Genomic DNA, 71,918 nt, shown 5'->3' on the forward strand with positions numbered 1-71,918 from the left:
AATCTGGAATCTTAGGATTTGAAACTATAGTTTAGTGAATAGTTTTTGATTAGTGAGAAGCTTTAAGGTTTTGTATTTTTTCTTTAGGCATCAAAGCACTAATCAAAATACACATATTCTCAGATCCTTCTTATACTTAAATGAAGTTGCATTGTTGTAGACTTGAAGCTAATAAGTCTATGGTGGTTGTATGTTATGTGTTATGCAAATACAATGTTCATCTCTTCATTAGCGGGGTTCGATTGAGAAGATGAGTGATGACTTAGAGTTGATGAAGAGTCGTAATCCATCCTGTAAATTTGTTTCCTATATTCTTCCTTGTTTTCTTAGCTCTTTTCTTGTTTTTTGAAACCTTAATTGTTAACAGTGTCTCGAAAGGAGTTAGAGATAACCTGCAGTCTGCAACAAGCAGTATGCCTTCAGGAAAAGCTTTGATGTATTTCGGTTTACTTCTAGCGAGTGGTGTCTTCTTCATCTTCATTGCCTTCACCATGTTTCTTCCAGTCATGGTGCTTATGCCACAGAAATTTGCAATTTGTTTCACCCTTGGATGTGGTTTTATCATCGGTTCATTCTTCGCTCTTCGTGGTCCACAAAATCAACTCGCTCACATGTCATCGACAGAGGTACTGACAAGAACTAGTTGTTTTTTTTTTGTGTTACATTTCTTATATCATTTACATTTTCTCTTGCAAAAGTTAATTTCTTGTTTTGCTGGCTTTCTCCAGAGGCTTCCACTAACTTTAGGTTTCATTGCCACCATGGTTGGTACCATCTATGTCTCCATGGTGCTCCATAGCTACATTCTCTCTGTGATTTTCTCTGCATTACAGGTACTTAATTTCATCGTCCTTCTTCTCTACCACTTTTCATATCCTCTGTTTCTCATTGTTAAAATTTTCCACTATACCATTTCAAAATCTGGTTACGTTGAAGTTCTTTTTCCCCTGGATTCCTTGAATGAGAAACTTCCATTTCGTAAGCTTTTGCCTTGGATACATAGTGGGTTTGGGATCAAACATTTAGACTTAATGCTGTTTCTTAATACAAGTAGGGTTAGTACAAAGAAACTGACATTGACAATGTCTTATCTACTTCAAGCTATTGTTTTGCAAATTTAAGAAACAGCTTTGATTTAAGTATTTACTCACCCATTATCGATCTGGATTGCACCAAAAATGTATACGTTTATAACTCTGAAAAACAGTTTCTTCATGTTGGTTTAAAGATTGCTCGCATATATGCACATTCTATTCTCATGAAAAAACTCGTGTATTTGTTCTTTGTGAATCCATAGGTTGTTGCACTGGCATACTACTGTATATCCTACTTCCCTGGTGGATCATCGGGAATGAAGTTCCTCACTTCTACTCTTACCTCCTCTGTCTTCAGACTGTTTGAGAGATAAGCTTTTGCCTCGACCTATTCAAAAAACAAAATATAACTTGATTCTCTGGTGTATAAAGAAGGATGAAAAATCTTTAACAGTGGTTAAAAATGACAACCCTGGTAATATATGTTGGCGCAAAGGCTCATAAGACAGTTTTGTTATGACTTTTCTATTTTTGATTTTTTTTTTTTCTACCAAACTTGTTCAAATCACTAGCCGCTGTGGATGAGGTATGGAACTTGAAGAGTGTGGCTTGGTGGTTACGATTTACGAGTTAGCTTCAGTTTTTTGCTGTGAATTATTGCATCAGAATTAGGAAAGATACAACATGTACACTGAAATCTTCCCTTGACTTCCAATTTTCAAAAATAAGGGATTAGTGCAAACAAACAAACAGACAAGTATTTTTCGCTTTTTATTTGCAACATGGTTTATTAAGTGAACGAATTCTTAGGAGTTAGGAAAAAAATATTGCTTTGTTAATCATCAAAAACTCAATTTCTGTTCGATTTAAATATGGAAGAGACGTGGTGTGTTGCGAGGACTCGGTGTGTTGCATAACACATCTCTTACTGCGAAGTGCAAACAAATGATATAATTATTTTGCTGGGCCCAAAAAGGTTCGCTATTGTATAGTATGGGCCTCTATTTAACAGGACCCCATCAGTCAAAAAGACTCGTCAATATCAGAGACTGGCTTTGATACAAAAAGATCACCAATAATGCAAAGATTAGATCTTAATTTATTAATGTAATCAAGGGGAAAAAACACTGCTTTTGCGTTAAAAAATTTGACCGTTTTAGTGGAGAAATATAATACACCACGAACTTGGCATTAGTGCAAGGGAGAGACTCTTTATAGTCTTTTGTTAAAAAAGCAACGGCTATTTAGGTTAAAAACAAGGGAGCCTATTGACCCTTAACATATTCACTAATCACATTTTTTCCTTTTCTTTTTGTTTTTGGCATCTTCCTAATATCTTAACAAATTGTTACTTTGTTTAGTCTTGTGTCCTGTTAGTGTTTAGAGTTAGCTAAATAGAACTGTCTATCTGGTGATCGGGAGGACGAAGCATCATACATAATTACAACATAACCATGCAGGTTTTTCATTAATCTCTGAAAAAAATTTGACAATCAATGTTACCGTATTTATCATCTAGATGAAAAAAAAAATTAGGCAACTGATATGAACAATTAGTGATGTATTTACATATACTTTATTTTATTTTATGAGTGGAAGTATGTTTAGACTTTAGTTAGAGTTTAATTTAATGTAAGCGAGAAACCCAAGTCCTGGAAATACGGAAGGAATATTTGACCCTTTTTAATTTACACCTTTCATATTATTATCTCTATTTTTCCATAAACATCGAAGGCCCATTAATTACATTAAATTAAAATTTTTATTAATAAAAGATTAATTGATTGCAAAAGCCCAACTTCTCCACTAAGCAATGTTTAGTTTTTAAAGACACATCAAGGTTAGTGTTATGTTATTTTTTATCTTTCTAAAAACATCACTTTTTGTTGTTGTTGTCGTCTATTTCTTATTCTGTGAAAAGCGATATAAAAAAGTAAAAAAAGATAACAAAAGGACAGTTTTAAAAGGCTGGTTCTCTCTCTGTGAGAATTTTTCATGGTTACGCAAACTTAATATGAATTAACAAAACAATTATGATAGAAAAAATTAGCATGATCGTTAGTAAAGGAAAACAAAAAAGACAGTATATGAAGCGGAAAGGAAAAAAAAAGAAGCTGAAAATCTAATTAATTAGATTACGGAAAGGATTAAAGGACGAAGAAAAAAGTGAAAGATGAGTTACACATATTATATTTATAATATGTTTCCAAAACATATTTTGTTGACCAAGAAAGTAAAATGGTGTGTAAAAGTAACAAAGTTAAAGAAAATTACTATCTGGCCATTAAAAGTTAGGCTAGGAATGTTTTGTTGAAAATTGAGTTTCAACAGAATTATGCGTTCTATACAGTATTAAGATATTCTCTCGTTACATAAAAGAATAATACCTCTAATACGTCAACTTGTTGATTTCTATGTCAAATTAGTTGCAAAGATTAATAGACTGCGCTTTGGTGTCTATAGGGAATGTTAAATATACACAGTACTTGAGCGTCTTTCAAAAAGACTAATTACGTCAATGAAATGAAACTAAAAACAGTTTTTTTGAGTTTCAATCTAAAAAATAGAGTACTTGAGAGAGCTAGCTATAAAAGAGTTGATTAACATCAATGAAATGTGAAGTTAAAAGACAAAGGAAAAAAGGTTTGAGTATCGATCTAATAAACTCGGATTGAGTACTAAGAATTTGGCTCTGAAATAATCGGAGTAAAAAGGTGCAACGAAGGCCTAGCGAGTACGCAAAAACCTTTGGTAGAAGGAATGAGCACGTGTGGTTGTTGTCATCACAAAAAAAGGTCACTATTATGATTTCCCTCTTAAAGCCATATCTCGTTATCATTGGCCCCATCTCATTTCACATCATACATACCTACAACAAACACAATATGCCTACTTACACTCATTCATGCATGCATACATGTCAGTTTTTTTCTTTGTACATACTTTCCTAAATCTATTATACAACAAACTATATATAATAGGGTTCACACTTGATATGGAGATGTCCCAAATTAGTAATAAAAAGTTAAATGTAACCTATCTATATATCATCCTATATATCCTCGAACAAAAAAAAAATCACTTTATATGTGCATATGATTAGTTTTTCATATGTGAATCATTCCAAATGGTTCATCATCTTTCTCGTGTTTTAGTTTACTGGATGATACAAGCAGGCTAGGATTCCAATTATTATTCGCCTTTTTATAGTATGTCCGTCTACTTTTCATTGACACTCATCCCGCAAGAGATCACTCGCATCATTCGCGCCTAACTTGACCCCCGGGCGCACACCAGTTGCGAACAATTGATTGAAAATGTCACATATATTTCTTCATACTATATATTAACTATGTTCTATATCCTTATCAAAAGCTATGTACAATCTTTATTATTGAATAATATTAACCAGAAAATGTTTATATTGACTATGTCAAAATTGTCACGACAAAAAGAACGCACTAAAAGAAGTTAAAATAATGAGCAACGTTCAGTTTTTTTCTAAAATATATATTTTGTATATTATTATCCATAAGATTTCCAAAATATGCATGGTTCTCAAACTTTTTTGTTGTAGTCTTTTTTAAAAATAAAAGATAGAACAGTATTTTTGGGATATTTTTTGGCATTTTTGCATTGTTATTTTATGGATTAGTTGGTTTTCCGAAAAAAAAAGTTATATTATCAGCATGTATATGTAAGGTACTTTTCCTACTACAGTGTCTTCGTGGTCGTGTATACTCGTATGAGTGGTTACAACCAATAGAATTTTATCAACATGACCTAGTAGCATTATCATGATCAACCATATTATATATGTTATATTCATTGGATCGACAAATCTAACAAATAAACAAGTAGTTTTGATCGATGCCCACTTCTATTCACACTTCTGTACTTCTGCCACTACATTCTTGGACTGCTTCTGCTACTAAATACCCCACAATGGACCAGTTTTTATTATAATTATTGAATTTATAAAATTGATAAAGACAAATGCTTGTATATACTAAAAGAAAAACTAAGTAAACAATTGCCCATCGTAGTCCTCGATCAGATCCCAAACTTTTATTAATTTATAACACTCACTTAGTGCTGATTTATCCACTAAACAAGCTTAACTCGTTCTAAGATTCCAAAATTTTGGTAGTATATAATAAAACATAACTATCGGTTTCTGAAACCTCAAAAAAGGAGTTAACTAAATGATTTTGTATTTACAAACGTTTACGAAATTGTAATACCGAATACTACTAACTAGCATTATTTAAGTTCAATTGTTGTCTCCAAGCACAATCTTGAATTATAATTTTGTATCTCTTGTTTTAGAGACTAACTTTAAAATAAAGAATTATGCTTTTTAAAATTATTTATGCGTAATTTTTGATAGGAGTTAAAACTAATATTTATCCTAAGTTGAATATGTATCCGTAGATTTGTTTTTAATTGCTCTATATTCATGTGGTGAGATCTCTGACCTAATCGAAACGTGATATAGAACCAGATCTTGTTCCATTGTCGTAATCAAGTCTACATCTTTTAATTTATCTAAATTGCTATCATCACTATTAACTTTGTTAAAAGTAATAAAAACAATCACGTATCATTATCATAATACCCATCACCCTTCATCGTATACATGTGAAAGTTTTGAGATATAATTGAGAGCTGCTTAGTTATAACAGTCCCGAATTGTCGAAATTGTTTCGAAATAATGATAGATGCGATAGCTAGGCAAAAGAACAATATGGACCATTATATGATAATCATATGATTTTGAGAAAGAAATATAAATTTTCACAAGTTTGGAAAAAATACAGTTGGGTGCTTGTCTTTTCTCTAGCATCTTTTGCTGTCTCTTTACTTCCTTCTTGTTTGTTGGTTTTTGGTTTTTGGTCTTATTATTTCCCTTTTTATTTTTCCTCTTTATGGACCATATTCATTTAACTCTTCCCACTCATGTTCGTATCTCTTACTTATGAATATATTTATCAAAACTATACAAAAAATGAGTTAAAAACTAAAGAAAAAAGTTGTAAATCAAGGTTCATCAAAACTTTGGAGCCGAATCCAAATGATCAAAGTGTACACACAGCGAAAACGAACTCTAAACTTTAGCAAATTTTTGGTCTTAAAGTTGAGGTCAGTGAACACCTTACTCACTAGTAGTCAAGTTTGATCACTTTTAGACATCCCCACTTGTTTGTGCATATAATTAGTATGTGTATATTATACAAATGTAGTAAACGCAAGAGATATTTGTATATATTTTCGTGAGAAAGAAACTTGTTACTTAGCTTGTTAGTTGTTACCATCAATGTAACTCTTCAAAAGGAAAAAGACTCTTTTAAACGAGAGAATATATGTTGTCTGTAACGTAAAACAAAAATTACATATTACGAAACACATTTCGTGATACGTGATTGATATTTAGTATCACCATCTTATTCAAGTGCAATTTACGGTAATTAGAGTACACACTATTCCATAATTAATTACCTGCAGAATAAAACCATGTTGTCGCAATGCTTTCTCTTACTTTACTATAAATTTAGTGTAAATATGTGTATAGATATGCTGATATGCACATGACCATCTCTCAATATATCTATTGATACTCTTATTTAATCTTTTGATGCTTCTATGGCATGTGACTAGAGGTGTGGTGTTATATCTTTATATGTAATCTTCTTTGTTATATCTTTATATATAATCTTCTTGACCCTAATGATGCTTGACCCATGATCTTAATTTTAATTTACTTTATCTTTTCCATTTTTTCTGTTTTGTTTTGTCCATTTCTCCCCTCTCTTAATTTTTGTAATCAATATTCTTAAAACTTCTGTCCAAGAAGTTGGATCTAAACATCGTCATCTTAATTTAATATACCTTACAAACTATTAAAAGTGCAATTAAGAAAAAGGTAGGTAAATGTTGCTGTTTTTTCATTTTCTTCTTTTCTTTTCCGAAATAACTACAAATCTTGATATATTTAAGTTTTCTGTGGCATCTTAAATTGGTATGAACATCTACAATATATATTTACTAGCTAGCAACTACAACTATAGTCGATTGGCTGTGCTTGGACTTGATGTTTTATTTAGTAGACAACGTAGACAAAATATAGAGTTATTACTTCTTTACTCTTTGAGCTTGCATAATTGCATATACATGTGTATGAGCAAACGTATATACACACACTGACACACACATATATATATATATATATATATATATTAGCTAATATTAGCATAATAGCATATGTATCATATAATTACAGCGAATGAAATGGACCGACAAGATGAGCAGAGATGAGCATTAGTAAAATTAATTAATCTTTTCACATAAATTCTTAGCTTGCATGTGCAGTTCACTCTCTTCAAGATTCCATGTTCCAACTACTAATTTAATACTGTAATCTATACTATATCAGAAAAGGTTCCAAAGTAGATCTCTCCATATTACAGTTATATATACGTGTACCCAATTCCGACTCCCCCGAAGTAAACAAAAACTAACAATTATGTGAAGCATTGTTGATCAAAAACAAATAATCACAATCCAAAGTTTCTAAAATCGTCTTTGCAAGTGTTAAAGAAAACAATTACGTCAAGCATTGTTTATCAATAATAATGTGTGGTAGTATTCAACAAATATCATGATTTGTAACTAGAAATTATTATTGATTTGTGTAACATTGTCTTCTTTTTGTTTCCTGAAAATACCAAAAACAATAGGGCCAATCAATTTTAACAAGTCATTTTCTGATTTGATAACCTTTTCTTTTTCTTTCTTATATGATGTATGACTCGCATGTTATAGTTAGGTCAATAGGAGTTGTAACTTGAATCTGGAGCCGTATACTATAGGTTTTTCGATTACTAATAGTAAATTATTTTGTCTAATTACCATTTATGAAAAGTATTATTAGCATGCCTCATCTAAAAGGTGGTTTACCACAAATAAATCCACTAACATACAACTACTGTATAAAAGAAGAAAATTATAAACACTCACTTAAAATATGCATCATTTATATATAACCCCAAAATAAATAATCGTCTTTTAGTATTTCTTTAACTCAATTTCAATTCTTTTTCTATTTTGTTCACAAAACTAATAAAATAAAATAAAAATTTAAATAAACAAAGTTAAAAAAAATTGGAAAATAATAATAAAGGAAAAAAGGTAGAGGTGCTTTTTGGGGATCGAGATCTTCGTTTGCTGCTACTCTTCTTCTACTTCTCTCTCCTTTGGTTTGCTCTGTTTTAAAAAAAAAATATATATATTTCTATAAAAACAAAGTAAAAACCAAATCCATGGGGTTCTTCGCTTCACAATCCCAACGCACTTCTCTCTCACTTCTTCTTCCTCATCCTCTCCCTCTTCACCAATGCCACGCAACCCTAGATTCTGCTTCTTCCCCTTCCTCTTCTTTCTCTTTAACTCCTCTGTTTTCTTCTTCATCCCCTGTTTCTCCATAGACGAACAAGGTCTAGCTCTCCTCTCATGGAAATCTCAGTTAAACATCTCCGGAGACGCTTTGTATTCTTGGAAACCCTCCGAATCCAATCCTTGTCAATGGTTCGGAATCAAATGCAACGCGAGAGGTCAAGTCTCGGAGATACAACTCCAAGTCATGGACTTTCAAAGTCCTCTTCCGGCGACGAATCTCCTGAAGTTAAAGTCTCTGACTTCACTAGTTTTAACCTCCGTTAATCTCACCGGTTCAATCCCTAAAGAGCTCGGAGACTTGTCGGAACTAGAAGTTCTTGATCTAGCTGATAATGTTCTCTCCGGTGAAATCCCAGTTGAAATCTTCAAGCTCAAGAAACTCAAGACTCTGTCTCTCAACACAAACAATCTCGAAGGTGTGATTCCGTCGGAGCTAGGGGAACTCGTTAACCTCGTCGAGCTTAAACTCTTCGACAATAAACTCGCCGGAGAGATTCCTAGAACCGNCCATGTTCCAACTACTAATTTAATACTGTAATCTATACTATATCAGAAAAGGTTCCAAAGTAGATCTCTCCATATTACAGTTATATATACGTGTACCCAATTCCGACTCCCCCGAAGTAAACAAAAACTAACAATTATGTGAAGCATTGTTGATCAAAAACAAATAATCACAATCCAAAGTTTCTAAAATCGTCTTTGCAAGTGTTAAAGAAAACAATTACGTCAAGCATTGTTTATCAATAATAATGTGTGGTAGTATTCAACAAATATCATGATTTGTAACTAGAAATTATTATTGATTTGTGTAACATTGTCTTCTTTTTGTTTCCTGAAAATACCAAAAACAATAGGGCCAATCAATTTTAACAAGTCATTTTCTGATTTGATAACCTTTTCTTTTTCTTTCTTATATGATGTATGACTCGCATGTTATAGTTAGGTCAATAGGAGTTGTAACTTGAATCTGGAGCCGTATACTATAGGTTTTTCGATTACTAATAGTAAATTATTTTGTCTAATTACCATTTATGAAAAGTATTATTAGCATGCCTCATCTAAAAGGTGGTTTACCACAAATAAATCCACTAACATACAACTACTGTATAAAAGAAGAAAATTATAAACACTCACTTAAAATATGCATCATTTATATATAACCCCAAAATAAATAATCGTCTTTTAGTATTTCTTTAACTCAATTTCAATTCTTTTTCTATTTTGTTCACAAAACTAATAAAATAAAATAAAAATTTAAATAAACAAAGTTAAAAAAAATTGGAAAATAATAATAAAGGAAAAAAGGTAGAGGTGCTTTTTGGGGATCGAGATCTTCGTTTGCTGCTACTCTTCTTCTACTTCTCTCTCCTTTGGTTTGCTCTGTTTTAAAAAAAAAATATATATATTTCTATAAAAACAAAGTAAAAACCAAATCCATGGGGTTCTTCGCTTCACAATCCCAACGCACTTCTCTCTCACTTCTTCTTCCTCATCCTCTCCCTCTTCACCAATGCCACGCAACCCTAGATTCTGCTTCTTCCCCTTCCTCTTCTTTCTCTTTAACTCCTCTGTTTTCTTCTTCATCCCCTGTTTCTCCATAGACGAACAAGGTCTAGCTCTCCTCTCATGGAAATCTCAGTTAAACATCTCCGGAGACGCTTTGTATTCTTGGAAACCCTCCGAATCCAATCCTTGTCAATGGTTCGGAATCAAATGCAACGCGAGAGGTCAAGTCTCGGAGATACAACTCCAAGTCATGGACTTTCAAAGTCCTCTTCCGGCGACGAATCTCCTGAAGTTAAAGTCTCTGACTTCACTAGTTTTAACCTCCGTTAATCTCACCGGTTCAATCCCTAAAGAGCTCGGAGACTTGTCGGAACTAGAAGTTCTTGATCTAGCTGATAATGTTCTCTCCGGTGAAATCCCAGTTGAAATCTTCAAGCTCAAGAAACTCAAGACTCTGTCTCTCAACACAAACAATCTCGAAGGTGTGATTCCGTCGGAGCTAGGGGAACTCGTTAACCTCGTCGAGCTTAAACTCTTCGACAATAAACTCGCCGGAGAGATTCCTAGAACCGTCGGAGAGCTCAAGAGTCTTGAAATCTTCCGTGCTGGTGGTAACAAGAACTTAAGAGGTGAGCTTCCTTGGGAGATTGGTAATTGCGAGAGTCTTGTGACTTTAGGTCTCGCCGAGACAAGTCTCTCCGGTAAACTCCCGGCGTCGATCGGAAACTTGAAAAAAGTTCAGACAATAGCTCTGTACACAGCGCTCTTGTCTGGTCCAATCCCTGATGAGATTGGTAACTGCACAGAGCTTCAAAACCTCTACTTGTACCAAAACTCAATCTCTGGTTCCATTCCTGTATCACTCGGACGTCTCAAGAAGCTTCAAAGTCTTCTCTTATGGCAAAACAACCTCGTCGGAAAAATCCCAACTGAGCTCGGAACCTGCCCGGACCTTTTCCTCGTCGACTTATCCGAAAACCTCCTCACCGGAAACATCCCAAGAAGCTTCGGAAACCTTNGAAACCCTCCGAATCCAATCCTTGTCAATGGTTCGGAATCAAATGCAACGCGAGAGGTCAAGTCTCGGAGATACAACTCCAAGTCATGGACTTTCAAAGTCCTCTTCCGGCGACGAATCTCCTGAAGTTAAAGTCTCTGACTTCACTAGTTTTAACCTCCGTTAATCTCACCGGTTCAATCCCTAAAGAGCTCGGAGACTTGTCGGAACTAGAAGTTCTTGATCTAGCTGATAATGTTCTCTCCGGTGAAATCCCAGTTGAAATCTTCAAGCTCAAGAAACTCAAGACTCTGTCTCTCAACACAAACAATCTCGAAGGTGTGATTCCGTCGGAGCTAGGGGAACTCGTTAACCTCGTCGAGCTCAAACTCTTCGACAATAAACTCGCCGGAGAGATCCCTAGAACCATCGGAGAGCTCAAGAGTCTTGAAATCTTCCGTGCTGGTGGTAACAAGAACTTAAGAGGTGAGCTTCCTTGGGAGATTGGTAATTGCGAGAGTCTTGTGACTTTAGGTCTCGCCGAGACAAGTCTCTCCGGTAAACTCCCGGCGTCGATCGGAAACTTGAAAAAAGTTCAGACAATAGCTTTGTACACAGCACTCTTGTCTGGTCCAATCCCTGATGAGATTGGTAACTGCACAGAGCTTCAAAACCTCTACTTGTACCAAAACTCAATCTCTGGTTCGATTCCTGTATCACTCGGACGTCTCAAGAAGCTTCAAAGTCTTCTCTTATGGCAAAACAACCTCGTCGGAAAAATCCCAACCGAGCTCGGGACCTGCCCGGACCTTTTCCTCGTCGACGTATCCGAAAACCTCCTCACCGGAATCATCCCAAGAAGCTTCGGAAACCTCCCGAATCTCCAAGAGCTTCAGCTCAGCGTTAACCAGCTCTCCGGTACGATCCCCGAAGAGCTAGCGAATTGCACGAAGCTAACACATCTAGAGATCGACAACAACCAAATCTCCGGCGAGATTCCGCCGTTGATCGGGAAATTAACAAGCTTGACGATGTTCTTCGCGTGGCAGAATCAGTTAACCGGAAAAATACCGGAGTCTCTATCTCAGTGCCAAGAGCTTCAAGCGATTGATCTCTCTTACAACAACCTCTCTGGCTCAATCCCTAACGGAGTCTTCGAGATACGAAACCTCACGAAGCTTCTCCTTATCTCTAACCACTTAACCGGAGCCATACCGCCGGATATTGGAAACTGCACGAATCTGTACCGGCTTCGACTCAACGGAAACAGACTCGCTGGGAATATTCCGGCGGAGATTGGGAATCTGAAAAACCTCAACTTTATCGATATAAGCGAGAATCGTCTCATCGGAAACATTCCTCCGGCGATCTCCGGTTGTACAAGTCTCGAATTCGTCGATCTACATTCGAACGGTTTAACCGGTGGTTTACCCGGTATGCTTCCGAAGAGTTTACAGTTCATCGATTTATCAGATAATTCGTTAACCGGTTCTTTACCAACCGGAATCGGATCGTTAACCGAACTCACGAAGCTTAACCTCGCCAAGAACCGATTCACCGGTGAGATCCCTAGAGAGATCTCTTCTTGCCGGAGTTTACAGCTTCTCAACCTCGGCGATAATGAGTTCACCGGAGAAATCCCAAACGAACTTGGACGTATCCCGTCTCTTGCGATCTCTCTGAATCTCAGCTGCAACAACTTCGCCGGAGTGATCCCGTCGAGATTCTCCAGTCTCACTAATCTCGGAACCCTCGACGTATCTCACAACAAACTCGCCGGAAACCTAAACGTCTTAGCTGATCTACAGAACCTCGTCTCACTCAACATCTCATTCAACGAATTCTCCGGCGAGTTACCGAACACTCTGTTTTTCCGGAAACTGCCACTCTCTGTTCTTGAATCAAACAAAGGAATTTTCCTTTCAACCCGACCCGAGAACGCGATCCAAACCCGACACCGCTCCGCCGTGAAGTTAACCATGTCGATCCTCGTCGCAGCAAGCGTCGTTCTTGTTCTCATGGCGATTTACACTATCGTCAAGGCACAAAAAGTCGCCGGAAAACATGAGGAGCTAGATTCTTGGGAAGTGACTCTGTATCAAAAACTCGATTTCTCCATCGACGACATCGTCAAGAATCTAACTTCAGCTAACGTGATCGGAACTGGAAGCTCCGGTGTTGTTTACAGAGTCACAATCCCGTCGGGTGAAACGTTGGCCGTGAAAAAGATGTGGTCAAAGGAAGAAAACGGTGCGTTTAACTCGGAGATCAACGCTCTTGGTTCGATTCGACATCGGAACATAATCCGACTTTTGGGTTGGTGTTCGAACCGGAATATGAAACTCTTGTTCTATGATTATCTTCCTAACGGGAGTTTAAGCTCTCTGCTTCATGGTGCTGGTAAAGGAAGTGGAGGACCTGATTGGGAAGCACGTTACGACGTTCTTTTAGGCGTTGCACATGCACTAGCTTATCTTCACCATGATTGTCTTCCTCCGATTCTACATGGTGACGTTAAAGCTATGAATGTCTTATTGGGCTCCCGGTTCGAATCTTACTTAGCCGATTTCGGTTTAGCTAAAATCGTCTCCGGTGAGGGAGTAATCGTTGGAGATTCGTCGAAATTGAGTAACCGTCCTCCGTTAGCCGGTTCTTATGGTTACATGGCTCCAGGTAAAATTCAGAATTTTGATATTTACGTTTATAAATTTTCTATTTGAAAATGTAGAGTTTATAACGGATATTATTTTGTTTGGTTTACAGAACATGCTTCAATGCAACATATAACCGAGAAGAGTGATGTGTATAGCTATGGAGTGGTGTTACTAGAAGTTTTAACCGGGAAGCATCCATTGGATCCGGATCTACCGGGAGGTGCTCATTTGGTTCAATGGGTGAGAGATCATTTAGCTGGAAAGAAAGATCCTAGAGAAGTTCTTGATCCGAGACTACGCGGACGGGCAGATCCTATAATGCATGAGATGCTACAAACCTTAGCCGTTGCATTCCTTTGCGTGAGCAATAAGGCAGCCGATCGGCCTATGATGAAAGACATTGTGGCAATGCTTAAAGAGATTAGGCAATTTGATATTGAGCAATCGGAAACCGATATGATGAAAAAAGGAAAGAAATGGCAGCCGCAACCGTTACCACCGGAGAAAATTGTCAGTACTCCTCGAGGTTCATCTAATTGTTCGTTTGCTTTTTCCGATGAATCCGTATAAAAGAAAACTACACAACGTCTACTACGATTAGGGTGATAACATTTTATAAAAAAGTGTGTGAATATTTGTTGTCAATGATTTGTTAGAATCAGGAAAGGGAGATCTAAGTTTAGCTTATTATTTTGGTTTGTGAGTTTTAATTTTATTTTCTTGCAAACGAGTTGAAGATTGTAAAGTACAATAATTGCAATAGATTGGAAGTGATTTATTTTGTTATTATCTTATATAAGTTGAACAAAAATAATTAGAGATAAACCGAAAATTCATAGATCCAAGAATAATGCATATTCAATCCAATTTGTCTGACCATTGCAGAAATAAATTTGTTGTATATGCGCGTGCATAGTGCGTAGATAAAAGAGGAAGAAGAGGATTAGTTTCATCGACCCACAATTATATTATCCAAAAATAGAACATGTTGAGTATATTATTTATATAAAATTTTAAGGTATTTGTTTTTGTAATTTTGGAGGATTCAAGAAATAAAAACTGGAGGAAAAAGGCCGGGAGTGTTTGGAGTTATATACATAGGAAAGATTCGTTCTTCTTTATTCAATAATCTAGTTATATAAAATCTTTTGGATGTTTGCTAATTTTGTGAAATTGAGAAGAGAGGCTTTCGACGTGGGATCACGTGGACCCACGCGCCACCCCATCACATGATCATGTGTTGTCTGAATAACAATGACTTTCCAGCCAACGATCACCAATTTTTATCATCTTACATACAATAAATATGTATATATTTTGGTTTCTATATATAATATAAGATTGAAGATGATGACTCGAGGCTCAAATAACCTTTTTAAGCTAACAAAAAAAAAAAAGTTTGTGTGTACACAATAATAAGAAGTGCACATGCCTAAACCAAATGTAAGAACGACAGTTTTCAGTTTTGCGGGGTTGCTTTTTGTGTGTTTATGTTTGTCTATTTAAGTTCAAGACTTTTTGACAGCGACTTCCGAAAATTAGTCTGAATTTTGAGTTTTGTCAATCTGCGGCCATTATAGTGCAAAGAGTAATATTATCCTCACATTTTTTAAAAAGAAAATGCCAGGAGTAAAGTTTAGTTTGTATTAGGGGTGGGCATTTCGGTTTAAATTCGGGTTCGGTTTAGGTTCAGGGTCCATCACGAATGGTCGTGGTATTAGTGGTTAATTTTTCGTATTTGGAACAACTATGACGAAAGCATACGAAATCAGCATTAGAAAACTTATATGGAACTATTTGTGTAGTTTGGACTTTGGACAGTTCCCTAAGATATTTATTCAGCATTAAAAAATGAATATGAAAAGAAAGGATTACGAAGTCTCGCAACAGACAGAAGCAACCAAAAGCTTTATAATGATGATTATGCGGAATGTACGGGAACCACTTCATGTGTTCGATCCATGTACTGTGACATACTAACAATTACATCATCTCATGATTTTCAAGTCATGTGNCCCCCAATGCCCCATGCATGCATGAGTTTCTCCAAACTTTAATTTTGATATGAATTAACCGGGTGTGTATACTATGTACGATTATAACCGATCCAAATACATCATACATAAATGGGTTTGAAACTCGCGGCCCCGTTAGGCCTGTTATGAGAAAATGAGCCCGCTTATTCACATACAATACAATTGAGTAAACCAATTCGCGATAACTAAAGTTTAGATTAATTAACCGATTCTTTTGTTGTGCCCTTTAACTTGAGGGATACGTTTCTCAGGTGGTTACGGGTTATTCACATCATACATACCTACAACAAAACAAACACAATATGCCTACTTTCACTCATTCATACATGCATTATTAGTTTTTTTTTCAATGTACATACTTTCCTAAATCTATTATACAACAAACTATATATAATAGGGTTCAAATATGAAAAATTAATCCATATGATCCACATATATAATATAATATGTAACTATGTATGATGATTTCTGTTCTTTAATTAATTCATTTGAATATTTTGAGCTTTTTCGCTTAAAATTTGCATATATTTAATTTATATTGTGCTTATATTTTTCTCAATCTTAATTAAATCATTTTGATTCAACATGTTGAAACTTCTATAAATTAATATTCTATAAATCAGTATATCTATACACTAGAATTAATTTTAGGTCCTTTTACTTTAGCTTTTGTTTAGAGATTTTGCTACGACTTAAGGCTTTTAATCTTATACAATCAAGTTTACATGCTTGTCCCGCGTAAGCTAGTTGAGCTTTAGCCAATCAGTTCTAGCTTCACTTTAAGTTAAAGGCTTTCAATTAAAGAACAACTCCATGTTGTGAGACTTTTTGTAAAGGTATAGAGATAACACAACACACAAAAACTACACTTGGAACGCGCCAAACAAACGCTTTCAATCAATCTTATAAAAGCGCTCGTTTCTTACAAGACTTAAAAAACAAAGCTCACTCTCCTATCTATCTAACACCACCATGTGTAGATCTAAAAGAGTATACCACCCACACTCACCTTCAAAGCTTTTGTACTTGCTTGAAGGTTTACAAAACTCACAACTTTATCCCACGAGTGTTAACTCTTTTTTCGGCTAGCCCTCGTCATTTTATAACCCCACACACACGATCTCTAACCTAGATCTTGTGTATCCTAACTAAAAAGAAATATTCCTTATCCCTAAGAGAATATCTTCCCTTATCCCAACTAATCAAATATACTCTTAATATCTTCAAGTATATCTTGATCTCTTATTCCTTCCTTCTCACGCACCTTGTCATTGTGTCCACAATATTTCTCCACGTCAGCATATGAGCCCTCTGAGACACTTCACAGCTGCTTGTTCCCTTCAGAGCTCTGTTGCACTTTCAATCTCCCCATTTTTTACTGAACTTGTCAAACAAGCATCCATGCATTTAACCGCATTTAACCTGGCAATGTCTTCTTTCTTACATTTTCTTCACTTAGTTCCTTAGCCAACAATGCAATGTTCATCTAAGCGTATCTCTCTCGGCAGACAACTCACTGTTATCTTGAGTCTTTTGCACAATGGTCTGAATAAGAAGACTTATCTGATCTTCCAACGACAAACCTGCCTCTTCCCCATCTGAGTCTGACTCAATTGTCTTGTCAATGTCTTCTTTCAACAACAGAACTCCATCTTCTTCATCTTCCTCGATTACTCCCAGCAGAGCCACAAAATTGTTCACAATTTCACCTTTGTTATCTTCTTCATCAGAATCACTTTCACTCCATGTGATGTAGGACTTCTGATTACTTCCTTGGGAGGGGCAATCAGTCTTGGTATGACCAAAACACTTGCATCCATAGCATTGTAGAGAGTGCTTCCGTTTGTTGTTTGGACACTCAGCCTTGTAATGACCATATCCTTCACACTCAGCACACTGACGTTCTGACTTATCATTCTTCCTGAAGCCCTTGACAGGATCTGCACTTGCAAGTGATGGAGTTCCCTTCCGCTGCCTCTTTCCATCTTGCGAAAATACTTCTTAACCAATAGACCAACCTTTTCTTCGTCTTCAAGCTCCTGCGATTCAACAAGCTTCTGTTCTTCTGCAGCTTTAAGAGCAAATGACTTATCATTCATTTTCTCTTTCTTCTTTAGTTGCATCTCAAACGCCTGCATCATCCAAACAACTTGATTGTACTTGAGTTCGTCTGAATTCAAAGACACATCAATAGCAGATCTGTGCGGCTGAAACTTGTCAGGTAGACTTCTGAGAAATTTCTTGACCAACTTCTTGTCCTTGTATCGTTTACCCAAAACAACAAATTCTTGAGCAATACCACTCAACCGACTACTGTAATCCGCCACAGATTCGGTTTCAGTCATTTGAAGATTCTCAAAATCAGATGCAAGATTGTCCAACCTCGTGCGCCTAACTCGAGTAGTTCCTTCAAATGTGACTACGAGAATGTCCCAAGCCTCTTTAGCCGACACACAACCTTGAACTTGATTGAAGATATCTCTTGGCAGAGATTTGAAGATGACTGACAGGGCCTGCGAATTGTGCTTGGCTTCAGCCTTTTCTTCAGCAGGCCACTTCTTTCTATGTTTTTGCACCAATTCACCATCTTCATTCTTCTCAGTTGGATGCGTCCAACCATCCTCCACTGCAAACCAAGCTTCCATGTCGATGCTTGAGATTACTTGCTGGATCGAGACTTTCCAGTAACCGAAACATTCCAGATCCAGTTTCAATAGCCCTTGTAACGTAACAACCTCCAGTGATTTCTCCATACCCTAGTCGCAAGATCTCACCTGTTGAAAAATATATCAGAGTTTTATCAGGTGTCCGCTCTGATACCAATTGTAAAGGTATAGAGATAACACAACACACAAAAACTACACTTGGAACGCCCCAAGCAAACGCTTTTAATCAATCTTATAAAAACCCTCGTTTCTTTCAAGACTTGAAAAACAAAGCTCACTCTCCTATCTATCTAACACCACCATGTGTAGATCTAAAAGAGTATATCACCCATACTCACCTTCAAAGCTTTTGTACTTGCTTGAAGGTTTACAAAATTCACAACTTTATCCCACGAGTGCTAACTCTTTTTTCGGCTAGCCCTCGTCATTTTATAACCCCACACACACGATCTCTAACCTAGATCTTGTGTATCCTAACTAAAATGAATTATTCATTATCCCTAAGAGAATATCTTCCCTTATCCCAACTAATCAAATATACTCTTAATATCTTCAAGTATATCTTGATCTCTTCTTCCTTCCTTCTCACGCAGCTTGTCATTGTGTCCACAATATTTCTCCACGTCAGCACGTCGCGCCACGTCAGCATATCAACCCTCTGAGACACTTCACAGCTGCCTGTTTCCTTCGGAGCTCTGTTGCACTTTCACTTTTTACTTTGAATATAATTCTTTTGATTACTTAAACACTTAAGGAACCAACATAGGAATTTACTGTGAGATCCTTGTTCTTTGAGATTGTGTCTTGTGGATCAAATATGGATAAGATTTTAGTAATCTTGTAGCATGTTGGAATAAGGGATTATAATATATGGCCTTATAAGAATTATCTCTTTGACTCATTTAATTACACCAATCATAATTACTAATCTATCTTACCAATACAGAACAGACTCTTATCTCGGTTCTTGCACAGAGTCTATTGAATCTTGATTCCTCTTTACATCTTGTGAATGGGCAAAATAAGAGTGGCAAAGCTAGAAAATTTGAAGATGACCGCTGTTCTTCACCATCTTTTAGTAGTGCAGTTCCGAGAAACTAAGCCACCGGCTGGTGGACTGGTCAATTGAAGCTGACAACTCCCATGCAGCCAATACGAATAAGGAACAAAGCCAAGAACAGCTTTCACTTTGAATTTACTTCTGATTTCATAATCTATCCTGTTGCTGGTCACTTGTCTTCTGAGCTCAATTATATGATTTACAGGCAAGAAGATCGAATTTGAAATCAAACGGATCGGTTCTAGCCTAGTCTTACTGTTTCTTAGCGAAAACGGCAAGACACCTTGTGTGGCAATCTTTATGTCGGCAAACCAGAGCTCTACGAGAAGATTCTCAAACCTCACATTTAGTTTCTTGTTTGGGTTGGTGAAATTCAACTGCAACAACATATCACCGTTGAAGTAAACGGGTGACTGGAAGAGAATGGTGTTGAGCTTTGCATTAGAGATGTCGAAAACAGGGGTTCTTGGTCTGACGGCGAGAAAGAGAATCAAAGTAGCAATCCCAAAGACTATAAGAAGTATGCTGAAGATAAAACACAAAGCTGCACCACACCAGATCCATGGACTGGTTCGGGTTGTTCTTAGCTGCAAGAGAACCATCGTCTCGTGTAAAGGCTGTGTTTCGATACCGTCTAGCTTAGGCGTTGTAGGGCTATTCTGGCGAGATAAAGGTGATTTAGACACAGTCACTTCGGTAAGAGCTATTGGTGTTGTACTCGGAGTTGAATTTGTGCTTCTTGGAGTTGTTCTCCATGGTGTGTTTATTGGAGTATACCATTTTGAAGACGGCGTTTCCCATGGAGGTGTTTCGGACGGTTGCGGTGGATGAAGATTTGACATGGGTTTTTTATGTCTTGATAGCTTGTTGAAGAACTAGAAGAGGAAGAAGGTCTATGGAGTTTAAGCTAAGATGTGTTGATGGTGTGAGGAGAACTAAGATGTGTGTTGAATGAAAGGAAATTTTGGGAATGTGTAATGGTGTTTGGTTTAATAGAAAAAACAAAAGTTAAAAGTTAATATTAATTTTTTTTTTATAAAGAGAGATTGTGAGTGGGAAAAAAGGAGGGAGCTTTTCCTTAATGGGATGGGTTTTGTTTTGTAGAGTTGCACCATGCATCATTTTTGAAACTTTTTTGCATTTATTTATTGAACTTTATTGTATACAAAAGATGGAAACATATATGTTAATATATAATGTAATATTAAATATATAATTTTTAGTTGTTTTACTAATACTTTGGATTATCTTACGATATAGCCTTAAATAAATAAATCATTTAAGCTACGTAATTAGAATGCGTATTGCTGCTTTTGAGTTTCGATATGATTTGAATCAGGTTTTTTTTTTTGTATTCTTGATCTTTTCTTTTTGATAATGTTAGTGTCGTTAGGTGTGGCTCCCTAAACACTTCATCACTAAGGAACATCGTTTCTCTATAAAGTGCATGTTGGGATTTTATTTTTGTCCTTTCAACAATGGTTGTTTATTTCATGTTTCTCGTTTCCTAAAAAATAAAGAGATAGTCCCTTTGAAATCTGAGATCAAATTATTTGAAAAATCTAGTTGAATTGTCTAGAAGATTTACTGTATTTCACTATAGGTTTGCAATTAACAGTAGTTACGTTTATTCAATACTCCTTTCGTTTTTTAATAGTTGATTTACTAGAATAATTTTTATTCTAAATTATATGATGTTTTAAGTCTAATGTAAATTAATTAGTTTTTAATTGTTTTGGGCTCATTATATTTTGTACATTATTTTATCACTGGTTGAATTTTCTTTACATTTTAATTAATGTTTTACTTTTGAAGTATTAGTTAATTCAGTTCTATGATTTTGAGCTTGCAAACCATATGCTCAAAATTTGCTTCAAAATTTGCTACAAAATATTCAGTAAACAGCATTGTTAGTTTTTTATGGTACACTTTAATTATGTTGGTTATTTGATTTTTAAGTTCACAACTTGATATAGTAAAGAAATTTCAAAAACTACTAATGAGATTCTAACATATACCCAATATATCTTATTACTATATAGAGCTTAATTTTTTTTTACTATATAGAGCTTAATTATAAATTCAAAGTTGTTCTTGAGTCGTTTATTTCAACGGGAATATGCTATTGCAATTGCACATCACCAATCCGAACAAGAAAGGAATTGTGCGGTTTGACCATATTCATGTCGAGCTCTGGTTTGCCATGGAAGAAATTGTATATATGTATATACTTCTGTTAGTGTAATAAATTTCGGGAAAAATAACAAATTACAACACTGTCTTTTATGCTCGCATCGCATGTTGGAACTTCATAATCATAGGGTTGATTTAATTCGTATGTTGGAAATTAACATTCACATTTGAAATTAGCATTCCAAAAGTATTAATAACGCTGGTAAAAAAAAAAGAAGGTTTAAAACTCTCTCAAGATGTATATATGGCAGATGAATGAGAATCGTGAATGCATGTTGAAAGCAAATAAATACTCACAAAGTTCGAAGAGCCAAATTAACACAGAGAAAAAACTCTTTGATCCATGCATTCATATCCGTTTATAATTAAACTATATATAATGCATGGTGAAAGCAGCATATGCATGAAGACGAGATGGAGGTTTCTCAAACTTTATACTGTAGTCATTACAATAATAAACATCAAATACTTCTGGTCGGAGAAGGAGACTTTTCCTTTTCTCTATGCCTTGCCAGAGCCTTTGGTACGGCTACTAACATCACTGCAACTTCTCTAGATACTCGAGGTAGCTACATATATCATTCATCTGCAGCGTATCGACATAATCTGATCTCTATAAAATCATTTTATAGTATTGAGTGTAGAGAATATGAGTTGTGTGTATTAACATAGGTTCGTACAGAGATATATATATACAAGAATGTTATGGGAGGATACTCTAGGTTAATCTAATTATAGAACATTCCTAAAGCTAATCAATCAAAGGTTGTGTCTTGATTGCATATCTCAATCATATCGTTGACGGTGATTGCGTATCTGTATCATATCTCTAACACACCCCTTCAAGATGGAGGAACTTGTGTCACTCCAATCATGTGTCGGAGCTCAAGATAGTTATTCCAAGTTCGGTAAACAGATTGCAGACCCAGTTTAGCTCAGCGGAAGTGTTGGCGACAGCTCGATATTCAGCCTCCGTTGATGATCTAGCGACGCCTTTCTGTTTCTTTGATGTCCAAGAGATTGGATGTCGACCAAGATAGACTACATATGCATTGGTGGAGACATAATCATCTGAGTCTCCGGCCCAGTCAACATCTGAGAAAGCGTGGAGAATGAGTTTGTTCGTTGCAGAGAAGAAGATGTCGTGTGTGAGCGTACCAGCCAAATATCGGAGGATGCGCTTGGCAGCTTGCCAATGGGCCTCTGTTGGTTTGTGCATGAACTGTGAGAGTCTGTTGACAGCATAGGCAATGTCTAAACGGGTGAAGGCAAGGTATTGTAAGCCGCCTATTAACTGACGGTACTTGGTGGGATCGGCTAACAGAGCACCGGTTGTGAGAGTCAGCTTGGGAGAGGAAGCCATCGGTGTCATCACAGGTTTGGCATTTGTCATGTCGTAACGATGGAGGAGATCAAGGATATACTTCCGTTGGCAGAGATGGAGGCCTTGTGACGTTCGGTGAGCTTCAATACCAAGGAAGTAGTTCAGGTCCTCTGCGTCTTTAACGGAGAAACGTTCAGCTAACAAATGAAGAATGTTTTGGATGCCCGCTTGACTGCTTCCTGTGACAAGAATGTCATCAACATAGACAAGGAGGTAAATAAATTCATGGCCAACTTGGAGCACAAAGAGAGATGTGTCGGACAAAGAGTTGCGGAATCCAAGGCTGATGAGAAAATTGCAAAGTTCGTTGTACCACGCACGTGGTGCTTGTTTAAGTCCGTAGATGGCTTTCCGAAGGCGACAGACATGATCCGGGTAATCAGAGTCGATGAATCCAGGTGGTTGTTCCATGTAGACCTCCTCATCGAGAGTTCCTTGGAGGAAGGCGTTATTGAGGTCGAGTTGTTGAATAGGCCATGATCTTGTGACGGCAACATCAAGGACTAACCGAATCGTTGTGGATTTGATGACAGGACTGAAGGTGTCAGTGTAGTCACTACCGTACTCCTGGTTAAATCCTTTGGCAACAAGACGTGCTTTACACCTGTGATGGGAACCATCAGAGTTAAATTTGTTTTTAAAAAGCCACTTACAACCAACGACATTGAAGTGGGGTTGACGAGGTACGAGCTCCATGGTCTGATTGCGGGCAAAGGCAGTGATTTCGTCGGAGAGAGCACCTCGCCACTTCTTATCCTCAAGAGCTTGTTTGACAGTTTGGGGTTCAGCCGGTATACTTCGGGAGAGAGCAGCTTCATAGTTATATTTTGGATTTGGTTTTGAAATCTGGTTTTTCCGACGAGTGACCATCGGGTGGTGATTTGCCGGCGGTGGGTCAACGATGGGTATTGGAGCCGGCTGTGGTGTCGAAGTCGTAGAAGAAGAGGTCGTGGATGGGGACTGATCCACTTGCGTTGTTGGGCTTGGTGGAGGTCCAGAACTGTTATGGGCCGAAGATGGGCCCGAATTGGAATCTGAAACTGAAGTCGTGGCCGAAGGTGATGAGGGAAAAATCGAGTCTGCTGTTGAAGTCGATGTTGAGTCCGGTATTGACAAGTGAGAATCCGAGTTTGCGGGTCCCAATGAGGTGGCTGTATGAGAGGCGAGAGTGGTGGTGTTTCAGGGAGTGGATGGGTTGTTGTGGTCGGTGGTGGCTGCTGAGAAAGTGGTATGGTGGTGATTAGCGGAGAGGGTGACGGAGGTGTCGGGTCGGAAGTGAGAGACGGTGGATTGGAGCGGTGGAAGGGGAAGGAGTGTTCATCGAATTTGACATGGCGTGTAACATAGATCCGATTGGAGCTTGGTTGAAGACACAAGTAGGCGCTTTGAGATTGAGAGTAACCGATGAACACACAAGGTGTGGAACGATCTTCGAGTTTGTGGTTGTTGTATGGTCTCAGCCACGGGAAACAAAGACACCCATAGACACGAAGTTTGGTGTAGTTAGGGGAGGTGCCAAATAGAAGCTTGAATGGTGACTCCATGTTGAGAACCGGTGTTGGGAGACGGTTGATTAGATAGACTGCAGTGGGAAACGCGTAAGACCAGTATGTTTTTGGCATGCCGGCATGGGTGAGGAGCGTGAGTCCCGTTTCGACGATGTGACGGTGTTTACGCTCTGAGAGTCCATTGTGTTCTGGTGTGTGCGGTGGAGAGGTAAGATGAGAGATGCCCGTATCAGCAAGGAATGAGCGAAGAGCAATGAACTCACCGCCATTGTCCGAGAAGAGAGTCCCAATTTTTGCATTGAATTTGTTTTCAACCAGGGCTTTGAAGGTTTTGAAGGTTTCACGGACATGGGATTTGAGTTTGAGAGGGTAGAGCCAGGTGTAACGGGTATAATGATCAACTAGGACAAGGTAGTATTTATAATTGTCAACAGAAAGTATAGGAGAGCTCCATAGGTCGGTAAAGATGTATTCAAGGGGACGGGAATAGGTGATAGAGGTTTGGGAAAATGGTAATTTGTGTGTTTTTTTAATGGCACAGTCTGAACATAGAGAAGACTGTGAGTTTGATTGAGTACAAGGTAAAGAAAAACTGGAAACAATTTTATTGATAACTGAAAGAGAGGGATGGCCGAGGCGGTGGTGCCAATCGGTCATGGTTATTGTTGGTATGGTGGAGGCGAAGAAGGATTGGATGGTAGATGGGGATAGAGGCCACTCATACAGCTCATCCTTGGTCTTGCCTTGGAGCAACGGGACCCCGAGCTGAGATTCTTCACCTGAAAGTAAGCTGGAAAGAATTCAACAGAAACTTTATTAGCATTGCAGAGTCTGTAAACAGATATAAGGTTTTTGCGGATATGAGGTACACATAAGACACTTGTGAGAGATAAAGGACGAGATGAAGAAGGTAATGAGAGGGAGCCAATATGTGTGATAGGAATACCCGAACCATCACCAAGAAGAACCGCGTCGTCCCCTTGATATGGTTGATGCACAGCCAAGTTGGCAAAGTCACTGGTCATATGATGCGTAGCACCACTGCCCAGCAACCATGGGGTGGAGTTGTTGGATGGCATGACAGCCATGTTTGCTCGAGGCTGCCAGGGACGAAATGGAGTTGGAAGCAGACCATTAGTTGCGACCTGTTGGTGTTGCTGGAGAAAGGTGCAACGTTTGGCACTGTGGCCGAAGACACCACACAGTTGACAGCGACCCTGGTACCCTTTGGAGAGACGGTTGTCGTGGCGTTGTGGCTGAGAGTGGTGTTGACTGTTGCCAGCGTTCCAGTGTGTTTGGTGGCGAGGATTGGACTTGCCTTGATGTGAGCGGGAGCGGGTTGCAGCAACGTTCGCTGTGATGGGGACAGCACTAGTGAGGGATTTGTTCATGGCGAGCAGTTTTGCCTCCTTGTTCAGGAGTTTCTCATGAACTTCTGTGATGGTGGGTGGCGTGTCACGACCCTCCATTTGGTCGATGGCGGACTTGTACTCGTCAGGGAGACCATCAAGAAGAAACTCGATCTGAGCTTCATGTTCGACAGGCTTGCCAAGCAGAGCGAGTTGGTCAAATCGTGTGGTGAGGCCTTGTAAGTATACATCAATCGATTGATCACCTTTTGTGTAGTGTTTGAGTTGGATTCGAAGTTGTTGGATGTGTCCCCAACTCGGATTGGCATAGGTAGCATTGATTTTCTTCCACATCTCGGCAGCAGATGTGGTTTTGGAGACGACTGACTGAATGGAGGAAGAGAGAGTACCAAGGAGGGCACTGTAAATGAGCTTGTCCTGACGTCGCCACTTTGCATAGGCTGGATTCGGTGTTGATTGCTCATTGACGACGGTGGTCTGATCGGATGGAACAGAGGATCCGTCGAGAAAGCCAGCGAGATCGTAACCATCGAGGAGTGAGTGGACTTGAAGACTCCACGTCATGTAGTTGGAAGCCGTGAGTTTGGTGATATTCACCATGTTGATGTTGAGGAGGCCTGAGGTTGTGTCGACTGTTTCAGCAGCCATGGCGAGGGAGAAAGAGATGTAGAGGGAGATAGACGATAAAGAATTAGAATATTTAGGAAAGGGGAAAAGAATACTATTGACACGTAAAAGGTGATTGCGTATCTGTATCATATCTCTAACATTGAGATCATCATTCTTTGTTTGTGTTTGTATTTTCCCTTATATGACGAATACAATACTATTGACACGTAAATTTGCGGTTAATTCAATCTTACTCTTGTTGTTGTTGTAGTGGAGTTAGAGCTAAAGTACAAGGATGCGAAAAATAATGTAGAAGAGTTGGAGAGACTTGGATGCACTGTCGTCCACGGTGTTAATGTGCACTCCATGAACACAGATTATCGTGTCGTCAGATCGATTCTATATGATAGAATCATCTTTAATTTTCCTCATGCAAGGTTTCATTTTGGTCGCGAACATGAGATCCACACCATCATGTTCGTAATTTTTGTTTTTTTGTATGGTACATAGATGTAGTTTTGCAATTTTTTGGTGTAGTAAACAAATGTTTGTGTATACTTGTGAGTGAGGACACAGGAAACACCAAGAAGTGGTGAGAGCATTTTTGAGGAGTGCTAAAGAGATGGTTAAATACTACGACGGAGAGATTCATGTGACTCATAAGACGGCATATCCCTTTGCCAGTTGGAATATAAAAGATTTGGGTTCAGAAATGGGTTTGTTGTTTTCCAGAGAAGTGGAGTTTGGCACATGGCAATATCCGGGTTACTCCAACAAGAAAGAAAGTGGAATTGGCTGTGACACAAGCTTCCCTATTGGAGAATCTTCTACTTTCATGTTTAGGAAATGGTTGCTTTGAGATTCGAATAAATAAGTGAAAGCAGAACTAATCTTAAGATTTCGTTTATCCACGCGAACAAGCCAAGCTCAAGAGTTTCCTAGACACCTAATCAGAATATTTTCATTATTTCTGAAAATTATTAAAATAAACAAATCGTGATATCTTATTTCCTAATGTATTTTTTACTAAATGAACTAATTAATCTCATTCTCATTAATCTGATAAAATGTACATAGTATGTCTTATATACACATCCTAACCTGGTTTACACAATGAAGTAGAACCAGAATAAAATAGAGATTGGAACCGGTTTATACTGTACCAGTGATTAAAAGGCAAATACACTACAATAGTCCCCCTCAAGATGGGACAAAGATATTGACAAGACCCATCTTGCCTAGTAAGTAGTGGAACAGAGCAGGATGTAACGCTTTGGTAAACGGATCTGCAACTTGTTCCTAAGAACAAACATGAATCAATTGAAACCAACCTGCAAGTAACCGTTCTCGAACACTGTGACAGTCTTTTTCTATGTGCTTTGTGCGCTCATGAAAGACTGGGTTGCGAGCAATATGGATCGCAGCTTCGTTGTCACAGTAAAAGAAAGTAGGCTTGACAAGACGAACCTGAAATTCTTTGAGGAAGAACGATAGCCACATGAGTTCATCAGAGGCAAAAGATAAACTTCGGTATTCAGCCTCCGCCGAGGATTTAGCAACAACCTGTTGCTTCTTAGACTTCCACGAGATAAGAGAAGAACCCAAGAAGAAACAGTAGCCATTAGTAGATCGTCTGGAATCCAAGCACGAACCATAGTCAGCATCCGCATAACCGATGAGCTGCAATTCAGACTTGGAGGAGTAGAACAAGCCTTGACCCACTGTTCCTTTGATATATGCCAGAATAGTGTGTAAAGCTTGCCAATGATCTTTCCGAGGAGCCTCTGAATACTGACTCAGCTTATTAACAGCAAAGGTTAAGTTAGGTCTTGTGATCTGGAGATACATCAGACGACCAATGAGACGTCTATAGGACTTAGCATCAACAAAAGCACCTCCTGTATCTTTCAAAAGTTTGATGGCAGGATCAAGAGGAACATGAGACGGTTTGCAGCCCAACATACCAGTATCATCTAACAGATCCATAGCATACTTTCGTTGACAAACGGTAATTCCAGAAGCTGATCTTGCGATTTCCAGACCTAAGAAATATTTCAAAGGCCCCAAATCACGAAGTTTGAAATGAGATTTGAGCTGTTCCTTCAGAAGATCAACCTTTGCATCATTATTACTGGCAATGAGAATGTCATCCACATACACCAGGACACACATGAAAACTGTCCCTGTGATCTTAAAAAAACAAGTGTGATCGCAATATGAAGTGGTAAACCCCAAAGTGATAAGAGTAGTAGAAAACTTAAGGAACCACTGTCTAGAAGCTTGCTTAAGACCGTATAGAGACTTTTTGAGCTTGCAAACTGCATTGGGAGGAAAGTCCCCCTTACTTGATGCATAGCCAGGTGGTAACTTCATGTATATCTCCTCATCAAGATCACCGTTTAAAAAAGCATTAGATATATCAAGTTGAGTTAGAGAAAACCCATGAACGGCCGAGATATCAAGGAGTAGCTTAACAGATGTGAGTTTGGCAACATGAGAGAAAGTTTCATGAAAGTCAACACCTTCCTCTTGTGTGTAACCCTTAGCAACTAACCTTGCTTTATACCGTTCAACACTTCCATCGGCATTAAACTTGATCTTGAAAATCCACTTACAACCAATCAGAATCTTATTTGGAGGCAAGGAACAGATCTCCCAAGTACCCGTCATTTCCAAAGCATCAATTTCAGTCCCCATGGCACCACACCAAACCTTATGTTTCTTTGCCTCAGTATAGGTTCTGGGTTCAAGTTCTTTATCAATGGAGACTAAAAAAGAATAATAAACTGGAGAGAGTTTACCATAAGATAGATATTGGGAGATTTCGTGTATGGTTGAGGACCCTACTGAATGACAGTAGTAATCCTGAAGATAAGCAGGTGTTTTTGTTCTCCTGTGAGATGTGTGAGTAGAAGACTCAGGAACATCAGTTATAGGGTTAGCAGAAGGCTGAACCTCTACAGAAGGGGAAGATAGAGAAGTATCTTCACCAGATAAGTCAGATGACACATGAGATTTTTGAATCAGATCAGGAAAAAAGTCTACATTAGCTGGAGAGAGATCTGATTTTACGAAAGTAAAGAGCTCTTCGTGGAACACCACATGTCTTGAGATAACGATATTGTTACTCTCAAGATCAAGCAGCTTGTATCCTTTGTATCCAGAAGGATATCCAAGAAAAACACAAGCCTTAGCTCTAGGATCAAATTTATGTCTGTTCTTGGGAGAGGTAGAAGCATAACAAAGACAACCAAAGATTTTAAGTTGAGTGTAATCTGGTTGTTTCTTTGTGAGAACCTCAAAAGGACTTTGATTATCGAGAATAGGAGCTGGTAAACGATTAATTAGGTGAACTGCAGTGAGAATGCAATCACCCCAGTAAGAAATAGAAATGTGAGATTGGAATAACAAAGCTCTAGCTACATTGAGGATATGTTGATGTTTTCTTTCCACAACAGAATTTTGTTGTGGAGTTTCAGGACAAGAATGGAAAGATTGGATGCCTTTAGATTGGAAAAGATCTTTGAAATTAAGTTCTGGAGCATTGTCGGATCTAACCCCCTTAAGATTGGTTTCATATTGAGTTTCTATCATCGTAACAAAGGTTGGAAAAATTTGTAAAACATCAGATTTCTGTTTAAGAAGATAAACCCAAGTTGCTCTAGAGCAATCATCAACAATAGTGAGAAAATATTTAAAACCATCATGAGTAGGAACTGAGAAAGGCCCCCATGTGTCTATGTGAACGAGATCAAAAGGTTTATCACTGATGTTATTATGAGAAACAAAAGGAATATGTTTTTGTTTTGAAAGATGACAGATTTTACAATGAGAATCTGAATTATTCTTCTGTTTAGGAAAATCTAAAATGTTTTGCATAGGTAACAACTTAGACATAGAGGGATGTCCTAGCCTTTTATGCCACAATTCATGACTAGAGACAACATTAGCAAAAACGGGAATATTATTTAGAGGGATACCTGACAAAGAAAGAGAATCAATGTCCAAAAAATAGAGGTTTGCCACTTCTCTACCCTTCCCAATCATTAGGCCCTGAGTACGATCCTGAATTTCACAAGAATAGTCATTAAACCAAACCCCATATCCTAATTGTTTAGCAAGAGAGCTGACACTAAGAAGGTTGAACTTGACAATGCTCACAAGGCCGCCATTAGGTAAGGAAACAGTAGTGTTTGTGAGGATAGTAAGATTGAAAAAAGAAGTTTTATCATGACAAATGTGATGCGAAGCTCCGGAGTCCACAACCCAAGTGTTAATAGCAATGGCATTGCTATTAACAGAACATACATAAGGCCTAACATTTCCGGAAAAAGAACATAGGATAGAGGGGTAAAACTTACCGGAAATGGGGCAAACTGTTGAAGAAGAAGGTTTGGAAACCGAGACAGAGTGAACTTCAGGTTTGGTGATGGTGCTTGGAGACTGAAGCTTGGTGCTAAGGTATGACATGAGTTGTTGAATTTGTGTTGGAGTAAGATCATCAGACCCAGTGCTGAGAGTTTCTGTACTTTCACCAATTGCTACATTAGCCAAAGCCGGAGTAGAAGAAGATCCTCTATGTTTCGACTTGAAGTGAGCCGGATAACCAACTCTTTTGTATTATCGCTCAGCAATGTGTAAATTGGCTTGTCTTTCCTCTGATAAGCTGTATCACCACCATATGGTTGTCCTTGTCCTGAAGTAACTGCATTTGTTTGAACTTGAGTGTTGGATACTTGAAAAGCAGTAGGATCAACACTAGAGTGAGAAGGTAGACGAGCTGATTTCTGATTGTCCTCTTGATCAAGTAGATTGTAAACCTCAGACATAGTAGGCAGAGTTTTCTTCATCAGAATCTGACTCCTAACCGTATCATAGTTATCATTGAGTCCCATAAGGAAGTCTATGACACGATTGATTTCTCTTTCTATGATTAAAGCTTCAACAGAGTGAGCTGTAGCTTGAAGACTGCTTAATTCTGCCCATAAAGACTGAGTGTGTGTGTGTGATAAGAGGATAGAGTCATACTGCCCTGACATAGAGAGTGAATCCGCTGGCGAATCTTGTAAAGTCTTGGCAAATTGGATTTGTGAAATCGTGTGTGGAGATCCTTCCAAATATCCGATGACTTCTTGATGTAGAGGATACTTGTGTAGATCTCTGGAGTAACACTATTCAACAACCAGGATTTGACCATGCTGTTGCACCTAGACCAGATCTTGCAGTACGGATCATTTTCATCAGGTTGCACAATAGAGCCATCTAGAAAACCAAGTTTGTTCTTAGCCTCTATACTAGTAGTCATAGCAACCACCCAAGTTCCAAAATTAGTTCCATCTAACAGACTAGCAGTCAAAACTAATCATGGATGATCTGCGCTATGAAGATGATAAGGACTATGAACATTATCTGGTGAATCTGATACCTCGAAGTGATGTGGAGAACCTTTGGGAAACATCGCTCGAGTTTGATTGATTTCCTGAACATCGGAGTCGCGACGAGCTTGAACGGAACCATATGGTAGCTCGCGAGATCTCAGCGATGTGGTTTGTGGTGGATCTGGTGAGATAGATCTGTACTTCGACTTGCAATTTCATTTTCCCATTGTTGACTGTGAGAAATCAGATCAAACGAAGAAGAGATTGATGATCGAAGTCTGAAGAACAGAATCTGAAACGGTTTTGCGGAAGAAGTGAATGAGAATTTTTCCGAGAAATTTTTTTTTTGGGAATCGAGATGAGAAAATTAGTTATGATCGTGATTTTGCTCTGATACCATTTTACTAAATGAACTAATTAATCTCATTCTCATTAATCTGATAAAATGTACATAGTATGCCTTATATACACATCCTAACCTGGTTTACACAATGAAATAGAACCAGAATAAAATAGAGATTGAAACCGATTTATACTGTACCAGTGATTAAAAGGCAAATACACTACAATAGTATTTTTAGTATTTATTATAATTTTGAAATTATATAAAATTATCTAGATAATGAAATTAAATTTATATAACTCCAAAATTTGACAGAGAAATCACATTTTTATGAAACTAACACTAGGTTGCAAATTTCATTGGTTCAAAATATTATTTGGACACTAGATTTTATTAAAGAAATATGTAAATCAACTCAGACGGGTAAATGAATCGGTAAGAACAAATCAATGCATCTTTTCTGTTAGTAAAATTGCTAATTGGCGTGGTATATGGTACCCAATTGAAAACAAAAGAGGGTTTGATTCTTGTCGCCAAAATGGTGCATGGATAGAATATTGAATGCACTTCGAATTACATAAATAATCACACAGTCCGAAGAGACGGATTTCAAAACCAAACATTTAATACTACTATTTTAGTTTGCATATTTGATTTATCTATTTTCTTGTGTGTATATAACAGCATTGTGTGAAAATGGAAAAACATTGAGATAAAATGAAAACTAAAAAGTTAAGAGAATACAGCAATAGGCAAAAGATACTTCTGGTTGGAGAAGGAGACTTCTCCTTTTCTCTATCTTCACTAGTATCACCTTCGATACTATTCCACTTCCAACTCTTATTCTCATCGAAGATAACATCCCTACTAACCGTTATTCTTCTTGTTGTTGGATCAAGAAGTCGATATGCCTTTGATCCCGGCTCTGTCCCGAGGTACACTAACGTCTTTGATCTGTCATCCAATTTCTTGAGATGTGGTGTCTCTACACTAGTGTAACCAATGCACCCGAACACCCTAAGGTGATTGATATTCGGTTTCTTTCCCTTTAGTGCCTCATAGGGTGTATGTTTGTTCAAAGCTCTAGTTGCGACTCTATTAATCAAATATGTCGCATGCCTCACTGCTTCTCCCCATAAGAAATTTGGAACACTCATGTGCTTAAGAATGCTCCTAGTCATCTCCATTAGTGTTCTATTTCTTCTCTCAACAACTCCATTTTGTTGAGGCGAGTATGGAGCTGTTAGATGTCTCTGAATTCCGTTCTGTTCACAAAAATCTTTGAACTCAATCGAAGTAAATTCTCCTCCTCTGTCTGTTCGGAATGTTTTGATTAGCAGTCCTGTTTCTTGTTCAACCGTTGCTTTGAATGCCTTGAATCTATCAAAGGCCTCACTTTTCTCTCTTAGAAGAATGGACCACATATAACGTGAATGATCATCGATCAAGACAAATATATACTTCTTCTGCGAGGCTGTAGAGGGTGTGATAGGACCACAGAGATCCCCATGTACAAGTTCCAGCGGTTGTGACGCTCGGAATGATGTAGCTTGGGGAAAACCAGTCTTTGTTTGTTTTGCTCGCAAACAAGATTCACAAGTCTCCTTTGTTATTTATATCCTCGGTAAGCCTGTAACCACTTCTTCTTTAACCATCATCTTCATTGTCTCTCGGTTAATGTGTCCTAGTCTCTCGTGCCATCGTTCAGCATCAATTGAAACAGAGGTCTGAAGACACTTCACATTCTCAACCTCCATGTGAACCTTGTAGAGCCGGTTTTGCGATCTTGTGGCACTAACAAGTAGTTTCCCTTTGTTATCATGGAGAGTTAAAATCTTGTCTCGCATTCGAACTTCACATCCAAACTCAATTGCCTGTCCAAGACTAATGATATTACTTCTCAGCTTTGGTATATAGTAAACATCAGCCAAGACCTTGTGATCGCCACTCTTGCTGACGAATAACACAAAACCTTTTCCCAGAATGTCAACTCTTGAGTCATCTCCGAACCGAACCTTCCCTGTTATTGTTTCATCCAGTTTTTTAAAGAACATCCTATTGCCACTCATGTGATTACTCGCCCCGTTATCAAGGTACCAAACGTTGGCAACATCGGTTTGATACTCATACTTCTTTGGTCTCACTTTCTCCTCATTGAGATAAACAACCTCATGCATCATCAGCTCCTCAGCTTCGTGTGTCGAATCACCATCATTCTCATGAATTTCTTGCAGTTTTAGCAACCTACCAGGGCAATCATACGCCATGTGCCCCAACTTATCACATCTAAAACAAACAATTCTGGACTTATCTTGAGGCCCTCGGTAATTTTTTCTCCCACGCCCTCGTCCTCTTCCTCTACCAGCAGTACGACCTCCTCGTCCTCTGTTATAGCTTGCAGGTTCATGTAATGATTGAGATTCATTATTCACATACATGAGTTTCCCTTGATCTTCTAAGAGATTTTCTTCTTCGTTGATCCTCTCTTCATAGGCTTTCAATCTTCCAACTATGTCTTCAAAGCTTGTTTTGTTGAGGTCAAGCACCTGTTCGAGAGAGGCGATGATATGAATGTACTTGCGTCTAGGAAGACTGTTAAAAAATTTCTTAACGAGCTTTGAATCCTCAAAAGGTACTCCTAAGGCAGATGACTTAGATGCAAGCTCTGTTAGTTTTCCCGAAAAATCATCAATTATATCCGTCTCTTTCATCCTTATTCTCTCGAAGTTTGAAAGCAAGGTTTGAAGTCTTGCCTCTTTGACTCTCTCAGCTCCCATATACTTTGTTTTTATTGAGGTCCAAATCTCTTTCGCAGTCTTAAGGCGTCCAACCTGTAAAACTAGGTTTTCCGGAATAGATTGAAATAAGAGTACTCTTGCTAGATCGTTCTTCTCTTCATCTGTTGAACCTTGTGAACCTTGAGCATGGCTTCCATTCGCATTATCCATACGGTGTAATTTGTCATGGTGAGGACAGGGCATAAAAAACTTTTTTATTATCTTAGTGAAACTTGCTCAAAACACTAAGCTCTCTCTCTCTCTCTCAGAATTCTCTTATCTCTCTCAAGCTTACAATCTCTCTCAATAGAAAAACCTAAAACACAAGGCTTCTATTTATAAGCTTTTAGAATCCTATTATTCTTTTTTCCTAAGAAAATGATTATTTCCTAAACTTTCTCCTAAGGATATGTTAAGATCTCAATTTAACATATCCTTGTCCTAATCGCCTTTTAAGTTTGCTTGGTTATCAAGCTTAACTCAACAAAACAACCCGTGGTATGTTATATACTTTGATATAGTGCAATAATTATGTTTTTTCTTAACCGTTTGCTTTCCTAATGCTTCATTTCATCCATGTTATTACTTCTCACACCATGTCGATTAATAGTCCAGATATATTACACACACATATAAACATATATAGTGACATAGAGTCATCAATTCATATATGGATGAATTGATGAATTTGTCAAATTTAGAGACTACTAATATTAAACTCTGGTTTTGTAATCTGGCTATTCAAAGATAGTGATTGTTTATGTACCTCTAAGAACATTCAATTTCTGTTCATACAGTCTTAAGAGGACAAGAACTGAAGCTTCATTCTATACCAGGGTTTTTATTTTCAATTCCTTTCATTAGTTTTTTTTTTCATCAAACCAATTCCTTAATTAGTTGGATCATTTATTTTCAAAGCGAAGAATGAGGCAGAATTTAATTATTTATTTTTACCATTCGATTAACATAATCATTGGTATACCATTACAAATAATAGCAGTGATTATTATTCAAAGTTTCGAACAGAGTCAAGTAACGGCAAAAGAACTTTATAAATTTTTTTAGGAATAGTGCGAAAGATAAAATATATAATCTTCGTCACATAAAATTTATCCGATCCAAAATCCAAACCCACTTAAGTATATGTAGCAGAAGAGTTTTTTCAGAGAATCCGTTTCCGGAACATGAAGGTAGAAGATCTCCCAACAGGGAAGCTACCGTCACAGTGACGTCCACTTCCTCTCTTATTTGAGTAACTAGGAAAACAAAATTTATTAAATTCCATCTCCCGGACCAAACACAAACCCTTTTCTTCAGCCAGAGTTTCGATCTCCCACTTGTCAAATGGATGAGCCGTCTTATGAGTAACATGAATCTCACCACCGATGTCTTTTACCATCTTTTTCGCACTCTTCATAAAACCTCTCACCACTGCTTGGTGTAACCTGTGATAGACATACACGCATTTTCAATACACCAAAGATAACCATAAAAATGGAGCCAAAAGACAAGTCTTTTAGATTAATTACATGATGTAGTAGCTCTGGTGCTCATCACGGCCAAAACCGAACCCTGAATGAGGAAAATTAAAGATGATTCTATCATAAAGTTCCGATCGTTGACCATGCTTAAGATCTTTGGTCATGGAATGCACATTAACCCCGTGGACCACGATGCAACCTCGGGTCTTCAACTCGTGTATGTTAGCTCTTCCATTCTTATACTTAAGCTGTACCTCCTCTGCATTATTCGTATTTCAATTATTAATCACCAAAATCATATTATATATGGACCATCTGGTTTCTTTACTCGCATTAACAGACAAAACCCAAAGTTGTGACCCTGATTATATGATCGTTCAATAACAAGATCACTAGATCAATATATACCAAAAAAAATTATACCAAAAAAATAAATATCTTTACAATGACAATATATACCAAAAAAATTTCTAAAATGATAGACAATTAAAGATTTGATTTACCAAAAGTGTCGAGAGAGGTTGCAGTGAGGTTTGTTGCGGAACCAAATGCTCTAGTCCTCCTTCCTTCACGTTGGTTACAGCTGCCGTCATAGGTATGATGTCTGACATGATCTCACAACCCTTGATTCTATTGTTTAAGCTCTGATACCAAATATAGAATCAAGAACTTTTAAAAAACAGAATTCAAAAGGGGTTCAAACTCACGTTCGGAGAAACAGGGAGCAATGGTATTAGGGAACCACAGATTGTTCAGACCTCAATAACAAGTGATGGGAGAGGTAATGAAAACAACGAGGAGATGGAGGAAGAGATACCAGAAATTGTTGAGATTTCCGACGATGATGAGACAGAGCAACAACCAGTAGCTCTTAGAAGATTGACTAGAGAAAGTAAGCTACCAAGTTACTTACAAGATTATGTTCTCCTTGCAGATTTAGAGGGTGAACAACTTCTGTTGACTTTAGACGAAGAACCTTGGAGTTATGAAGAGGCTATGGAGCTAACGGTTTGGAGGGATGCTTGTGGGGAAGAGTTACTCTCAATTGAAAGGAATAAAACATGGTCGTTGGTTAATCTCCCACATGGTTCAAAAGCAATAGGATTAAAGTGGGTCTTTAAGATAAAACGCAACTCTAATGGCAGTGTGAACAAATACAAAGCTAGGTTGGTCGCGAAAGGATATGTTCAAAGACAGGGAATTGACTATGACGAAGTATTTGCTCCAGTAGCTCGAATTGAAACCATACGTTTCATAATTGCTTTAGCAGCTACTAAGGGATGGGAGATACATCATCTTGATGTTAAGACAACGTTTCTCCATGGTGAATTAAGGGAAGACGTCTACGTTAGCCAACCAGAAGGATTTGTTGTGAGTGGAAGTGAAAACAAAGTTTATAAGTTGCATAAAGCTTTGTACGGTTTGAAGCAGGTGCCACGAGCTTGGAACAACAAGTTGAATCAGATCTTGAAGGAGTTGGGTTTTGTTAAGTGCTCCAAAGAACCCTCTATTTACAGGAAACGAGAGAAGGAGGAACTACTTGTCGTAGCAGTCTATGTGGATGACCTATTAGTGACCGGTTCCAGTCTTGATCTAATCCTAGAGTTCAAACGGGGAATGTCAACAAAATTTGAGATAAGTGATCTCGGTTTATTGTCTTACTATCTAGGGATAGAGGTTGAACAGAACAAGGAAGGAATCACTTTAAGTCAAGAAAGATATGCACTTAAAATTCTAGAGGAGACTGGTATGAAAGAGTGCAATCCTGTTCACATACCGATGGATCAAGGTCTGAAACTTTGTAAAGCACAAGGTGAGAAATCTGTCGATGAGAAGCAATACAGAAGAAACATTGGTTGTTTGAGGTATCTCCTACATACGCGTCCAGATTTATCTTATAGTGTTGGTGTTCTAAGTAGATACATGCGAGAGCCAAAGCAGTCACATGCAGTAGCTCTTAAGCAAGTCTTGAGGTATCTACAAGAAACGACAACATTTGGACTAAAATTCATGCGAGGGAATACTAGTGGGTTGATCGGCTATAGCGACAACAGTCATAATGTCGATACAGATGATGGTAAGAGTACTTCAGGGCATGTGTTTTACTTTAATGAGTGTCCCATAACATGGTATTCCCAGAAGCAAGAGATCGTTGCCTTGTCATCCTGTGAAGCTGAGTTTATGGCAGCTACGGAGACTGCGAAACAGGCAATATGGCTACAAGATCTGTTAAGTGAAGTCATGGGAGAAGAGAGTCAAAAGCCAATAGTACGGATTGATAACAAGTCAGCTTTAGCTCTCACAAGGAATCCAATGTTTCATGGGAAGAGTAAGCACATTCACAGGAGGATTCATTTCATACGAGAGTGTGTTGAAAACGAGCATATAGATGTGGAGCATGTTCCTGGAAGCTTACAAAAGGCGGATATTCTAACTAAAGGGTTAGGAAGAATCAAGTTAAAAGAGATGAGAGATCTCATTGGAGTTCAAGAAGTGAAGGGGAGTGACATCAAGTTTAAAGGGGAGATTGTTGAGTTAAGCTTGATAACCAAGCAAACTTAAAAGGCGATTAGGACAAGGATATGTTAAATTGAGATCTTAACATATCCTTAGGAGAAAGTTTAGGAAATAATCCTTTTCTTAGGAAAAAGGAATAATAGGATTCTAAAAGCTTATAAATAGAAGCCTTGTATTTTAGGTTTTTCTATTGAGAGAGATAGTAAGCTTGAGAGAGATAAGAGAATTATGAGAAAGAGAGCTTAGTGTTTCGAGCAAGTTTCACTAAGATAATAAAAAAGTTTTTTTTCTTTTGAATTCTGTTTTTTTAAAGTTCTTGATTCTATAGTTTTTTCATTATTGAAAATATTTGGTTAATTCGGATTTTTTTTTTCAAGCATCTCTTTTTACACACGCAAAAGGAGAAAAATGTATCAATTGATGCATTATAAATTTATGTACTCTCGGCAAGAAAAAAGGTTTTTGCATCCTTTTTTCAAAAGGATGGATACATGAACACAATATTGAATGCTTTTCGAATTACATAAATACCCACAAAGTTCGAAGAGCCAGTTGGATATATAGCCTAGTAAACAAACAAAATAAAACATTTAAGTCCTCTTTGACCCATGCATCCATAAATACATATGTATACCTGTTTATATGCATACATACATTATAATCTTGGTGTGAGAGGCAAACTCATGCAGAGACGAAATGGAGGTTCAAAGAACTAAAAGGTTAAAACATTACAATAACAAACAAAAAATACTTTTGGTCGGAGAAGGAGACTTCTCCTTTTCGTTGTCTCTAGCAAGGGCTTTTGGTTCCGCATCTAATCTCACTGCAACCTCTCTTGATACTCAAGGTACGTAAATCAAAATTTAATATTAAATTGCTTTACATTAGTTATGTGAATTAATTCTGGAATGACGAACGTTGTATAGGGGAGCTAGAGCGTAAGTTCAAGAATGGGAAGGCGAACGTAGAAGAGTTGGAGAAACTCGGGTGCAGCGTGGTCTATGGAGTTAACGTCCACTCAATGGCCACAAAGCCTACCCTTGGTGGTTCCGCTATATATGATAGAGTAATCTTCAATTTTCCTCATGCTGGGTTCGACTATATGTGAGCACGAAATTAAAATCATCATTTATGTTTATATATATCCCTTGTATCGACCCATAGATATATTTCTGTTGTCTTTTTTTTTTTTCCATTTTAAAAGATATTACTTAGTGAACCAGTAGGAAAAACATATTTGAACCGATTTTATTTCTTGGTTCGATTCTATATAGTCAAACCTATTTCTTTAATTTTTTTATTTTTATTTTTATTTTACTGTGTGATTTAGGAGGCATCAACAGCTTGTAAGAGGGTTTATGAAGAATGCAGGAGTGTTGGTGAAAGATGAAGACAAGGGAGGCGAGATTCATGTGATTCATAGGACAGAGTATCCATTTAGCGAGTGGAAGCTTAAGACTCTCGGCGAGAAAGAAGGTTTAGATTTGATTCGTGAGATCGAGTTTTGTTTGAGTCATTACCCTTGTTATTCCAACAAGAGAGGAAGTGGAGGTTACAGTGACTCCAGTTTCCCTATCGGAAAATCTTCTACTTTCATGTTTACCAAACAGTTCTTTTATTAATTTGAATGCTTAAAATAGTTTTCATTTGTTACTATCTTGGTTTCGTAGTTTGACTACTTAGTTTGGTTTCTTTGTTACTATCTTGATTTTTCTTTAAAATTACAAGATTCATAATCATAGAGTAGTATATCATAAATATATGACGACCAGTCCACACAAATGTTTGATATTGTATGAATATGTATATTTTTATTTCGATTTCATTTTCGGTTATTTGTAAATTTGAACTGAATATATTCATGTTGAGAAAACGAAACCAATATATTTGTATTTTTAAGGATTTGCAAATACATTTTCTGTTTGATAAGAAAAAGAAAAAAAATGGTTTCAGGCACCACTGAGATCAATCACAAACCTTGATCACATTATGACTTATCAATATACATTGTGGTTTCTCAATTTTATTTTTTATTAATCAAATTAATAATAAAAAGAACATACAACAAGGTTCCGTATCTTCACACTGATATGAAGATCAAAGAACTCACAAAATTCACAAAACGATAATACTTAACAAACATACCAGTATACCGCACTCCTCACAAGGCATAAAATCGAAAATAACAAGACATAAAAACACATAATTTTAAGAAAAGAAATGTGTTACAATTATTACTTGTTTACTCGATGGCACTAAACTCCTCGATCAAATTCTTCTTCATACCAAAATTGTTCATAGTCGCGTGGACCTTAGAGCAATTACAAGGCATAACCACACACCGTCCAATCTGGCTGCCTCTAACTCCATTCGAACCACCTAGCTTTCGTGCGATGACCACCGAGTTCACTACGTCATCGGAGGGATGATAAATGGTCAACACCTCAAATCCTTTAAGATCGGAAGAGTCAACGATTGGATACAAGAAAGCTCTAAGACCATGAGCACTCCTTAGCATCAACACAGCTCCCGGAGCCATATATTTCTCCAAATGCTCAATAGCTTTGACCTTTGACTCTTTATCCATCCCAACAAGAGCTGCCAAGAAAACGACATCATATTGGTCTAACCCTTCCTTGGCATTTAACACATCAGTTGTGTGGAAGATCATGCGTTTTGAGAGATCAGGATCGCGAGAAACGAGGCTTGAAGCGAGTTTGTTGGCCTTTGAGTCGATGTCAAAGTTGTGGATCGTTGTGTTGGAGAGGTGGAACTTGGCCAAGACGATGGAAGTAAGTGGCATCGGACCCGAACCGATAAAGGCAACTTTGGTAGGGACATGGGTTGTGTGATGAGATAGGAGATCGAATTCAAGTTTGCCTAGTTTGAGATAGTTGTTGTAATAGGGAAAGATGTGTAAATGGTTTAGTGGGTTGTCTTCAAAAGAGCCTAAGATTGTTGAGAAGTGTTCCTCTAAATAACCTTCGGCTTCACCACAAAGCTTGATAAGATGAGATCTAGCATCTCTCACTTTTTCATCGTGTATTGCTGTGACATCGATGTTTGTGTCCGTTGGTAAGCATGTGGACACGAGTTGTCCGAACAAAGTGTCGACATTCTTGGATGGTTTTAAGCTCTCGAGGTTTGAGATTTGGTTGTATAAGTGGATGATTTGCTTCAAAACTAGGTTACTTTCGTATGCCATGTCGACACTATGAGGAGAGAAAATAGAGCTTTGAATTTTGTTTCAAGACTTGGAAAAAAGCTTGTGTTGTGTTGTCTTAACCCTCGCAAGGGGTCGTTATTTATTGACGCAGTGTGGGTCCATTCTTGGCTAAAATTTGTTAGTTTATTTATTTGATTCGATTCATATATATTAAAAATATATATCCTATATGTCATTTTAATTTATGTTATAGAATTATTATTTTTGTTTAAAAATGAATGATATTCCGTTTTTTTCAACATAAAATATTAACATGTTTTCTATATAATTACTGACCTTAATCACTACTATCCTACCAAGAACTAAAAATATCATGTACATGTGTAAGTTAACAAAAAAAACATGTAAATATTAATGTGGAAAACATCTATATGGATTTTGTTGTCCTTGGTTACAAGTATAACTAATGTGGAAAAGATTCACGTCGTATGAATATTCGAAATTAGGGTTTGGTTATAAGTCTAATTAATAGTTAAAGTTCAACACAATATGTGTAAAGGTTTTACATTAAATTGAACACAAATTATGGCTTCTTTTGTCAACAAATATTTGTTCTAAACAATAGATTTATGAAGAAAAATGAGAAGGTAACAAAAAATTATATTTTTTTAGAGAAGTTTTCTTCACCAAATTCAAAAAAAATCTAAGCATTGCTTGCGTGCTAAAATTTTCATTAGTAACTAGGATTTAACTTATGGTACACCATGGGACAATTATTTAATTTTATTTATAATAATTTTTTAGCGGTATTTAATTTAGTCATAAAATTATATATATATATATTTTTATATATATTTAAGCGGTGATAAAATATTCTTAAAGTTTTCTAATTTTATCAGGATAAAACACTAAAATTATGAATTATAACTGTTTGTATAATGTATAATTAATCATCATAATATTTTTTATTTATTTAAAATAATACTATTATTGTTTTGTTTGATTTATAATTATTTAATTTAATTGATTGTTTATTTTTCAGTGTATACAGTCTAATGATTGATTTTTCTATTTTTTTTTAATTTTGGGACTCATATATAGAAAACAAATTTGCTATTAATAAAGAATTTAAGTAGAATTAATTAGTTTTTATAAAAAAATTGATTTTATCAATTTACAAAATTTTACTAATTGCTTTTAGTGCAATTTTGTAGAGACTAAAATTTTAAATAAGCAAAATTAAAAAGGTAGAATCCAAAATGTATTTAAAAAATGTATATATAGATGTGTGCAAATGGGTATGATTGTGCTTGTCATGCATGAATGGAATCTAAAGGAAAGATACGTGTAGTCGTGTATAATTGTTATTGGTATCATTCATTCTACGATATAACGTATATATGGCTAGGGTTGGTATTTTAGGCATGTCTCATAACATAGTTAAGTCGCCTCGAAAATGCATCAATTATTTTTAATAGTATATAAAAAATATATATATGATCTACTTGGGTAACCGAAAAATGAAAATGATCTAGTTAAATTTTATATTATATACCGTTGAATTCTAAACGGTCATTAGATTTCTTTCACTTACATGCTTTGTTGGGAATAAATCAATCCTTTTAGGTCGCTCAACATTAAATTTGAACTGAATACACAATATTGGATCAAGGTTCAGATTGCTTTCTTAAAATGATTGACTTTTTTTTTTTTTTTTTGTGCGATCTCAATTGTTACCTATCGAAACCTCTTCTTACCGACGCTTAGAACTAAGAGAATGGCTAGTCTTCTCAGCATATTTGAATGAGTTTGTAAGGATATTGCCAAGGCACTGAATGAGTTTGTAAGCACCAAACTAAAAGACAACGTACAAATCATCTCATATTATATGGTATCAGTATTTTTAGAGATGTTTAGTAATCGAAAACATACTCAAGGCCTTTCGCAGCAAACTTCACATGTACTATGGAGAATCCAAAGGGAAGAAGGAGAGATGTAGCCATAACTGATGGAGTGAGGCCGACTGGTTCGTCGGTTGTGGAAGCAACGGTAGCAGCTTTGGCAGTGGCGGGCCGCTATTTGGTCTGATGAGTTTTAGCCTCGTGGACAGGGGCCCATGGTGGAGTACTCTGTTTCTCATCGTTTTCTCCACTGATGATGGTATTTTCTCCGGGTTTGGCTGGGACGGTGGCGATTCTTGTGGCGGCAATGGTTGGTGTTGGGGTGGCTGCTGCCTTGTGGGTAGTGGGGATAGCCGCGCGCTCTGGTTTGTTGTGCGAAAGAGATTGGTGTTGAACCGGAGTTGCTGAGAGGAAGGTTGAGTCGGTCATGAGAGAGTTAGGTTATGGTCGAAGTCGTTACTTGCTAAAGAAGTCAGAGGTTAGTTATTCTTCTTCTTCTCGGGCTACCTCTTCTTATTAGTTCAAACTCGGAAAAGGTCTCTTTTCTATGTTACTTGTGTCTCATGATTCATGGGAATTTCAAGTGAATAAAGATAATGCATAGATGATATAACTATGATAAGAAAAAGAAATTAAATAGATTTTTTCGAGAGATACAATTTGTAAAATCTTCCAAAGACAATTTTGTAATTAGTTACAAAATTTATAGATAGATTTGGTGTCTGTGACTATGAGAATGTAAAAGGATGTAAAACGTAGAGTGCATGAGCGTGTTTTAAAAAGACTAACGTCAATGAATTGAAACTAAAATCAGTTTTGAGTTTCGATCCCTAAGACAGAGGACTTGAAAGCTAGTTAAAAGGAGTAAAACAACATCAATGGAATGAAGTTATTAAAAAAAGGTTATTAGAAAACTCGGATTGAGAACTAAGAATTTGGCTCTCAAATAAATTGTAGTAAAAAGGTGGAACGAAAAGGCCTAGCGAGTGCGCAAACCTTTGGTAGAAGGAATGAGCACGTGTGGTTGTTGTCATCACAAAAAAAGGTCACTATTATGATTTCCCTCTTAAAGCCATATCTCGTTATCATTGGCCCCATCTCATTTCACATCATACATACTTACAACAAAACAAACACAATATGTCTACTTACACTCATTCATGCATGCATATATATTAGGTTTTTCTATGTACATACTTTCCTAAATCTATTATACAACAAAATATATATAATAGAGTTCAAATATGAAAAATAAATCCATATGATCCACATAAATAATATAATATGTAATTATGTATGATGATTTCTGTTGTGGACAAAACAAATCATCATACATAGTTATATATTATATCTGTGGATCATATGGATTAGTTTTTCATATTTGTACAACATTCCATGCTCATCATAAATATTACCGATACATAAAATAATTTTATATGTAACACCGCATATAAATTTTTTTGTTTATGTCTTGATAAGTAGAAGAACTAGAAGAGGACAAAGGAACCTAATGGAAGATTGTCTATGGAGTTTCTTCATGATTGGTTTATTTGAGAAAAGCTGAGTATTAATACTTTTAGAAAAAGAGAGAGATTTTGCACACAAAAAAGAAAAAAGAAAAAGAGAGAGATAATTGTGAGGAGAATAGTTAATACGAATATGTGTGTTGAATGAAATTGGTAGTATTATTATGTTCAAAAGAAGAATACTAAGATATGAATTGGTGTTTTTTGTTCATTCTTCTTATTACTTATCAAATGATTTGACAAATTTTATTGATTTGTCTAGAAGATGTATTCTCTTCCATTATAAGTTGTAAGTTCTAACTAACAGTAGTTTATTTAATATTAATTATATTATTTTAATATTTAAAACATGAAAAAGTAGCTTCAAATTTCCTTAATTTTTTCTTATATTTTGCTTATATATTCCTTAAATTTTACACAATCCTAATTAATTCATTTTGATTCAACATGTCTAATATTACTAGTGTTAATAAGGATTTAAAAATTCGCATTTAAGCGTCAGATTAATAATACATTGATTTTTATTACAACAAAACCAACACAATATGCCTACTTACACTCATTCATGCATGCATATATATTAGTTTTTATATGTACATACTTTCCTAAATCTACTATACAGCAAACAATATATAATAGGGTTCAGATATAAAAAATAAATCCATATGATCCACATAAATAATATAATATGTAATTATGTATAATGATTTCTGTTGTCGACAAAACAAATCATCATACATAGTTACATATTATAATAGGTAGATCATATGGATTAGCTTTTCATATTTGTACAACATTCCATGCTCATCATATCATAAATATCTCAGATACATAAAATAATTTTATGTGTAATACCGTATATAAACAGTATATAAAATTTTATATAAGTTGATTGTAATATTTAATTGCAATAAAGTATAAAAATCTAATTTAAATACCTACATTATATTACTAGTCTTCGTACTATATTATTTATACTAGTCATAATGGGCTTATATATATGACAAGTGTCGTGCAGCCTGTATGAGTACGGAACAAACTCCAGAACTGCGTTGACTTTGAATGTACTTTTTATTTCGTAATCAACCAAATTGCTTGTCACTTGTCTTCTGAGTTCAATCATATGATTGATCGGCAAGAAGACCGAATCTGAAATCAGACCGATCGATTCTAGCCTAGTTTGGCCGTTTCTCAGGGAAATGGGCAAGAGATTCTGTTTGGCAATCAATTCGTCCGAAAACCGGAGCTCGACTTGAATATGTTCAAACAGAACAATTTATTTCTTGTTTGTATTGAAAGTTATTGGGAGATGGTGAACCGGAGATCGACCGAGATCTACGGTCGAGATAATAAACTCGAAAATGGAAGTCATGAAGATATTATTCTAGAAGATATTAGATAAATGTTAATATTGGTTTAGAAAGTTTAGTATATTCACCAATGTATAAATATATATATATATATATAGTTTACATTTATTCTTATCTTAATTTAGGAAACTCATCTCTATATAAGAAAATGTATCTTGTACAATTACAATCATGAGAGTCTAATACAATTCTTCCTCTAACACATTATGTATCTTTACTCTCATCAAATCTATCATGATATCAGAACAGGCGATCATGTGGATCTAAAGGTTTTCTAAATTCCGCTGTGATAACTTTGTGATCTTAATGATCATGAAAGGTGATGACGTTGAAGATGATGGTGAGGGAGACGACACAGATGATGTCCGTGAAACAAAGAATGCTTTGACGTCCACATGGTTGTTTCATAATTATTTCTTAATTATTATAAGTTACGTTTTGATTTTATTCTTCGTTCTTGGGTTGGTTTAGCACAAGTATTGGTGAGATTTTTTAATGTTTTAAGGGTTTGGTTTTTCACAAATAGTTGTTTATATTTATGGGATTTATTCTTGAGTCTAGAATATTTCTTATATTTTCTTTTAGTTTCCTTTATTACGGGGGAGTTTGGTTATGGTTTAATCATTATGGGAGTTGGGAGTTTGTTTCTATGATTCTGTGGATCTCTATTCATGTTGGTTAAGGTTTTGTTTGCTTCGGCTTCTATGATGTTCTATCTAAAAAAAAGAAAAAAAAAGAAAAAAAAAGACGTGGTCGTATTGGAATATATACACAAATGTTTGGAATTGCATGAAAATGTAAAGTTCAGTTTTGAACTGAAAACAAATATATTTGTATTTTCAAGGATTTGTAAATATATTTTCTGTTTGTTACTGAAGATAACATAAAGAAAAAGAAAAAAAAAAATCCTTTTAGGCACCACAAATATCAATCACAAATAAAACGTTCTGAAACAATCTATCCTTTTAAAAAAAAAATAATAATAACAATTTTTTAGTGATCTCATACCCACTAATAATCTAGCATCAATCATCAACCGCGAATAACCAAACAATTCCGTTAACCAAAACAAAATCCAACAATGAAATAATCTAATAACCAAATCAATCAAATAACACCAACATCCTACGATATTCTATCAACTCAACCCTAGCAACCTAACAATAGCTAGATCACAATCAATCAGATCTCTATAACAACCTCCTCCTCATCGCCTTGATTCTAACACTTTACTTTTACCTGCACTACAAACACAATCAATCAGACCTCTATAACAACCTAACACTTTACTTTTACCTGCACTACAAACACAAATTGAGATGCATGAGTATTGTCATAAACACTCAATGAGGCCATCCTCCCATCTACTGATCGATACACACAAGCAACAGAGATTCTATTGTTAAAGCAAACAAACAAAAACACAACAACACATCAAACCAAGAAAACAAGTCTCGGTTAAGTCTGGTGTCGACCGACACTAGGTCTTGTAACGCCCCGACCACCACCTTTCAATGGGCCCCATGTCCAATCCCATTCAATGGGCCCACTTTCCTTAATGGGCCTCACGTCCTCTCACTAGGCTTGTGATCCCATCCATATCCGATGGCCGGTTTGCTACGACCGGGAGGCTTTAAAGACTTGTTACCGTCCCTACAAGTCACCACATGATCTTTCCCTGTGTTTAGTTCTCACTCGCACAATTCCGACAGTCACTTCCCAGAAGGTCACCTATCCTGAGACTACTCCAGCTCAAGCACGCTTAACTATGGAGTTTTCTCAGGACCCTTGACCGAAAAAATAACTGCACTTTGGTGACATAGGTGGCCAAATCAATTCTTTTAAACCTCTCTGCATGTCTCTGAAACTGGGGTGTCACAGGTCTGGTGTCGACCGAGGCTAGGTAGGTGTCGACCGACACATACTCGACCATGGTGTCGATCATTGATCGATAACTTCTTCGCAGACACGATCTACACGAAGCCGAACATCGAACCTTAGTTCCAAATCGCCTTCGATCCGTCCCAAACTCTCCCTGTAACATCCGCGAACCAAATAGTGACATTTGGGGTTGGCTGGGAACGAAGGAGAAGCTTCTTGAGGCGTTGTTCCCACCGTTTCTCAACCAAATCGTCCTGCAAAAGAGGTGAGTGCTTGACCATGGCCGATCTAAGCCTGAGATCACTGTTGTTTTGGCTATTGTTTGTTGTTGTGGTGTTTTTCTTGCGTTGGTTGGTTGTTTTCGTGTTCCCATAGGTTCCTGAGGAGTTTGGTAGAGTTTGGGACAGTTTGGAGGCGTTTGGGAACGGAGGTTCATCGGTCGGCTTCGTGCAGATCGTGTCTGTGAAGACAGTGTTGATCGACACCAGTTAAGAGTCGGTCGACACTAGTTAAGTGCCGGTCAACACCATGTTTGTTAAGTGTCGGTCGACACCAGTTAGATGTTAGCGTCGATCGACACCGACCTAGCGTTGGTCGACACCAGACTTAACCGAGTCTTATTTTCCTGGTTTGATGTGTTGTTTGTGTTTGGTTTGTTAGCTTTAATAATAGAATCTCAGTTGCTTGTGTGTATTTCCCAGTAGATGGGAGGATGACCTCACTGAGTGTTTATGAAAATACTCATGCATCTCAATTTGTGTTTGTGGTGTAGGTAAAGGCAAAGTGTGATCGTGGAATCAAGGCGATTAGGAGGAGGATGTTCTAGAGGCTTGATTGATTGTGGTCTAGCTATTGTTAGGTTGCTAGATTGAGTTGAAAAAACATTGCATGATGTTGGAACTGTTATTTGATTGTTCTGGTTATTGGATTGTTTTCACTGTTGGATTTTATTTGGTTATTGGAATTGTTGTGATTATGCGTTGTTGATGTTCATTGTTAGGTTGCTATTGGGTATGTGACCACTATTTACTATTATTATTATTTTAAAAAAACCGGGTCTGGTTGTTTCATTTTTGTATCAGAGCCCTTACGGTTCTCAACACATGAGGTTTGTGTAGGGACCTTGTTGGTGGGCGGGTTTACATCCCACGTTTTGTTTGATTCTGGAGCTACCCATAGCTTTATTACTCCAGAGTGCGCGGAGAGTGCAGAGATCAGAGGAGATCCCGGGGAGCAAGCAGGGGTTGTCAGAGTCGCGAGGGGTGAGTTCCAAAGAGTTTGTGGTCGCATGAGAGATGTGGATATTCAGATTGCAGGGGAGTCGAGGACTGCAGATTTGATTATCAGTTATGTGGTGTTGAACCGGGTCACTGTGAAGAACAAGTACCCTCTCCCGAGGATTGATGAGTTATTAGATCAGTTGAGGGGTGCTACTTGGTTCTCCAAGAATGACTTGGCGTCGGGTTATCACCAGATTCCGAGTCATGAAGCAGATGTGAGGAAGACCGCCTTCAGGATGAGATATGGGCATTATGACTTTTTGGAGACGCCGTTTGGGTTGACAAACGCGCTAGCTGCGTTTATGAGATTGATGAAAAGCGTGTTTCAGGAGTTTCTGGATGTGTTTGTCATCCTTTTCATCGACGACATCCTGATATATTCCAAGAGTCCTGAGGAGCATGCAATACATCTGAGAGCAGTTCTGGAGAAGCTGCGGGAGCAGAAATTGTTTGCTAAGCTGAGCAAGTGCAGTTTCTGGCAGCGTGAGATGGGGTTCTAAGGTCACATTGTTTCTGCAGATGGAGTTTCAGTGGATTCCGGGAAGATTCAGGCTATCAGAGAGTGGCCGAGGCCGCAAAGTGCCAGTGAGATTAGGAGTTTCTTACGGTTGGCAGATTATTATAGGAGATTTGTTCCAGGTTTTGCGAGTATGACACAACCGATGACTAAGCTTACAGGAAAGGATGTTCCTTTTGTTTGGTCACTGGAGTGTGAGGCGAGTTTTGCAAGCCTCAAGCAGATGTTGACTACCACGCCGGTGTTAGCTCTGCCAAAGCAGAACGAGCCTTACGTTGTGTATATATATGCTTCTGGAGTTGGATTGGGTTGTGTGCTGATGCAGCAGAGGAAGGTTATAGCCTATGCTTCGTGGCAGTTGTGGAAGCACGAGGCCAATTCCCCTACCCATGATCTAGAGATGGCAGCAGTGGTTTTTGCCTTGAAGATTTGGAGGTGTTTTCTGTATAGCGGGAAGGTTCAGGTATTTACAGATCATAAGAGCTTGAAGTACATCTTCACTCAGCTTGAGCTGAATTTAAGGCAAAGGCGTTGGATGGAGTTGGTAGCGTATTATGATCTGGACATAGCTTACCATCCTGGTAAAGCTAACCTGGTTGCAGATGCTTTGAGCCGGAAGCGGGCGGCTTCGGCTCAGGAGCAGGATATGGAGGAGTTAGTGAGTGAGATTAGTGCATTGAGGTTGTGTGCTATTTCACAGGAACCTTTGGGTTTGGAGGCAGCTGATCGAGCAGACCTGTTGAGCAGAGTGCGGTTAGCTCAGGAGAGTGATGAGGGGCTGGTGAATGCCTCTAAGGCTGCAGATTCAGAGTATCAGGTTTATGCTAATGATTGGATCTGTGTACCTAAGGGTGAGGGTCTTAGGCAAGAGATACTAAGAGAGGCTCATTCGAGCAAGTTCTCTATTCATCCAGAAACGACTAAGATTTACCGTGACCTCAAGCGGTATTATCATTGGGTCGGGATGAAGAAGTACGTAGCAGATTGGACTGCGAGGCTGAGCATCAAGTTCCTGGTGGTTTATTGCAGAGTTTACCCATTCTGGAGTGGAAGTGGGATTTGATCACTATTGATTTTGTGGTGGGATTGCCTGTGTCGAGGACGTTCGATACGATTTGGATCATTGTGGACCATTTGACTAAGTCTGCATACTTTTTGGCCATCAAGAAAACTGATGGAGCAGCGGTTTTGGCTAGGAAGTATGTGAGAGAGATAGTCAGATTGCAGGGTGTGCCTGCTAGTATTGTGTCTGATCGAGATTCTAAGTTCACTTCGGTGTTCTGGAGGTTGTTTCAGGCAGAGATAGGCACGAAGGTGCATATGAGTACAACCTATCATCCTCAGACGGGCGGTCAGTTAGAGAGGACGATCCAGAATTTGGAGGATTTACTGAGGATGTGTGTGCTGGACTGGGGTGGTCACTGGGCAGATCGTTTGAGCTTGGTTGAGTTTGCATATAACAACTGTTACCAGGCTAGCATTGGGATGGCTCCTTATGAGGCGTTGTATGGGAGGTCATGTCGTACACCATTATGCTGGACTCATGTGGGGGAGAGGAGTATGTTTGGTGTGGACTTTGTTCAGGAGACCTTGGAGAAGATCCGAGTTCTGAAGCTGAACATGAAGGAGGCTTAGGATCGGCAGAGGAGTTATGCTTATAAGAGGAAGAAAGATCTTGACTTTTAGGTCGGTGACAGAGTGTACCTCAAGATGGCTATGTTGCGGGGTCTGAACATGTCATTGATAGAGACTAAGTTGACTCCAAGATACATGGGTCCGTTCAGAGTAGTTGAGCGGGTTGGACCAGTGGCATACCGGCTAGAGTTGCCTGAGAATATGTGTGCGTTCCACAAGGTATTTCATGTGTCGATGCTGAGGAAGTGTCTTCACGAGGGTGATCGGTTGTTGGCTAAGAATCCTGAGGATCTTCAGCCCAATATGACCTTGGAGGCGAGACCATTGAGGGTTCTCGAGAGGAGAATCAAGGAACTTCGGAACAAGAAGATTCTTTTGATGAGATTCCTGTGGGACTGTGATGGAGTAGAAGAGCAGACTTGGGAGCCAGAGGCGAGGATGAAGGCAAGGTTTAAGAAGTGGTTTGAGAAGCAGGCCACGACTTGAGCTTGTCTTGCCGTGTCCCAATTGTAGTCCGTGGCTGGAGCGGGTATGGAGTATTCCAGTCCATCTCTCTTGATACTTCGTCGCTTTGGAGTGGTTGGTTGTGCGACTAAGTACCAGGATGAGGTGGTGCTCGGGATTCGTTGAGGTTGTAACGATGATGATATTTTGAGATTAATAAGATAAGTATTTTTCTTTATGTTTGATGGTTATCATGGAAAAAAGAGAAATAGCTCAGGTTTCTATTGTTGGGAAGTTACCATAAATAGAAAGTTTCCAAGAAAAAGAGGTTTCCAGAATTAGAAAGTTTCTAAAAAGGGAATTTTTTTGGAAAGTGTTGAGGTAGATCTAGTCGGGAGATACTCGATGGCATAAGACTTGTTTGCTCAAGGCCGTGTGGGCCCAACTCATGTTGCTTCGAATGACGATCCGAGAGCGCGCTTTAGGAATACGTCCCAAGAGCAGGATTTTTGAGACTCCCTGGATACCGTAGCTGTGAGCCGCGGCTCAGCAGTACACCGGTATGTCTCGAGGGTTGCAATCTGAGAGCGGGGGAAGTGTGTGTGAGTGACTTTCTGGATGTCGTAGCTTAAGGTGGTTTGCTTGATAGCGAGCCAGCATGATTTGTTAGTTGTGACCACGGATGGGGGAATCATTGAGTTTTGAGCAACTAACGTCTTGGATATGAGTATATTGGCTATAGGGAAACCTCGGGGTTCAATCGGAAGTGTGCGGGCTGTTGCGACAATTCCACGGGAAACCTTGGTTGACGGTGTTCAGTCCGGTCGGAGGACATGCAGGCCGTGTTGTCGGTGGCACGGAGGTTCTTGGTGGATGGATGTGTTGCGGGATTCGAGGACAAATCCTAGTTGGTGGGAGAGAATTGTAACATCCGCGAACCAAATAGTGACATTTGGGGATGAGTGTCGATCGACACCAACTTTTTCTAGTTTGACCATATTGTTTTAATTCGTGATTTTTGGGTAGGTTTGGTTTATTTGGATTATCTAAACCAAATATATAAGTGGGAAGCGACTAATTAAGGGTTTGGAGAAAAGTTGTGTTCGCCGTTTGCAGAAGAAAAGAGAGAAAGGAGAGAAGTTGTGGTTTGAGAGGTTTTTGGCTTGTTCTTGGTGTTTTTGGAGAGATTTGTGGCTGTAAAAGGGAGAGATGTTGCTGGGAACGAAGGAGAAGCTTCTTGAGGTGCTGTTTCCACCGTTTCTCAACCAATTTTCCAGCAAAAGAGGTGAGTGCTTGACCATGCCTGATCTAAACCTGAAATCTCTGCTGTTTTGGCTATTCTTTGTTGTTGTGGTGTTTTGCTTGCGTGGATTGGTTGTTTTCGTGCTCCCATAGGTTCCTGATCGTATCTGCGAAGGCGGTGTCGATCGACACCAGTTAAGTGTCGGTCGACACCGACCTAGTGTTGGTCGTCACCAGTTATGTGTTAGTGTCGGTCGACACCGACCTAGCGTCGGTCGACACCAACCTAGCGTCGGTCGACACCAGACTTAACCGAGTTTTGTTTACCTGGTTTGATGGGTTGTTTGTGTTTGGTTTGTTGGCTTTAATAATAGAATCTCAGTTGCTTTTGTGTATAGCCGAGTAGATGGGAGGATGGCCTCACTGAATGTTTATGACAATACTCATGCATCTCAATTTGTGTTTGTGGTACAGGTAAAGGCAAAGTGTGATCGTGGAATCAAGGCGATGAGGAGGAGGATGTTCTAGATGCTTGATTGATTGTGGTCTAACTATTGTTAGGTTGCTAGATTGAGTTGATAGAACATTACAGGATGTTGGAAATTTTATTTGATTGTTCTGGTTGTTGGATTGTTTTCACTGTTGGATTTTATTTGGTTATTAGAATTGTTTTGATTATCCGCTGTTGATGTTTGTTGTTAGGTTGCTAGTGGGTATGAGACCACTAGAGATTTATTATTATTATTATTAAAAAAAAAACGGGTCAGGTTGTTTCACTCCCAAACGCCTTAGGAACCTATGGAAACATGAAACCAACCAACCCACGTAAGCAAAACACCACGAACAACAGAGAACAACCAAAACCAAAGGGATCTCAGGCTTAGATCAGCCTTGGTCAAGCACTCACCTCTTTTGCAGGAAATTTGATTGAGAAACGGTAGAACAACACCTTCAGAAGCTTCTCCTTCGTTTCCAACAACAATTCTCCCCTCCACAGCCATAGATCTCATCAAAAACACCAAGAACATGCCAAAAGCCTCTCAACTCACAATTTTCTCTCCTTTCTCTCTTTTCTTCTCTCAAGCGGCGACAAAACACTAAAACCCTCGACCTAGGTCGCTTCTCCACTTATTTACCCAATAAAACCAACCAAAAATCGCGAATTAAAACAATATGGTCGAACCAGAAAAAGTTGGTGTGGATCGACACATCCTTGGTGTCAATCGACACCTATCCCCAAATTTCACTATTGAAACGACCCTACCTGTTTTGTTTTTTAAATAAATAATAAATAATGATAATAATAATAATAAATATAATAAATACAAAAAACAAAGCTAGTGGTCCCATACCCACTAACCGCCTAACCACAATCACATCAAATGGCAGAAATATTAATACCAATAAATAACCAATAAACCAATAACCGTATTAATTCTAAAACCATAAACTAAAGTTCTAATCAACATAAACCAGAGAGCCAGCAATCCTAAGCAATACTCTAGGACTCAAATCTAGCAACCTAATAGAAGCCCAAAAGCAACCAACCGAACCACTAGAACATCCTCCTCTTCATTGCATTGATTCCACGATCACACGATGCATTTACCTGCACCAGAAACACAAATTGAGATGCATGAGTATTTGATAAACACTCAGTGAGGCATTCCTCCAATCTATTGGGCTATACACACAAGCAATTGAGATACTCTAACCATCAAACAACAATCATGAAACAAATCAGGCACTGCATCGACCGATGCCAAACTTGCATCGACCGACACCAAAGGGGATTGCATCGACTGACGCATGATCTGCATCGACCGATGCAAGGTTCACTTGCATCGGCCGACACTCACATTGCATCGACCGACGAATGCTCGACATTTTACGAAAAACCCTAGTTGCATCGACTGACGCCTCCACATGGCATCAACCGATGTTCCTAGGTAAATCGCGCTGTCCTCGCATTTGCATCGACCGACGCACAAAGTGCATCGACCGATGAACATGCCGAGCATTGTTTTCCCCAAAGCTTCCCGCCGGATCTTTGTTCCTACAACCATCAAACTCGATCCCAAGCCGCAAGAAGGCTTCACAAAGCCTCTAATAGCGTTCTAACAAGCCAACAACAGATAAACAAGCAGATCAGAGAAATTTCAAGCTTAGATAAGCTTGATAGACAAGGGATTATCAGTGATAGAAAAGGGATTACATAATATTCTATTTCCATATGTATATGATATTGCTTGCACAACATTCATCCACACTTGTATATATACGTGACATAGTATAATGAGAAGGGGCATCGAGTCTTCCTTTGTAACATAGTATCAGAGCCCAAAAAATAATAAAGAAAAAAAAATTGCAGCCTCCTTCTTTTTCTTCTTCCTCGTCCTCTTGTTCCCCTTCTCTCTTCACAAACTCTGTTTGTACTCTCTCTCTTCACAAACTCTGTTTGTACTCTCTCTCTTCTTCTCTCCGTTTTACTCATTTTACGATGGCTCAACCGGCTCACAAAGCTTTCACCGTGATTCATATTAAGTCACACATCCCTATTGTACTCGACATGCAAAAAATGAATTACGATGCTTGACGTGAGCTTTTCGAAACTCATTGCTACAGTTTCGGTGTTTACAGTCATCCCGATGGTACATCCACTCCAGCCAACGACGACGACACTCCTTGGAAGGAACGCGACGGTGTCGTCAAAATGTGGATATATGGCACCATCTCCCCTTCTTTTCTCAACACCATCCTTAAAACCCGTAGCAGCGCTCGTCAGATCTGGACATTCATCGAGAATCTCTTCCGCGACAACAAGGAGGCACGCGCAATTCAACTTGACAATGAACTTCGCTCCCTTACCATCGGTGACCTCTCCGTCCATGACTATTGTCAAAAGCTAAAGACACTCTCAGATCTCTTAACTAACGTTGATTCTCCTGTCACGGAACGAGTCGTGGTCATGCACATACTCAATGGCCTCACCGAGAAATATGACAACAGCAACAACATCATCCGACATCACCAACCGTTTCCATCATTTGCTACTGCTTGCTCCATGCTGGTTGAGGAGGAGCGTCATATCTCCAAACAGATCAAAACCGGAACATCTACCACCATCGGATCTTCATCTCAAACTGCGTTGTATACTTCCCCCGGTGGAAACCACAACAACAACAACAACGACAGCAATCCCTGTCACAACAACCCCCATGGCGGTAACTACAATGGGGGTAGAAGACGTGGCCGCGGACGTGGCAGAGGACGTGGTCACCAACAATGGAACTGGGGCAACAACTGGCGCATGCCACTTCCATGGTTCCAAACACCGGCATCCGCACCACAGTGGCCACAGCGGAACTGGCCCCAACAACCTCCCATGGCGTATATGAGAACACACAACTTCCGCCAAGTCTAGCTGCGGCGTTTCGAACTATGATGGCAATTGGTACATGGACACCGATGCTACGTCTCACCTCACGTCACAGCCAGGTACCCTACATTCTCTTTTTAATTCGAGCTCTTCCCCATCGGTTGTCGTCGGTAACGAATCCTCTATTCCCACAAATTCTTTTGGTCATTTATCATTTTTTCTAAAAACTGACATTTGCATCTTAGAAATGTGCTTGTTTGTCCCTCTATTATCAAAAACCTTGTCTCGGTTCGCCAATTAACTATATATAACCTTGTTTCTGTGGAATTTGATCCGTTTGGTTTTTGTATTAAGGACCTTCGTTCTCCGATGTAATAGCACCGGTCCTCTATACTCCATCACTTCACCACCATCGGCCACTCCATCTTCTATGTCTCCACAAGCCATGCTCTCAACGGTTCCCAACACTTTGTTGTGGCATCGTCGTCTCGGACACTTGGGAAACACAACTCTTAACTCTCTTATTTCTTCTCGTCTTATAAATTGTTCTAAAACTGACATGCCTCTTTGCCATGTTTGTCAGTTGGGGAAACACACTCGATTACCATTTGATTCTGTTATTTCTCATGTTTCTGAACCTTTTGAAATTGTTCATTCTGATGTCTGGACCTCACCAGTTCCCAGCATCACAGGAATAAAATACTATGTTATTTATCTCGATCATTTTACTCACTTTCTTTGGGTTTTTCCATTGCGCAAAAAGTCCGACGTATTCTCAACCTTTTTAACATTCATGGCTTATGTGCCTAATCAATTTGGCTGCAACATTAAAGCTTTACAATGAGATAATGGTGGTGAATATCAAAACCAAACGTTTCTCACTCATCTCTCCACCCATGGCATCGTCCCTCGCTTCTTTTGTCCTCATACTTTTCAACAAAACGGCAAAGCCGAACGCACTCTCCGCACACTTAACAACTGTTTTCGTTACCTCTTGATTCAAGCATCAATGCCTCCTCCATATTGGGTCGAGGCACTTATGATGGCAACTCACTTGTTCAACATCCTACCATCTTCCTCCATCAACAATTCAACTCCTTTCACAAAACTCTTCAACAAACCACCCAGCTACAATCATCTTCGGGTTTTTGGCTGCTTATGTTACCCAAATCTCCTTCCCGTCGCACCTAATAAACTCGCTCCTCGTTCTACAGCTTGTGCATTCCTCGGATATCCACCTAATCACAGAGGATACCGCTGCCTTGATCTTACCACTCACAAGGTAATTATCTCTCGTCATGTTATATTCGACGAGTCCAACTTTCCTTTCTCCAAAAATGTTCCAAACACTCCTCCTCTGATTCTTGAACCACCCGTACCTTTGTCACCTTCACCTTTTCTTCGTCTCAACCCCATCGAAACACCAAAACCCTCGGCCGTTCCGCAGCCGCCTCCCTCTCCGGTACCGGTACCCTTGCCGGCTCCGGCTCCACAAGCGGTTCCTCCACCTGCGCCATCTTACCCTATGATGACATGCAGTAAACAAGGTATCTCTAAACCTAGGCAACCACTATCTCTTCATACTACCACCCTATCTCCTCTTCCTTCCTCTCATCTTAAAGCCGTAGAGGATCCTAACTGGAATCCAGCCATGCATGAGGAGTATAACGCTCAAATTAAAAAGAGGACGTGGGATCTTGTACCACGGCCCGAGAACACTAACATTGTGCGTTCAATGTGGCTTTTTACCCATAAATTTGGTGCAGATGGCAATCTTTCTAGGTATAAAGCATGCTTGGTGGCGAATGGGAAATCACAAGAAGTGGGTATCGATTGTGATGAGACCTTCATTCCAGTCGTCAAGCCAGCCACCATCCGCCTCGTTCTAGAACTGTCTCTCTCTCGCAAACGGCCGATCCACCAACTCGACATAAAAAATGCCTTCCTCAACGGCACCGTCGATGAAACGGTGTACATGCATCAACCACCGGGCTTCCTTGATCCAGAAAAACCTGATCACGTCCGCTTACTCCGGTGCTCCCTCTACAGCCTCAAACAGGCTCCAAGAGCTTGGAATCACCGCTTCGCTCAGTATGCACATCGTATTGGTTTTGTCCAGAGCAAATTTGACTCGTCTCTTTTCGTTTACCATCACCACACTGGCACAACATATCTTCTTCTCTATGTTGACGATATTGGTCTCACCGCTTCGTCAACGCAACTACTCAACCAGATCATTTCTTCCCTCAACAACGAATTTGAGATGACCAACCTCGGGGAGCTTCACTACTTTCTCGGTATCGCCATCAAAAGGAACACCTCTGGCCTATTTCTCAATCAACGCAACTACGCGGCGGATATTCTTCATTGTGCTAACATGACACACTGCAACCCTTGCACAACTCCGGCCGATACTCGCACCAAACTCGAAGCCGCCGTTGGTCCCTCTGTCGAAAACCCAACACTCTACCGGAGCCTCGTCGGCGCCCTACAATATTTAACATTCACTCGCCCAGACATCTCTTTTGCTGTCTAACAAGTCTGCTTATTTATGCATGATCCACGTGAGATTCATTTTAAAGCACTTAAACGTATTCTTCGGTATGTTAAAGGCACGCTTGACTTTGGACTCCAGCTATATCCGACCACATCCACTGGTTTAGTTGCTTACATTGATGCTGATTGGGCGGGGTGTCCTACGACCCGACGCTCCACTTCAGGCTACTGCATCTTCCACGGTGACAACCTCATTTCATGGTCTGCCAAGCGCCAGCACACCATCTGCCGTTCCAGTGCTGAAGCCGAGTATAGAGGTGTAGCTAATGCCGTCGCGGAGACAAATTGGCTTCGTAATATTCTCCTTGAGCTCCACCGTCCTTTGTTAAAAGCCACCTTGGTGTACTGTGACAATGTCAGCGCCATTTATCTCTCTTCCAACCCAGTCCATCATCAACGCACGAAACATGTCGAGATCGACCTACATTTTGTGCGTGAACGTGTTGCCCTCGGCGCTGTCAAGGTTCTACACGTTCCTTCTTCACACCAATATGCGGACATCTTTACTAAGGGACTACCAACTCCTTTATTCAATGAATTTCACAATAGTCTCAGCATCATTCCCAATGACACTACGACTGCGTGGGAGTGATAGATAAGGGATTACATAATATTCTATTTCCATATGTATATGATATTGCTTGCACAACATTCATCCACACTTGTATATATACGTGACATAGTATAATGAGAAGGGGCATCGAGTCTTCCTTTGTAACAAAGCCATGGTCATGCAAGAACAGCCTCAAATCTCCCAAAAACCTCAAGAACAGAAAGAACTCTTTTCCTCTCTTTTCTTTTCTCCAAAAACTGCCTAACCTCGGCCACAACACGACATAACCCTTTTATAAGCGGTTTCAGGGTTTTTCCTAACCCCATAACACAACGTTTAGCTTAAACTCGTCCGCACCGAACCAACCTTGCATCAACCAATGCACATAGTGTATCGACCGATGCATCTCTTAAACCGGGATTCTGGTTCACGGATGTTACAACTATTTGGTTCGCAGATGTTACAAATTTTTAAATGTAAGCCATTAAACAATGAACTTTTAAATGTAGACTATATAAAACATGAACTTTCAAATTTAGGTCATTCAAACTATTTAACTTTGTTGAAGGCCATAAAAATACATCATCTTTTATTGACTAGAAATTTTTGGACATCAAGTCAAAATTGACTTGATATTAACGGGCGATTGGGGACTAGCCGTAGGGGCTTTAATTTTTTTAAAAATCTTTAAAGTTTTATTTTCTTCAATCGTACTTTAATATTTTAACAGCCTTAAAAGCGCTCTTCAATTTTGTCGGAGCCAAATTCCCCTTATCTGTTCTTGTTATGCTTTTTTATTTAAGCCTACTATTTATAACTTTTTTTGTTTAAGTCACAACATATAAAAAAATTAAAGTTACATCCATTTAAAAGTAACCGCCATAAAAGTGGTAACCAATCACCCCCTAAGTCTGCTAAATACCAATGTTCTAAAATACGGCTTATACGGCCATATATACGGTCATTAAACGATATACAGTGACCCATTGTACCGTTTTTAGTCTAAGGATTTAATATATACGGTTTGGTTGAATATGATTACTTATACGGCGTATATATGGACGTATATCCAATTATCGTATATACGGTATGTTTTTCTTTTTTTACCTTCATTCAAAGTTCAAACTACAAACCTATAAATTGCTAAAACCCTAAGCTTTATTATCGTTTTTTCTACTACTGTGAGTCACGTAGGTTGTTTACTATCGAATTAGAGAGTCTTCAGGTTTGATTTACTCTCCTTCTCTTTTTTTGATTTTGATATTTCGTTTTTGGCTATATCATCTATCATTGTTGTCTTGTTGATTAGAGAACTATCAACACTCTGCTTTATCATCTACCATTTTTGAGTTTGAGTTTTGATATTGCAAGTCGCATAAAGCAATCTGTTTTAGTGATTTAATATCAACACTCTGTTTTAATATCAAAACTCTGTTTTGATCTCGTCAAACAGAGTTACGAATCATTTTTGTTGGAATCTCACTGCATAATTGTCTTTTTTTGATTCTCTTGTTTTATTATCTCACTGCATAATTGTCTTAGCTTTATAATCGTTTTTTTACCTTTATTCTCTTGTTTTGATATCGCAAGTCGCAACTCTCTGTTTTAATATTAACACTCTGTTTTGATCTCGTCAAACAGAGTACGGATCGTTTTTTTTTAGAATCTCACTGCATTTGTCTTTTGTAGTTTTTTTGCAGAAGTTAATCAAGTTCCAATGGATTCTGGATTGGATGAGGAACCTAGTGGAGCATCAGATTCAACAGTTTTGAAGAGAAACTGGAAAGATGTTGCTTGGGAATATGGAATGTTGTCTGATTCGAAGAATCTTGACAAAGTTAAATGCAAATTGTGTGGGAAAGAATTTTTAGGAGGTGCTTACAGGATAAAAGAACACATTGCCAAAATTCCTGGAAACGTTTCTGCTTGTCCAAGATCATCAAAGGATGATCAAGAGAAATGCAAGAATGCTATCGAGGAAGCAAAGAAGAAGAAGAAGAAGAAGGTAACTCTAGATGATGAGCTGCGGCAAACAGTTAATGTTCATGGCAGTGGAGATATGGATGATGTGATTGAACTTGAAGAAATGGGTTCAAGAAAGATGCAAAGGACACTTGGTCCAATGGATAAGTTTGCAACAAACATCAATCCAGAATCTAGACCTCTTCCAACTAGGCAACAAAATATCAATGATGCTCTTTGGAAAGAGAAGCTACAGAAGGTTCAGCAATATATTGCTAGGTGGGTGTACGCTTCAGGTGTTCCTTTCAATACTATAGCAAACGATGAGTTTAAGCTAATGGCTGAAGCTATAAGACAATTTGGTCCAAGAGTCACACCACCAAGTCAACACCAACTTCGAGAGCCTTTACTTAAGGAAGAGGTTGATAGAGTTCATGGTTTGCTGAAACCACAAGAAGAAGAGTGGAAGAAGAATGGGTGCACGGTGATGACAGATGCTTGGTCTGATCGAAAGAGGAGAAGTATCATGAATCTATGTGTTAATTACAAAGGAGGTACAATGTTTCGCTCATGTAAAGATAGTTCAGATGAGGCTCATACAGGTGGATATATTTCTGAGTATGTCAAAGGCTGCATTGAGGAGATTGGTGAAGAGAATGTAGTTCAAGTGGTTACTGATAATGCTGCTAACAATATGACTACGGCAAGAATGATGAAAGAGATCAAGCCGAGTATATTTTGGACATCATGTGAGACTCACTTCATCAATTTGATGCTTGAAAGCATATCAAAACTCACAAGGTTCAAAGGCACAATTCAGATGGCAAAAGACTTCACAATCTTCATATATGCTCACCATATGATATTGGCCTTGATGAGAACATTCACAAATAGGACAGACATTGTGAGACCTGGTGTTACTAGATTTGCATCATCATTTCTTACTTTGCAAAGTCTCTTGGACAAGAGGGATCAACTAGCAGCCATGTTTTCTAGCGGTGAGTGGAGAAACTGCAAATGGTCAAAACATTCCAAAGGAATGAAGGCATTTAACACAATGATGAGTGTTAAATTTTGGAATGAGGTGATAATGTGCTTGAAAGTTTTTGGACCATTGGTCAAACTGCTTCGACTTGTTGATGGAGATAAGAAGCCTACAATGGGATTTCTGCATGGAGAACTAATATAAGCAAAGAAACAGATCAGTGATGGATTAAAACATGTGGAAAAAAATGTGAAGCCGATATTGAGTATCATTGAAGAAAAGATTAAAGGTCGACTTGACAATCCTTTGCATCTAACAGGTTAGTGTTGAACCCATACTACTTCTATAAAGATTCAAGCCAAGCCTCCAGCGATGAGGCATCAATTGCAGTCTTTAAGTGTGTCTCTGCATTTTTCCCCAATGATGTCAACACACAATGTCAAGCCATCAACTCTGAACTGGCGGGTTACAAAAACAAAGAAGGGAACTTTGGAAAACAATGGGCCATCCTAGGCTGCCAGAAGGAGGATTATGATCCAGGTATTCTTCAAACAAAGCACGATCCTGTTTTTTTCAAATAGAGCACGAGTATATAGTTGCATCATCGTTTCTTTGCATCATCGTTTCTTTGCATCGTCGTTTCTTTGCATCGTCGTTTTTTTGTATCATCGTTTCATTGGTTAATACATAGCACAATCATGCTTTATTAAAACATAGCACGATCCTGTTTTTTTTCAAACAGAGCATGAAATTGCTGCAATTTTTTCTTTGTATCATCGTTTCATTGGTACACTTGCAGGTTTTTTTCAAACAGAACACTTGCAGGTTTTTACAGAACACGAGCATGTATTTCTACTTCTACTCCATCACGAGCATGACTCACTTATTTACTTAGATCATTTACATTGGTTTATATTTTACATTTTTAGTTTATTGGTGGGAAACATATGGAAATGTTGTTCCTAATTTAGCAAAAATGGCTAAGAGGATTTTGGCTTTGACTACAAGTTCATCCGGATGTGAACGAAACTGGAGTACATTTGGAGGGGTTAGACTTTATTTTGCTCTAATTTTCAATTACCTTGTTTTTTATGCATATAGTTTAATGGTTCAGTTAATTTATATTGCTCCCTACTATTATATGTAGGTACATACAAAGAAACGAAACAGACTTGCGGTAAGTCGAATGAACAATCTTGTGTATGTTCAATTCCATTTAGATTGATGAACCAAAGGAAGAGACAAAAGGAGAATAATGTTGATATATTGGTTGTGAATCATGGTACTAATGCTCAATCATGGTTAGTTGATGGGATTTCCAATGATGGAGAGGACTCACAATTCGATTTACAAGGTGATATAGGTGAAGAAGAACCATTTCGATCAACCATTGATGATGGAGATCAAATTAGAGAGTTAGATGATGAAGATGATTTCATATCCGACAATGAAGAAGAACTTGATGATATTGATTGCGAGTCTGACGATGACCAGATTCTAGAAGTTGATGGAGAAGAAGAACTTGAAGTTTAAAATTGGTTTATTTTTCTGTTTTGTGTTGCAATTTCAATTATTGAGTTTTAGACTACTTGGGGTTACAATAAAAGGTTGATACTATTGGTTTGACAATTTTATGAGTATTTTTGCAGAGATTTTGATATTTATTTGTTTTTATTATATATATTTAATTATTTTTGTTTAATATATTTATAAATTATTATATCTATATATATATATATTGGTAAAATATTTTTACCGTATATATCCCGTATATACAGCCGCGAATACAGCTATACGCTAAACGGTAGTGCACCGCCCGGCTAGCGCCTAACGTATTTTAGAACATTGCTAAATACATACAAGGATCAAGATCACAAGCAAAAGGAGCACCACAAATGTAGCATAGAAAAACCTAGGATTTAGAATAAAGTGATCAATTCTATGAATCTAAAACAAGGTGATCAATCCTTTAAACTTCAATGTAGTGTCCTAAATACTCCCTCCGTTTCAAAATTTAAGATATTTTAGCCAAAGCACGCATAATAAGAAATGTTTATTTTTAAAATGTTTAACCAATCAAAAACAAGACTGCATAAAATAAATAATAATAAAATATATAAGTAGTCTAAAAGTTGCCTCAAAAATTGAAAACATCTTATATTATGAAACAAGCAAAAACCTCTAAAACATCCTATATTATGAAATGGAGGGAGTATATGAAAAAGACTAAAGAAAAAAAAACAAAAAGACATAAAAGACATCACAAAACGACAAAAACATAGTATGAAATGAAAGACAAAAGACACTAAAAGCACCATATATCACATTATCACTTGTTTTGTTAGCATATTTAATGTTATGTCGAGTTTGGCTTGGTTGACTAAACTTGATGTCTAAAAAATTCCAATTAATGAAGGTGGATGTTTTAAATGGCTTACAACAAAATTCATGGTTTAAATGGATCATATCTTAACAACATCTAGCCTCGTAGTGTAGTCCAGCATACATGTTTTTATCATCAATGAAAATCTATGGTTAATATATATATATATATATTTTCATAAATCTCCTTCATTACACACACGCAAAAAAAAAAAAAAAAGGCAAGAAAGAAGGTTTTGCCTATTTTCTTCAAAAAGATACATGAACAGAATATTGAATGCTTTTCGAATTCACATAAATATCATTTTTACATAAGAAAAATAAATATTAAACATCCAAATAAAAAATAAATAGTTTTGGTACTTTTAGTTAATTTTTAATTAAATAATATATCGAGTAAAATGATAAATAATAGGGTATTATGATGATGGAAAAAATTGCTTGTTCTATTCTTGTTGGTTCTTCATTTCTTAACCATTAATCACTTAGTGACCCATATACTTTTCAATATATATTACTCCCTCTATTTCATAAAAAATGTCATTTTTACACATTTTACACAAATTAAGAAAACATTGAATTATACATATATATCCCCTATTTAATATTAATAGTTTAATTAGTTTTATATAAGGGTAAAATTAAAAAAACAATTATGTAAAAATACATTGGAAATGTAAAAGGACACTTAAAACTCTAAATGACACTCTTTATGTGATAGAGGGAGTAATAACTATGGTTTATAATGGTTTTTACATGTTTTCACATTTTGTTAGTTTTTAGATATTTCATTTTTCTTATGGGGGTTTTGGATTCATGCATCTCATTAATTACTAATTGATTTCTCTCTTTTTTATTTTGGTCAAAGTTAATTACAATGTCTTTCTCTATACATCCAATCTATTTCATATATGTTGACTTAATCATCAATTTTTTCTGGTCAACACTAATTAATGTATTAATTGTGATTTATAATGTTCTTGTCTGTTTTTACATTTAATTAATTTCTATCTACGGTTCCAATTTAATTTGTACGGATTTCTTTTTCTGATTCAAGCAATATCTCTTAACTGCAAATTGATCTCTTACCTTTTATTTTTGGTCAACACTAATTGATGTCAATACAATTCTTGATATTTTTGTATATATATATATATATATATACGCAATATATACAATAATATCCATCAGTTTTATTTTATCATCAAAGATGACTAAAAACATGGTTCTTACAATTTTAATGGTGTTCTTTGTTATTGGTATATGCTCTCTACGTCTCTTCTTCTTTTTTCTTTAATGGTTTTTTGCTTATCGCCCTTATAGTTTTTTAACAGAATTTAAATGATAGTATATGTTTTAAATATGTATTGACAGGAATGGTGATGGAGAAGACGCAAGGACGTATATGTCATGCCTATCTTGTAGGAGCAACTCCTGGTTGTGATACTTCAGACTGTAACTTAGATTGTCGTGACAGGTGGAAAGGAACAGGAACTTGTGAACCACCAGGCCTTTCACGAGAAGACCAGACCTGCTACTGCAGTTTTAATTGTTAAAATCGATTTTTCCTTTATTATCTATAAACAATCACCAAATATAATTTAATAAAATAATGGGTTGAAAAAAAAATAGAATATTGCGATCTTTTCTAATTTTGATGTGAATGTTTCATTTCAGAAGTTTTGGTTCGATTTTAAATTATGCTGCATATATGTTGGATCTCGATTCTCAACATGAACTTCGTCCTCATTAAAATTCAACCAATTAAAATTCAACCAATTTAATGGGCCTAATAAGGCCCGTTAAAATTCAACCAATTCAATTTAAAACATATCAAATGTTTAATATATTATTTTATTAATCTGCCATCAGCGACTCTCGTTTAATCTGCAACTGCAATACAACTACCATATACTAATTTGTAGCAGAAACCAAAACAGTTTATTTTTTTCTATTTTTTAAAGATATATTACTATAGTTTATAAAAAAAAACATATGACATATGAAACAAAAAAAGTTTAAAAACTATTAGGATTAATAATATTTAAACTTAAAATATATTTAAAATATAACTTAATAGTTATTAATAATTAGATTACAATGAAACTACAATATAATATTCCAATCTATATGTATATATACTAGATTAGGCCCGCGTATTAACGCGGATTTAAGAAAAATATGTGAAAATTTTTAGTTGTATTTACAATATTAATTTTATTCATTTGATTTTTTAAAAAACTGGATTTAGAGTTCACACTCTCCATCTTGCAATATAATTTCTTCGTATATTATTGCATGATAAAAAATTAGATTTTAATTCTATGCACTCAATCCCAATGAGTAACATTTATAATTTTCATATAAAAAATGTGCATTGTATCAAATTTATACCTTAATTAATATATTTTTAAAAAAAATAATAAAACATACTCCAAAACATCAATCTTTATGAGACAGAGCGAGTAGTTCTCAAAAAAAAAAACTGAAACCTAATTTTATCTCATATTTGAAAAAGTAACAATATCTTAAATCTATTTGTTTCATATTTTGTAATACCATAAGTAATAATTTTACTACTTTTCCAACATTGTCATAAATTAATCAAAAATTTAAAGATGTTATTATGAAAAAATTATTTGTTTATGTAAAGGTGAGTATCCACAATCCTTTTTCTTTTAGGATTAATAATTGAGAGTATAAGTTATTTAATTATGGTATTATAGTAATTAATTGTATAATTTTCTTAATTCTTTTTCTTATAGACTTTGTAATTTTAAATTATAATTAGTACTACTTTTTATATACATATATGAGCTATCTTTATATATTTATTAAATTGTTTAAATTTTTAATTTCTTATAATTCACAAATATGTTAAAAAAAGTTTTTTTTATAACACATGGCAAAATCTGTAATTGTTAAATTAAAACGTGTCACGATCACATGAGCTACTAACTTTGAAAACTAAGGTTTATATAATAACATAATATTGAAACACTGTCAAATCATTCACCGATTGAAAAACTTAAGAAAATTACATTAATTTCTTATTTTGATTATCTTATTTTTCTAACATTATGTTAATCACTAATTTTAACACATTAAATCTTTTTATACTTTAATCACTTTTCTGTATAAATTTATTTTTACTATATGATTATAATAAATAATAATTGCAATTAAATTGCAAATATTTTCCTTATTAATTGCACATATTTTCCTATCGAAATTAGTAATTTAAAAGATAATTTTCCTATTAGAATTAGTGATATAATAGATTACTTTTGGTTTTATATACTTTCAAAAATCTTAATTGTAATCCTTTTCTTTTTATTTTTTAATTTTCTTATAATTATTAAATAAATTTTCTTTTCACACATGTCAAACTATTATCGATATATTTGACACATGTCACGATTATATGACTTACTAACTTTGAAAACTAAGGTTTATATAATAAGATATATACATTTTTCATTAAAGGTAATGTAGTTATGTAAAATATCATACTTACTCTTTTTTTTTGGATATTTTTTACATTAATGCACACAAATTAAAAACTTATTTATTTTTTGTTAATATTCAAACTAAAACATTGTTTAAAATATCATACTTATAATTTTATACTATGAAATGTATGACCGAGCAACGATTGTTTCTTTTCGACAGGACGCTTAGAACTAAGAGAATGACTATTCTTCTCAGCATATTTGAATGAGTTTGCAAGGATATTGCCATTGTACAAACTATAAATGTTGGTGCCAAACTAGACCAAACTAAATGAAAACATAAAAAAGACAGATACAGGTTTTGCAATTGATATACTGATGTTACACGTACATTATTTTATATCAGTGCCTCTTGCATGAAATGAACAGCCAATTTTACGCAGCTCTCAGCAGACGTTTTAAACGAAAGGAGCGATTTTGTTTTGAGTTCAAAATCAACGGTTCTAAAGTAAGATTTATTATCTTTCAACATGCATCTGTAGTAGTATAGATATGGTGACTGTTGTATTCTTGTATACATATTAGGTGCGTTCATGGTCATGTTGAGTTTGAGTGCGACGTAATGATTTTTAAAAGACAAGGTACAAATCATCTCATATTATATGGTATCAGTATTTTTAATTAGAGATGTTTGGTAATCGGAAACGTACTCAAAGCCTTTCGCAGTTAACTTCACACTGATACTATGGAGAATCCTGAGGGAATAAGGAGAGATGTAGCCATAACTGATGGAGTGAGGCCGACTGGTTCGTCGGTTGTGGAAGCAACGGTAGCAGATGTGGCAGTGGCGGGCCGCTATTTGGTTTGAAGAGTTTTAGTCTTGTGGAATTTTTACCTCTTTACCATGCAACCTCAATAGTTACTCGCCTCAATAGCTCATACAGATCCGAAAATCGCTGTAGAGTGTTCATCAACCCGAGCTTCCAACCTCGTCATCCTTTCCTCCATCGGAATCTTCTCCAGAACAGGCTCCGCCGTCTCCTTCTTCGTTGCGTCTCCCGCTTGAGATCTTGTTTCAACCATCCTTTGCTCTGAGAATCGTCTTCGCTCTGATACCTTTGATACAAACAACTCACAATCACTCAAATCATACGATCAAGTCACCAAATAATCAATTTAGTATTCATGAAACACCAAATCGACAAGCCAGCTCTCAAAGCGAGAGAAGCCCAGCCAAATATTTTTAGGGATTTTTACAAGTTTTTTCTGATAACGATTCGATAAATCAAAAGGAAGAAGAAAACACATGATATAGACACCCTCCAACGGCCTTCTAAGCCGCTTAATCCATGCCATCCACGTGTTCGATCGAGATTAGCTTCCATATAAGTTGTCTCCAAGATGTTTCCACAGTGTCCCCTTCGCACGTGCTCTTCACTCCACTCACACGTGTGGTTCTGCATCATTCTTCTTCTTCCTGATTCCAATTGAATTGATCTTGTTAGCTCTGAAATTGAATTCTATGATCTGAACGCGTTTGGTATGGATATTGAATTTACGAAATTTGGAAACTTTAGTTCGTGCACTATACGTATTTGCAGCTGCATATATTGTCATTAGCAACTTCTTGTTGCTTGATTCTCAGTGAAGTCTTACTGTTTTTCTATTTAAACATATAAAATTCAGATCTTGAATTGATCTGTAGCTGTGTTTGAGAGAGATTTAATGTCAGTATATTTATCTGCTCTCCAAAGCGAATTGGCAGATTGGAAAATTGTAGCGTTGTTATCCTTTACTCGATCTGAGATTCTGAACTTATGCATTCAGAATCATTTAAAGAAAAAACTTACGTATTCAGGTATACTTTTGTTGTGGTAAATTGAGGAGCATTACGTGGCTCAAGGTTTGAGTATTGTTGGATAGTGGATACTTTCATGCGAACGAGAGGTTTGATGATGTCGAGCTCTGTGGTGTGGCTAAGAACATTGGTGATCACATCTCTCGCTATTTCCCTGATAAGACTGAAAATGGATATCGGATATATTTAGCTCAATTGATATACAAAGCAGGTGTTTAGATCATCATCTTATCTAAATCACTTACTCTTAGATCCCACGCAGGAGAAATTGCACATCAATATTGCATGAGGAACCAGGTACACTGTATCTCTTTATTTATAAGCTGAGGTGAACCGCCTTAAGCTAGATATTTTATCTGCAGAACCACGTGCTTCCATCGTAACACTCCTCGTAAAATATCTGCATCCAACGGTCATCTTAATTTGCATTTTCGCACGTGCCCCTCGTAGCACGTGTTGGCTTCTTCCTCACGTAAACCTGTAGTGGTTTATCAATACCCCCTCCCCTTCACCAACAAGCTTGTCCTCAAGCGATAGAGTTGGGAATTGCTGACGAAGCTCCTTCCAATTCTCCCAAGTTTTTTCATGTGCAGGTAAGCCACGCCACGAGACCAAGGCTTCCAACTGGCCTTGGGGATTGTAACGTGTAGCCAAAACCGCCTCAGGTACCAAGACCAGTTCATCATTGTCCGAAAAATACGAATGTAATGGTAGAACCTGATGATAAGAACCCAGTACTTGCTTCAACTATGAAACATGGAAGACTGGGTGAATCTTCGAGGACGGTGGTAATTGCAGGCGGTAAGCAGCCTTGCCCACGCGTTCGATGATTTTGAATGGCCCATAAAACTTAGCAGC

General features: G+C 37.5%; 7 protein-coding genes, 3 long non-coding RNA genes and 3 pseudogenes across 10 annotated transcripts in view; 7 read left to right on the plus strand and 6 right to left on the minus strand.

The window, feature by feature from the left end:
* LOC104761654 overlaps window positions 1–1,704 on the plus strand; it is a 2,261-nt pseudogene extending 557 nt beyond the window's left edge.
* Window positions 8,262–14,435, plus strand: LOC104761655 (probable LRR receptor-like serine/threonine-protein kinase At4g26540). Its single transcript, XM_010484770.2, has 3 exons — window positions 8,262–8,995; window positions 11,425–13,668; window positions 13,759–14,435. Exons 1-3 carry the CDS (start codon window positions 8,428–8,430, stop codon window positions 14,217–14,219), a joined length of 3,273 nt encoding a protein of 1,090 aa, XP_010483072.1. The 5' UTR covers window positions 8,262–8,427; the 3' UTR covers window positions 14,220–14,435.
* LOC104763488 lies at window positions 17,168–18,438 on the minus strand. Its single transcript, XM_010486852.1, has 2 exons — window positions 17,704–18,438; window positions 17,168–17,614 (listed from the first exon to the last, which is right to left on the minus strand). Exons 1-2 carry the CDS (start codon window positions 18,436–18,438, stop codon window positions 17,168–17,170), a joined length of 1,182 nt encoding a protein of 393 aa, XP_010485154.1.
* On the minus strand, window positions 18,702–20,351 carry LOC104761656 (protein YLS9-like). Its single transcript, XM_019240233.1, has one exon. The coding sequence runs from the start codon at window positions 20,251–20,253 to the stop codon at window positions 19,417–19,419; it is 837 nt and encodes a 278-aa protein (XP_019095778.1). The 5' UTR covers window positions 20,254–20,351; the 3' UTR covers window positions 18,702–19,416.
* Window positions 22,019–27,334, plus strand: LOC104763489 (uncharacterized protein At4g26485-like). Its single transcript, XM_010486853.1, has 3 exons — window positions 22,019–22,169; window positions 26,747–26,912; window positions 27,052–27,334. The coding sequence occupies exons 1-3, from the start codon at window positions 22,019–22,021 to the stop codon at window positions 27,332–27,334; spliced, it is 600 nt and encodes a 199-aa protein (XP_010485155.1).
* Window positions 36,136–37,048, minus strand: LOC104763490 (uncharacterized protein At4g26485-like; the record flags this gene model as incomplete). Its single annotated transcript, XM_019240098.1, has 3 exons — window positions 36,136–36,413; window positions 36,552–36,713; window positions 36,958–37,048. Coding segments are annotated over 3 exons (531 nt in total), but the record flags the coding sequence as incomplete, so codon positions are not given.
* Window positions 39,463–40,593, plus strand: LOC104761658 (annotated as a pseudogene).
* Window positions 41,123–42,176, minus strand: LOC104761659 (nicotianamine synthase 2-like). The gene has a single exon (XM_010484772.2). It carries the CDS (start codon window positions 42,174–42,176, stop codon window positions 41,214–41,216), a length of 963 nt encoding a protein of 320 aa, XP_010483074.1. The 3' UTR covers window positions 41,123–41,213.
* Window positions 44,103–44,558, plus strand: LOC104763491 (annotated as a pseudogene).
* LOC104763492 lies at window positions 62,139–63,572 on the plus strand. The gene has a single exon (XM_010486856.1). The coding sequence runs from the start codon at window positions 62,139–62,141 to the stop codon at window positions 63,570–63,572; it is 1,434 nt and encodes a 477-aa protein (XP_010485158.1).
* On the plus strand, window positions 66,937–67,394 carry LOC104761660. Its single transcript, XR_763256.1, has 2 exons — window positions 66,937–67,009; window positions 67,125–67,394. It is a non-coding gene; the product is annotated as an uncharacterized LOC104761660 (long non-coding RNA).
* The window catches only part of LOC104763493, a 6,946-nt gene continuing 5,385 nt past the window's right edge, over window positions 70,358–71,918 (minus strand). The window contains exon 3 of the long non-coding RNA XR_002036591.1: window positions 70,358–70,679. This is a non-coding gene — a long non-coding RNA (uncharacterized LOC104763493). The remainder of the gene's footprint in view (window positions 70,680–71,918) is intronic.
* The window catches only part of LOC109130632, a 5,075-nt gene continuing 4,078 nt past the window's right edge, over window positions 70,922–71,918 (minus strand). Inside the window, exons 1-2 of the long non-coding RNA XR_002036592.1 lie at window positions 71,306–71,918; window positions 70,922–71,223 (exon numbers count right to left, since the gene is read on the minus strand). The exon at window positions 71,306–71,918 is cut by the window's right edge and continues 4,078 nt beyond it. This is a non-coding gene — a long non-coding RNA (uncharacterized LOC109130632). The remainder of the gene's footprint in view (window positions 71,224–71,305) is intronic.

This window comes from Camelina sativa, chromosome 18 (genome assembly GCF_000633955.1).
Source record: "Camelina sativa cultivar DH55 chromosome 18, Cs, whole genome shotgun sequence".
In the NCBI taxonomy this organism is placed as follows: Eukaryota; Viridiplantae; Streptophyta; class Magnoliopsida; order Brassicales; family Brassicaceae; genus Camelina; species Camelina sativa.

What these genes read in the sequence shown, in the direction of transcription:
- LOC104763489 (XM_010486853.1), top strand. Translation starts at nt 22,019, where the DNA reads ATGGAGGTTTCTCAAACTTTATACTGTAGTCATTACAATAATAAACAT. An exon ending in AACTTCTCTAGATACTCGAG is followed by an intron (nt 22,170 to 26,746) that starts GTAGCTACATAT and finishes TTGTTGTTGTAG; the next exon opens with TGGAGTTAGAGCTAAAGTAC. An exon ending in TTTAATTTTCCTCATGCAAG is followed by an intron (nt 26,913 to 27,051) that starts GTTTCATTTTGG and finishes GTGAGGACACAG; the next exon opens with GAAACACCAAGAAGTGGTGA.
- LOC104761656 (XM_019240233.1), bottom strand. Translation starts at nt 20,253, where the DNA reads ATGTCAAATCTTCATCCACCGCAACCGTCCGAAACACCTCCATGGGAA.
- LOC104761659 (XM_010484772.2), bottom strand. Translation starts at nt 42,176, where the DNA reads ATGGCATACGAAAGTAACCTAGTTTTGAAGCAAATCATCCACTTATAC.
- LOC104761655 (XM_010484770.2), top strand. Translation starts at nt 8,428, where the DNA reads ATGCCACGCAACCCTAGATTCTGCTTCTTCCCCTTCCTCTTCTTTCTC. An exon ending in TTATGGTTACATGGCTCCAG is followed by an intron (nt 13,669 to 13,758) that starts GTAAAATTCAGA and finishes TTTGGTTTACAG; the next exon opens with AACATGCTTCAATGCAACAT.
- LOC104763492 (XM_010486856.1), top strand. Translation starts at nt 62,139, where the DNA reads ATGGATTCTGGATTGGATGAGGAACCTAGTGGAGCATCAGATTCAACA.
- LOC104763488 (XM_010486852.1), bottom strand. Translation starts at nt 18,438, where the DNA reads ATGGAGAAATCACTGGAGGTTGTTACGTTACAAGGGCTATTGAAACTG. An exon ending in AGCTTGAAGACGAAGAAAAG is followed by an intron (nt 17,615 to 17,703) that starts GTTGGTCTATTG and finishes GATCCTGTCAAG; the next exon opens with GGCTTCAGGAAGAATGATAA.